Genomic DNA, 60,948 nt, shown 5'->3' on the forward strand with positions numbered 1-60,948 from the left:
CCAGAACGGGCTGTTTTTATAAGCCGCTAGATTCCTTTCACATTACGCCAGCTGCAGTGAGAAATGCATTTCTAATTCAGTTACTGATTACATTTTACAACAATATGAGTGATCTGTCACGGAGAGAGGTGTGGCTGATGTTTTCAGGCTCTCTCCTGAAAGATATTTCTATCATTTCCTTCGATATTGCCAGAAAAGAGACAGGGATCGTTATACAACAGATGACAAAAGAACGTGTGAGATAGGAGTTCAAACCAAGCACATTTTCTCACGTCCTCACAGCTGTTCGTGCTCAAAATTGAAGCTGCTTGACCAGCCAACATTCACTCTTAATAAAGTGCACTTGTATCGTTATCTTTTTATGTTTTTTCCTCGTACATCTTCTTTTCAAACCCGTTAAAATAATCTGTCATGTATATCTATGTCATAATCGGACCTTTTAACATAAACTTCTGCAGCTTCCACTGGCTGAAGATGCTGCTCCGGCAGTCCAGGATAGTGCCAAGTCAGCCTGTGTGTTCACAAGCAGTTGGCACCAGGGAGGACAAACAGTGGCCTGTCAGAGAAGGCCAGAGGCCCCTGGATGGGCCAGAGGCCACAGAAACCACAAGAATCCCAACTCTGGCAAGGCAGAGCAACTGCTTAGCCCTCTTTTAGGTCAGTGTAGAAGGAGAAACAGGCATGCATCATGGATTCCAGTGACTTTTAAGACTGTTACCTTTTCATGGTTTGTGCACACTGATTAATCTTCTCCCCCGGCTTTATGTTTTCGCTCATTCTTATCTGCTATAAAAAAAAAACCACAGCCTCAGCAGTCCTGAAAATCGCCCAAGGTAAACAATCCATCACTGAAAACATGACAGCTTATGGGTTCTGTCAGTGTTTCGGTTTTATCATTATTCCTGTGTGCCGAGCAGAGTGTTTTCATATCAGCGCTGCACTGGGTTACGCTCTGCTCACTGTCAGTCACCTCACACCCGCAGGAGGACCTGGAGGTCTCTGGGAGGAAGTACCTGCTCAAAAGCTTGTTGTCTCAGAAATGTGGTGTAACATATGGGTTTTTCTGAGGGAGGACAGATTTCAGATTTCAAGCCTCTAAAGCTCAAACACGAAAGCTTTGATTTGCAAATGATAAAATATCTGTTAAATGATTGATGGAAAGAAAATCAGACCAACTAAATGTGTTCCTTCAGCTTTGGCACTTTTCATCCTTTTGTGTCTTCCTAGCTGTTTTGGGGTTGTTAACATATATTTTCAGGGACAGTTTATCCTTGACCCTGCAGGCCACTTTATTTCAGAGACCTTCTACACAATGGGATCTCTCATTGCACATGGGAGTATTTACCAAGGCAACACAGATGAAAAGACCTCCCTCCACTCCTCGCCTGCCTCCTCCTTCCTTTCTGTCTCTGCTTCCCACTCCCAGTCTGGATTGACTTAACTGTACTGCTTCATCTGTCTGTGCAGCAGCATATGTTGGCCATACTGGAACTGTACTTGGAGCCAGGCCTCTTCAGCTGGGCTCTGGGCTACCTCACATGTTTGACTGCTCTTTGTGAGAGGGTACCACCAAAGAAAATCAATGTTATCCTCCCGAGTTAAACAGTTTTTTTTTTTTTTTTTTTCAGAAGTATGTTTTTTATATCTGAAACACACATTTAATAAATCTTTAAACATGACACTCTATGTTTAATATAATTGCACAATTCCATTAAAATCAATCCTTGTCTTGTGCATCCTTTCTTCTGTTTTTAACACATATCCTCAAACTTATCTTGTATTTAAAAATCATGTGGCTCTCTGCAATGTTTGGCTGCCACCCTCTAACTTGATATACCCACCACAAAGCTGCCGTCAGTATCTCCTCTGTCCTGATATACAGTAACAAATAATCAATGGTTAAACAATTAATGTCTCATAACTCAGTGTGAGTTTAATGCTCACTGAGCGCCACTCCCTTCTCATTCCGCCTCTTGCAGCGCTCTCCAGAAATGACACAAATGTCTGCAGGGAGACATGAAGAAAGAGGCAAACAGAAAACAGCATAGTCATCCAATTCTCCAGAACACAGGCTTAATCAGAAACAGAGAGAAAGCATCTCTGAAACGTCCCCTCTTACATTCATCTGCTCTGACATGTTTAGCGACACTGATGATACTTAATGCAAAAAACATGTCAGAAAGAGCCTTGGTGTTTTAAACAGGGAATAACAGCTTTTATCATTTGCAGATAAAATCATAATTGATGTTGACCAAGGCAAAGTTTTTTTGTTTTTTTTAAAAGATGTTATATTAACCCTTCCTGCAGACAAAAAAGACGCCAAAATACCTCAGATACAGGCTTTCGGGGGCTTTACTGTCCCATTGAGCCTTTTGACAACCAAAGCAGCTTTATTTCCACCTCTCATAGATCGCATTCCTGCAGCAACACAAAGAGGGTGCAGTGATGCTTTGATTAGCCACACAGGACAACACAAGGGTCAACACACCAGAACAAGCCTCCCCAGTTTCACCTCCCTGCCTTCAGCTTCTCCTCTATACAGCCTTCTTATTAATACCCCTTCCGGGCTTCCTCTAAATCCCATCACTCTGTTTGTCCGGATCTTGCTCAACGGCTTTTCCGGATCCTGAGAAAAGAAGAAATTGAGAAAGGGGAAAGAGAGAGAGAGAGGAGGCCTGGAATCACTCTCCCAGAGCGTGGATACAGGATTAGAGGAAAAAGAGCAAATACCGTGGAGCATACCGAGGGGAGGCAGCAGCGAGGGTTAAGACTCCAAACAATAGGAATTAATTAGAACTCCCTCAGTGGAGCATTGCTCTACTGATTAAGGATTGGAGGATTACTGGATAAGCACATGAAATACTGTTTTTGTATATGGTGAGGCCTCCTTCAAAAAGGCTACTCTTTTAATCTTGAAGGCATGGATATAAGCTTCACACTGCAAAACATGTTTTAGCGCCTTATGATACAAATCGCACCTGGTACTCCAGAACACAAGTTAAAGCTTGTTACACATTTTTAAGGTTGAGGAAAAAAAACTCCATCAAAATACATTTAACAAGCAAAACACATCACATTTATTGTTGACTCAAATAATGGAAAATCAAGCTCTCTATGAGAATTTTTTTCTACTTTATGTTTTTTAAATCTCTTTAAGTTTTGTCCACTTTGTTCTTTGATAACAGAGGAAATTAATTTGAAGGTGTCTTGTGACAGAAATCTCTCAGTCCTTTCCAAGCCGTACAATAAATGAACAATAAACAAGCAAAGGAGAACTTAACCCCCTGCCTGTAGATGAGTAGAGTTAGATTCAGCTGGAGGGAGGATGAAGATCAAAGAGTGTGCAAGAAAGTGGCAACATGCAGAAGGTCACACGGATATGATGCCATCCTCTAGGGCAGGGGTGGGGAAACTCCAGGCCTTAAGGGCCAGTGTCCTGCAGGTTTTAGCTGTGTCTTTGATCCAACAATGACTTAAATGACTAAATTCCTCCTCAACATGTTGTGAAGTTCTCCAGAGGCCTGGTAATGACCTAATCATTTGATTCAGGCGTGCTGACCCAAGGGGATATCTGAAACCTGCAGGACACCGGCCCTTGAGGCCTGGAGTTCCCCACCTGGAGTTGCTTTAGGGCAGGGGTCCCCAACTAGATGTGTCCGTGATCCAACACAGCTCATTCAAACGGCTAAATTACCTCCTCAACATGTCTTGCAGTGCTCCAGAGGCCAACCCTTCAATTTTTACTGTCATTTAATAACACAAAACTGACGAAAGAGCAGCAAGTGGCACCCTGAGGATGAGAATGGGCCGGACAGACAAGTGCTGCAGATCTACAGTGTCCAGTATAGTGTTGGCTTGCGCGTTCAACTTTTGTGATGGACATGTGACAAAAAACTATGAATATAAAATCTGTTTGACTGTCTGACTGAGCTACAGCTTAGTAAGTTTTAAAGGGAAATTAAACTTTTTAAGTTATAGAAAAGCCTGATTGTGGAAGAAGCTGTCTGAAATCTGTGAAGTGTTTTTAGTTTATGCCTCTTCAGGTTAAATTGGTTGGTGCTAAAGGCTACTAGTTTAAAAATTAAAAAACAGAAAAACATATACAAACCTCTATAGCCCATTTTCATTTCTAAATGAAGCCATTGGGTGCTAATACACAGAGATTTAAACCACACTGCTGCACACTGGTGGGGGAAATGTAGTCGAAGGACGCCTGCAGGTCCACCCCTGTTCTTGATGTGCCATGCGACTCTTTAGTGTATTTGCCTCCCAGTAAGTTGCTAAAAACCTTTTTCAGAGCTGCAGAGATGATCTCTAAAAGATCTTTTTCACTGACCTCTAAATTATTCTAAAATTTTCCCAAGATCATTTACTCTGTAAGTTTTTATTAATTTTGTTCTTTTAACAGATCATTTTGAGTTAAAACTGAAAGTCATAAATTGATAAGCTTATAATCAATAGTCTGGTGATTATAAGCTAGTAAGATGACGCTACCAAATAAGTTTTGGATTTTCAATTTTTAAATGGATTTGGTGCTTTTGCAGTGATACAATAGAGTTTTAAAAGCAAATGTACCACAGATGCCTCAGCCTCCAACTTTCAGCCTCCAACTTTCAGACTGGGTGAGTGATGGAGGAGCTGGAGTGCAGCCTCAGGGTTAAAAGATCAGAGAGACAAGAAAACCTCAAATTGAAAAGAGTCGGAAACTCAAGGCCACAGTCTCTCTTTATCAAACACACACACACACACACACACACACACACACACACACACACACACACACATAACAGGTGTTCTAGGAGAAGGACACTGAACCTCTGTTGTTCTCCCTCCAGACAGGAGGATACGATCTGAAGGTGTATAATTTGAAAGCCACGGTCAAGAAAAATGTGCAGCATCCATCAAGGATGATAAGAAGGAGGATGTGGGACCTAATGAAGGAGGAACCAGTAAAGGCTAACCCTAATTCATCCTAAACAACATGAGATTTTCTTTTCTTTTTTAATTTATTTACCCTTTCATGTTCGGTGCAAGGCATTTTTAATCACTGACAAACGGACTTTTTTTAATACACCCCTCTACTTTTTGATCAGTTCACCTCTTCATTAGACCCTTTCTGACTTTTTGTTGATAAACCCCAGAGAGTTGCAGGAGAAACTAGGGGCAGGTATCAGGTAATGCGAAGATATTTTTGAGTGAGAAAAAAGAGACAAAACCAAAAATGTTCTCAAATTTTGGACCAGTAATACAATATCTGTTTTTTTAATGGCATCTTATTTTTACAGTTATGGATATTTAAAATGCAATGAGAAAATAACATATTCAACCCGAAAATACAGAAAATGTACTCCCCAAGAAAAATATGAGAAGGTGAAAAATACATTTTTTTCTCTCTTTGGATTTTGCACTTCACTGGGGAAGCTTAAGCACCCTCTCCACGCCCATATAATATCTAAATGGGCGGGGTGAGTCCAATCTCTGGACACACTTCCAAACACTCCTCCGGGGCGCAGCACACAGGACGCACAGGAGACGCGCGCTAAAGTAAGAAAGCCTTTTGAACTCAGCACCACAATCTCTGATTGTTTCAGGGTGGCTCGCTGTAAAGTTTAGACTTTACTTTGATTTCCAGAGGATTCTTTGTTCGGATGCGAAAGTACAGCGGGCTTCTTATTCTCTCCCTCTGCGTATCGAGAGCATTCTTCATATGATGCTCGGATTTTGCAAAAGTGTTTTCTCCACGCTTTGGATCCAAAATGTGAGGATTTCTGTCGGAATAACTACGGACGCTGAATAAAGGGAAGCCTGATCTCCGTTGTGACCAGCGTGAAGCTCGTTTTAATCCAACCAAGTCTGAAATGGGGCCGTCATCTAAGCTGCTTCTTGTTGCTTTTTTGGGTAAGAAACTTTTCCCCATGTGCTAGTGTTTGTTATTCTGAGGTTTCATGCGCTGCAACAAGTGTCAGTGTTAAAAGATTTAAAAAAAAACTGAACGAAAAGCATGTTTTACTCCACGTGCGCTTGGAAACATGTCCATGTGTTTTGTATTTGTTTTTCTATACAAGCTGTACAGTTAGAACAATTTCAGACGGTCATTTAAGTTAATTTATTTACTTTGCTAATCATTTAAATAATAATAATGGATTGGATTTATATAGCGCTTTTCAAGGCACCCAAAGCACTTTACAATGCCACTATTCATTCACTCTCGTATTCACACACTGGTGGAGGCAAGCTACAGTTGTAGCCACAGCTGCCCTGGGGCAGACTGACAGAAGCGAGGCTGCCATATCGCGCCATCGGCCCCTCTGGCCAACACCAGTAGGGTAAAGTGTCTTGCCTAAGGACACAACGACCAGGACAGAGAGCCCGGGGATCGAACCGGCGACCTTCCGGTTACAGATACGCTTCCCAACCCCCTGAGCCACGGTCGCCCCACATATGTAAGATGTGGGTCACTCGTAGATTAAAATTCCCTTCATCACACCTGTTCACTATCATGGCTTGATGTTTGCCTCCATTCAGGACAAACTTTGTATTAACTTTGCGCCTTATGCCATAGTGATGTATAAAGGTTAGAAGGCAATAAAAATCTTCCCCGAGGCTGCTGGGCAGATGAAAGCGCTGCGAGAGTTAAGAGCCACTTAAAACATCCAATCCTGATGAAAACCCTGTCTGAGCAGCAGAGGATTATGGGACTGCAGTTGACCCAATCCATCTGTTGCCAGTGACAGTGGAAGGCAACTTTTGGCAGCAACTTCAAATAACCTGGTTGAGATAAAAACGACATTTTGGGGTCCACTTATCCTTAAGTGTGTTTAAGTGAATCCGAACGTTCAATTAAGTGGTGTGTTATTGCAGCCTTTCAGAGTGGCAATGAAAATGCACTGTCAGGCTAGATTAGAGTGCGCTGTAAATTTACTGGGAGAGAAAACCTCAGCGTCTCTTTGGAGAGCAAAACGGAAAGGTTAAAAAAAAAAAGCCAAGAAATGGACCCACGGAAGAGCAGCTGCTTCTATTTCACCTTTTTACTGAATCTAATCTAGCCTTCTGCTCAGTGGCCCTCAATGGAGCCATGAAGTTTTCATTGTATCTGCATATAGATATTGTCTTAATTGACAGCTTTACTTTAATGTTCATTTCAGAGTAGTTGCTGTTGTTTTTTTTATCATTATATTCTTTTGTGTGTGGTGGGTATGTGGCTATAGTTTCTTTCAATTTTCAGAAAAGTTGAAAGAATAGAAAGTAGCAATAAAAAAAAAAATAGAAACACATTTCACCCATATTTGCTATAATTTGACTAATATTACACATTTATTGCCAAAATTGTCATTTTGGTTCAAAAAAGGGGTTAAAAATAGAAAAAAATACACATTTTAATCTCATGCTTGCCTCTGAAATCCAGATTGGACAGATGTGCTATTGCATTATAAAATCATAGCCAATAATTCTGTACTTAACATCACAGTAGTCACTGTAAAGTAACTTTTGTGAATGGTAATACACCAACAAAACTTTTCTGGAGACACCAGCTACGTTGCTGACAGACTGTGATTGAAATCATTTAAAGGAGTTTGTGTTGATGTCTTGAAGGTTCATGAAAGCATTTGTGCAAAATGCCTAAAACATAATATATCGTATCAGCTAGTGCTGTCAGTCTGCCGATGCATCGGTCTGGCTCTGCAAAAGCTGCTGTAATTTGGGGTTGCACTGGGTTGGATGCCAGTTACCAGCATTTATCAGCTGTTAAAGTGGTCTGGAAGTCAAAGCAGTTTGAGACTAGCAGATGTCCAAAGACGCCAAATAACCATTGCCATAATTGCAAAGCATCACTCAGACAATTTGCACAATAATTTCATAGCGAGAGGGAGAGTCGTGCCGGCATAACTGAGAGAGATGCAGTCAAACTGCAGCGAAAGGAAGCGAGGAAAGGAAGTAGGAGGCACAATTTGTAGCCCGGTTTGTCCCGCACATCTGTATCAGCAGCCAGTGCAGGAATGCAGTAAAAGTGCTGGTTGTGAAGTTTGGATGGCTTACAAAACAATCTCATCTCAAGGTCCATTTAGTCACTTTTCTGTAACTTTTATGTGAAGCATGGTCCACATCAGCTGTTGGAGGTGTTGTTGTTGACACTGAAATGCAGATGTTCACATTTCCATTTTCCCTCTTGAAGGTTGAGCTACGAAGAATCAGATGGCTTCCAAGAAAAATCCCCCAAAAACCTTTAAAGTGCCAAAGCAGCTGCTAAATACTCTAAAATGAGACTACAGGGGCCCTGTGAAATTCCTGTTCCATTCGTGTGTGGTCTATGTTGGTGTATTTTTTCAGAATTAAAAAAGTATTATTTTTTTATTAATAGTAATTATGGTGGTGAATTTTTTTTCTTATTTCTTCAACATTTTTCAAAAACAGTCAAAGGTTTGGATTAAGGAAATTGGAGAAGTGGAAGAAAATGGATGGATGTCTTTAATTTGTCCCAAAGGAAGAAAAATTCTGAACAAAAATAGAAAATGTATTTTCCAACATTTGGTCCAGAGTAAAAAAATCTCATCAACCTGATTGCCATGACCCCAGAGCCTGAAAATACCTGCTGTTTCTGATGGCTTTTCACTTGGCACCACTGTGATGTTGGCGATCATGGTTTTGAGAGAATTGTCTTGGCAACTTGAAATTTGTAGATATGCGTGTCCCACTGAGGAAATTTAAAACTGGGTTTCCTACTCCTGCCACCCTCGGGTAAAAACTTAGACTAGAAGCAATGGCTTTCCCTCCTGGCTCAGCCTTCTTAATGTTTAATGCTCACCGCTAGCGTGCATTACACCTGCTAAACATTAGCATTTTCTGTACCAAATTACAGCCTGTATGGCTGTGCTGTATCTTATTACTTATTTTTCTCTCAAGTTTATATAAGTTTACCTAAATGCATCTAAAATACAAAAACAGGGAGTCAAGTGTAGCTCAAATCTCCTCTTTCCTTTGACATCGTTTTGGCATTTCCCCCATGCAAGTACAATCTGACAGCTGGCTCTACTCTCTTGTTACTGAACCAAAGCAGTATTTTATGGCTTTTACTTCCTAATCTGTGTAAGTAACTTAGATAAATGTGTACTGGCTTTCGAAAGGTGCAATTTTCCTTCTGATCTCCAAGTAGAAAGCCTTTCAAAGTACTCAAGCACCTCCACTTTTCTCTTTTTTTTTATGTACTCTATAACTGCCCACCTCTGGATGTAGCTGCCCTGAAGTTGAAGTGTTATTTTGTCTACCCTTTTCAACTCCTGCGCGGTCACTGCCAGACTCTGAGATAACAAGAAGAAAAGTCCTTTGTCTGGTCTCTGCTCTGGAAATTTAGGATTTTTCTCTTCCCATAAATGCTGTACAGTCTCTCTTCTTGTCAGGGGTCCCAGCCTTCTTACCTCACCAGTGGGATCAGGCCAACTGGAAATGTTCGCCGTGGTTTGGGACTCTGGGAGTTTTGTGGGTGCTTTGATTTAGATAGAGCAGCAGTTTGGGAAAGCAGCAGCAGCGAAGGGCCAGAAAAAGTTTGAGTGGAGCCGTTCTGATTATTGCCTTCACAAACGAAGAGTTTAAAAAAAAAAAAAAAAAACTAGTGGAAGAAAGTCACACATTCAACACTAAAAAGTGTAAAGAAACAGGCGTCTGATGCCTCCTCTTATAAAGTCATTTTTAACAAGCTATGCATAACCTCCATATAATCATTTCCTCATTTATTTCCCTGTCTGAGTCTGTTTTCCATTTCGAGTAGGTCCACATTTGTCTTTGATGTAATGTAAGAAGATTTGTAACTGTGGTTCAAAATGAAGCTCACGTTTCATTATAATTTTGATATTTGCACAGGCTTCGCTATGACACTGCTGACTCTGGATCAGGTCTTTCTAACGTCATGACAGAAAGATATCAGCGGTGTTGCTCAAAATCTTATCACAAAGAAAAAAAAACATTTGACCACAACTTAGGAAAACATTGTTGGAGATAACAAATTATGTCTTAATCTGACGAAACAGCAGATTTTCACAGAAACAAAGATTTATTATTCTACTCCTTCATTCTCAGGCTGTTGCGTAAATCTGACATTAAGCTTCAGTAACCTTTAGAAACCACTCCCTCCTCAAAAAAATTAAAAAAGACTTAGTTCTGTCCTTTTTTTGTTTCTTTTTTGTTTTTGGGAGGTTTTTGGTTAATGAACTTATGCTCACACAGTAATGTGAGAAAAAAGTACACCAAGTACCATCTTGCAGATTCGTGTCCTACCACTCAGTTGAAACTCCGTCTCTGCTGTGCGCATGCTTCAGTGCAACATGACTGACTCAAATGTTTCATAATTCAGCTGCTGATCGGCTCTTTGTGGATGAGGTGTGAAAACTGCAAATTTCTATTCAGGATTCTTCTTAGTTCCACTTTTCTGGCTTATATGATGTTTCTGAACAAATTCCAGACCCAACTCTGCCAGGTAAAGCTAGAAGATCACAGATCTACCATTTAAAAAAAAAAAAAAAAAAAAAAAAAAAAAGCACTGTCAATATCAACTAGTATATCTAATTGAAATTCCCGTTCCAATCTTCATTTTTCTCAGAAAAAAATGATCCGATAGTGTTATTCCCCAGTTTTCTGGACAATCTCCGGGTCTCCACTGAGCACAAACTTCAAAAAACAATATGTTAGCAGACTGATGGATAAAATTAGTTTTACATATAGGATATAATTTAAAAAAAAAATCAGCAAATAAAATCTCAGATGAACCACAACATGACATATTACACTGTCATTGTTTAACAAAAACGAAGCCAAAACGCAGAAGCGTGTGACAAACTAAGTACACCCTCTGAGGTTTTAGCTTGTAGAATCATCTTTAACAGTTTTTAACTTGAAGTAATCGTTCTCTGTGCGACTTGATCGGGCTCTCGTTTGATTGCTGACGAATTCTGGCCAACTCGTCTTTACAGTTTCGTTCAGTTCATTGAGGTTTCCATGAACTCATCTAGGCACAGCTCTCTTAAGGTTCCACCACAACATTTCAATCAGGTTGAGGTCTGGACTTTGACTGGGCCGTTGCAACATCTCGATTCTTTTCTTTTTCAGCTATTCAGCCATGGGGATTATTTGACTGTAGAGTAGAGGAGTTCACGGTCAACTCAATGACTGTAAGGTGCCCAGGTCCTGGATGCAAAACAAGCTCAAATCATCACCTTCAATCAACACTGATATAAGCTGTTTTTTCTATTATATTGCCTTTGCTTTTTTGCTAAACGTGCTGCTGCGTGTTGTTGCCAAACATCTCCACTTTGGTCTGATCTGTTTGAAGGACACTGTCGAAGAGGTCCTGTGGTTTTCCTGTTCTTTCTAGAGCTAAGAGGCTGGCATACCTTCCAAACAAGCCATACTTGTTCATTCTTTTTCTGATTGTGCTGTCCTGAACTTTTAGCATTTAACATGCTAATTAAGGCCTGTGCAGTCTGAGATGTAGCGCTTGGGTTTGGGGGGGTTGCAATTTATCTCAGCATTGCACGGTGTGACCTTGGGGTGAATTTTCTGGGACGTCCACTCCTTAAAAGATTGGTTACAGTCTTGAATGTTTTGCACTTGTGAATAATCTTTCCGCTGCATAATGACAGACTTCAAACTGTTTGGAAATGGCCCTTCCCAGATTAATGGGCAGCAACAAAAGCTTCTCTGAGATCATCTCTGACTTCTTTCCTACTTGAACGCTCCACACCAGCACACCCCCGAACTGCTTTTGCATTTTCTCTTAAAAAATTCTTCTGTTAAATACATAATGGCACGGTGTACCACTTTATGTTCTATTCACCTAATTTATAACCGGGTAACAGTTTCGCAGCTAGATTTCTTTTCGTTTTCTTTTGGATGTGCTCAACCCTGAAATTCACCTGCTATTAAACCTGAGTGGTTGCATAAAAGTGTTAAGTGTGTTTTAGATTATACATCTCACCAGGTTTCCTTTTTTTAACACTCTCAAGCGCACACTGTTAGTTTTTGCTCTCATCATAGTGAAAACAAGCTGTTGGCAGCCGCTCAGATCGTTGCTGTGGTCCAAGCCGAGTGCAGGTGTTAAAAAAAAACCTTTATATACATACACGCATAACATGCAGCAAACTGTGAAGTGTCTCCTTTGATTTTTAAGATCAGCTACAGCAAACAGAGCAGCGTTACTAATGCCACCAGCTGAGTCGGGGGATCAAGTCTCTCCCACTGTCCAGTGTTTCCATTCAGCAGTGCTGTGATGTGGTGATTTACACACAAGCCTGGGCTAGCTCTCATAGGAGCTGCCCGACTGGGTGTAAAACAGCTGGATGGAGCTTTGTTCTTCATGGAGCTTTTGGCTTCTTTTAATCAGATGTTTTTCTCCCTCCTTCAGTGTTATTAGTCTCAAATTAAAAGCTCAGGGGCGACCGCAGTGGCATTCCTGGGCATTAAATGATATTGCCAGGCAAGTCGGGTCTGATAGAAAGAATTCATGGCAAAGTCTTCATATTTCAAGGTAGATTTTGATGGTATCGGAGTATTACATGGCATAAATCCTTGAGGGAATGTGAGCTTCGGGGCTTTTCTCTGGCTGTAGGCTTTTTAAGTACTTTCATTTCCGACATTTTATCCCTTTAAGCTCAGTCCATCGCTGAAGGTATTGTTTTTCCATGTGGTGCGTCAAGGGCACGCGGGCGGTGTGGGAACTGAGCATACAAATCGTCGCAATCTTCGTCATTTGTCTTGGTTTGTTTGAATGTTGTTGTTAAAAGTGAGTGGAAGTCGAAATTCACTAATTGGGCCTTCAACCCGTCTCATGATCTGCTCATTTTCATTCATACCAGGTGTTACAGGTTGTTGGAGCAGCCATGTAATCTCTGGCGATGACATGAGTTAAAATGACAAAATTAAACCCTCTAAACACTTCAAAGAGGCCTGGCAGATTGAAAGCATGAGGGAGACTGCTGTTCCGTTTGATCTCAGTGTAATTGGCGTTCCCAGTTGTCCTAAAAGCGGTAATTTTTTAGGAGGTAAAGATATGCCAGAATAAACAGATTCTTCTGTGGTTTATCCAGCCTTTCAAACTCAGTGACTCCAACATTTGATGTTCAAACGCTGCTCAATGGTAATTAAACAGCTGTTTACAATGTAATTTTCTGTTTGATTGTTTTACATTTGTTATTGTACGTAAAGGCTCGTCATCATCATCTTTGTTTTCTCATCGTCTTGTTCCCACAGTTTGGGTTGAAGGTTCCTCTCTTCACTACTCAGAAAGCCGCTCAAGTCGCCTCTATCCAGAGAAAACCTTTGGCCGATCCATCAAAGACTCCCAGTGCCAGCACATGCTAAAGCACCTTCACAATGGGGCCCGGATCACTGTGCAGATGCCTCCCAGCGTGGAGGGCCACTGGGTGTCCACCAGGTTGGCGTCTTTTCTCTGTATCTTCCCCCTAACTGTAATCTTTAAGAGTTTGCATTACTCTCTAGTAAGCTACTACTTTCACTTATTATAGTAAGAAACTCTTAGCAGGAGGTGTTTTTTTTTTTTTAAGCTGTTGCTTGTTCATCGAGACAATTTGAGGTCGGTGGCATCAAAATATTTTTAGGACACAAAGGCATCATTATTTTCAGTTTTACTCGTGTGACTGTGTTTAACCTGTCTACCCCTTGATTCTCAGGCACTCCAGGAGCTTGCTTAAAGCTTTTTTTTTTTTTGTTTTTTGTTTTTTGTTTAATTAAAGCTTACCTTACTTTCACTGTGAGTTGATGTGTGTTCACCACATTTCTTTATTTTTACACCCACTGATGTGGTTCACAGGCACATGGGAGTGGTTTGGAGGCTTCCTTTAAACTAATGGTTGCAACACAACAATGGGGAAACAGGAACACGAATAGTAATAGACAAACTCATTGGTTATGATGTTAAAAAAGAACAACAGCAAGTGGGTGGGGCTTTTGCTCTTTATATATAGATGTATAGATACAGATTAGTTTCAGCCTCCTACTGTCAGGTCTGACATGTCTGAGCTTCTCTGAATGCACCACCAGACAGAAACTTACGCTGATCTCATGACATTCTTCACAAACGAATAAACCAAAGACGTACAACCAATAAAAAAGGCTGAAGCTAGTCAATCTTCTGTGCAGATTAATTGGGTTATATTTCAAATATGCTGTTTGTGAAACTCAAGGCAAGGAACATGAATACCACTCAGCTCTTCACACAAACATAAATGTTTTGAGGGATTTTGTTTCTTTTTAACAGCCATCTGTCCTCTCTTTCAGCTGTGAGGTCAGACCAGGCCCAGAGTTCCTGACACGCTCCTACAGGTTTTACCCCAACAACACCTTCCAGGCTCACCAGTTTTATTATGAGGACAACCACTGCACCAAACCCATCTACACGCTGGTGATTCGGGGTCGACTGCGCTTACGCCAGGCCTCCTGGATCATCCGCGGTGGCACAGAGGCGGAGTACCAGCTCCATCGTGTCCAGATGGTGTATCACACAGCCACCGTGGCCAAAGAGCTCAGCCAGAGGCTCAACCGCAGCTGCCGAGGGGCAGTGAAGGGCGCCTGGGAACCCAACGCGATGTACGAGCTGGTGAGCGAGGAGGGCGACTACGACTGCACCAGAGAGCTTAACTTTGCCATGCATGAGCTGCAGCTGCTGAGAGTGGAGAAGCAGTACCTGCACCACAACCTGGATCACCTGGTGGAGGAGCTGTTTCTAGGAGACATACACACTGACCCATCGCAGAGGTTGTACTACAAGCCGTCCAGCTACCAGACCGCTTTGCAAAACGCCAAGGCAAGTCCCTAATGATCCTCCCTCGCTTAGGGCTTAGTGCATTGATGCTATTATGTAGCCTTAGACTTGATTCTAGAACAGAGTTTGTCCACTTGTGGGTTGTAATATTAAATTAAAGAGTTTTTATAATTACAAAACATTAAAAAACAAGTTTTGGGGTGTCCATAACTTTGATTGAACTATTGTTATAGCCTTAAAAGTCTACAGCTTTAACTTCTCACCTTGTTGTAGCAATACAGAAGTCTACTGCTATACTCCAGCACAACCTGTTGGGTTGTCTAAAAGCCTACATTTTTTTAAATCAGCAATAGTGTGACTGTATATAAAAGATGGCAACACTCATTAGTCAATTAAGTACCATCATGATGCATCAAGCTGAGTGTCATCACTGTCGCCATCTTTGTGTTTTGTAACCAGACATGGCGTGGATAGACTGTGAAACTCTTAGACACTGAACCCTCGCACGGAAATCTCATTCTGAAACATGCACCCTTTGATCCTCTTTTGACTCTAGTGGGAACTGTAATTTACAAAATGAACATTATGTTGTATTAAAGACAGCTTGAAAGTAGTAACTCAGCTCAAAAGCTGATCAGCAGAATGTTTGTTTAGCATTTTCCAACAGACTTTCTTTGCAACCAGGCTCCTTTTTGAAACCAGCAGTCGCCCCCTTCTGGGCATTAGAAAGAATGCAAGTTTAAGGCACACCCACTTCGGTTTCAAATGTCACAACTGGAAGCTACTGCCATCTTTTATGCACAGTCTGTGGTTAAGACACTAAGTTTCTCTGTCAGTAAACAGCCAGTATTATTTTAAAGTTGGTAAGGCAGGGACTATGTTGAAGTTTGTAGTTGTGCAGAATCTCTGCCAGTAACAACAGTTATTACCTGTAGGGGATAGCTGCCTCACTGTGCAGGAACCATGACTTACCAGTAGGAGTCCGTAGTTGAGCGACGGGAATGAGAACTCTTCCCACCCAGAAACCTGACGTTTGTATTCATTGGATCGTAGGTAGGGTTTTGTTTTCTGTCCCGAGCATGCAACTCAGTGTGCAACCTCAGCTGAACTCCATCCCTGCTGTGTTGACCCTCCACGCCACAAAGACCACACACACCAGATAGAACCTGAGCTGACCTGAAAAACATACATTTTAATTTGGGAGCTATCTTATGTATAATTTAACCAAAATCAGTGAGGAGACCAGGATAAACTGTTTACTAATTGTGTTTATTGTGTTTTAGAGGGAAGGCCTGTTGTTTTGGTTTTTTAGGGGGGGAAAAAATTACATTATTCTGCTGAATTATCGAGTTATTGATAATCCAAATTATTCTGAGGCGGTTAAGCCCATCTGTTGTACCTAACTGATATCTATTTAGAAAACCCTAGTCTGTGTTAGGGTCTCTGTGTAAGTCAATAATCTTGAGCTTAGACCTTTGCACACTAAATATTTGCACTGAAAGAAACCAGAAACTATCTACATACTGATTTCATCTCCACTGTGCTTACAGGATGTAATTTCTGTATTTACACTGCTGAAAAGGAGTTTCCCCGCTGGCTGAAACCCTAGAGTGATGTTTTCACTGTCACCCTCTACAGAGATTACAATGAAATCCTGTTCGGGTCCGCTGTCTAAATAAACATTCATATGTATGGGGATGATGGGGCTTGGTGTTGCTGATCAGAATGTAAACAGTGTGTGGGGTGACGAGCTGTGATCAGACAAGCTCCCCTGTGGCGCTGTAATGACCAGAGCTGCTCTCCTTAAGCCCCTCTGGCCTGCAGAGATGCAATGTGAAACCGAGCCTATCTCTGGGAGCAATCATCATGCGGTATTCCTAGAATTTGGATTGATGCGGCCATATGAATTAGTCCAGTGAGCACATACCAGCTCCGATCTTATGCATGCCTGAGGCTCAAATCAAACTGTTGCATGTGTTCCGTTTTGTCTTCAATCTTTTTGGAATAAAAAAAGGAAGTTGGACTGTTGGCGGAATTTTCAGTGACACTTCCAAACTGGGAATCAGTCCTAGAGTTGCAGCCTTGAAGGGAAAAAAGGGAGTTTTTGCTTCTGTCTCTTTCATTTCTGTTACCACTCCAGTTCAGTTAATGTCAGTGAAATTTCTTTTTAACAAACCTTTAAAAAGTATTCTCTTCCCTGAAACACCGCCAGTCCTTTTGTGTATTTTCGAAACATCCTGCTGTCAAGCTAGAACAGGGACTGTTTCTTTGCCAGGAAGCAGTTCCAATAAAAACTCTTCAGTGTGTTCTTCAGATTACTGAGAAACAAAGATTGTCTCTCAGTAACCTGAAGAGGGTTTCTGTTACAGAAATACTCTTCTTAATTTCTTTAAATGCCATCCCATCCATCCATTCTTTTCGCTTATCCTTTTCAGGGGGGAGCCTATCCCATCTACCATAGGGCGAGAAGCTGGGTACACCCTGGACAGGTCACGAGCCTGATGCAGGGCTAACGCAGAGAGACAGACAACCATTCACACTCGCATTCACACCTATGGGCAGTTTAGAGTCACCAATTAACCAAAACCCCATGGTATGTCTTTGGACTGTGGGATTTTCATTAAATGCATTAATCAAAACACTGCATGCATCTACATACAGAAGATTATTGCCAATCACTACAGCTGCACTTTTCACTTTAGATCATTTTAATCACATTAAAAAAATGGATGTAGTCTTTGCACCTAATGCTTAATTATGCCAGTTTATGTATGTTTGCCTATGAAGAACCTATAGAGAGCCTTTCAGACAATGCCAACATGCTCCCCTACAGTCCTCCAAAATCCCAAGTGCATGGTGCGCTATATGGATGACTCTGTGTATCAGTTGAATGCTGATTGGTTGAAAAATGTGCCAGAAAAGGGAAGGGAGCACCAGGAAAGTGCACAAGAATTGGCTTTCCATAGTTTTTAACACTCAGTTTGACTCCTCTGCACTGCTGGCTAATGGACCAGCAACAGCACAAGCAAGAGTAGCGCACATGGGTGTGCCCCCATCTGACAAGATGCTGTCTGCAGGTAGATGGGCAGTATTTAGCTGCCAGCACACAGCCACTGCTGTACCATAATTTCCCCTTAAAAGGTGAATCCGGTGTCAAAGTGCCTTAAAACTGCATTCTTTCTAATGACCAACAGGGGGGCGACTCTTTTAGGTTACAAATAGAAATCGGATCTGAAATTTAAAAATGACCCTGCCACTTAATCACTCATTTAAGTTTTTATTAAACATGACTTGATGTTTGTCCAGTTTAGTTAAACTGCTTCTCCGTGATGTAGCGGTAAATACATTCACCATACTCGCAAAATACCTACGGTTAGAGATTGGGTGTAGACAAAAGTCCCAGAGACTCACAAGCTGATATCCTCATGGCTCCAATCCTAAGCCTGAATGAATGGGATGGTGTCCGGCATAAAATCTGTGCCAAAACAAACATGCAGATCAGTCCACTGTGCTGATCGTTTGCTAAATAATGAAGTAGAATAGAAGATATGTGCTGCAAGGTTTTAATCGTATTCTCAGATTCAGCAATCTCTCCTCATGTTTAGGTTAGTTTAAAAACAAATATGGTGATGGCTGAAATTCCTATCTTGAGGGTGTTGTTCACAGACCAATGCATGATGTCATGTCAGATACACAGGCTGTGATTTCAGCATCTTTCAACTCAGTGTGCTGGTTTTAAAACCAGAAATTTCACTGCTTTGATTTACATTCAGACACAAACATAGTGGAGCATTTAGCAGCTAAAGGTATTTACAAAAAGAGATGTTGGAGACCAGAACAGTGCTCAAGGAATAAACACTGGACATGACGGTAATAAAATACGGTTTAACTTGATTTAATCCAGAATAGATTCTTTGAAACTCCACTGTATTTGAGTGGAAACCAAACTCTTGAAGGTGAACATTATTTAAAAAAAAAAAAAAAAAAAAAGTAGCTCCTTAGTAACTCCCTATTTGGGCAAACGTGGTCATTTGTTTCTATAATAACACAAAGGTCTACATTACAGGTATTGTTTTTCACGGCATTTTTCAGTTACAGTAAATTACGTTTTGTATATTTTCTTGGTAAAGCAGCAGTACAGAATACCGCACTCGTTCTTACTCGAAAAGCACTCAACTGGACCATCTCTTGAGGTTGTAATGGTTTCTTTTCAGGGATTTTTTTTTTTTTATTGCCATGGTGATGATCCAATACATTAATCTTGAGCAGTGTACCCAGGGCTGGTCCCAGGACTGGTCCCAGGCCAGAACATTTGCTGGTGCCAGCATGTTCATTTGTGGTTCCTGGGTGGAACTCAGCAGTGATGCAAGAGCAAAGCGGGGGACTGTGTTTTTAAGTTTTCTGTCGCCCCGGCTCATTGCTGCGTCACTGAGGCGGCGTAATGACCACTTGATAATGATCCTTGTTAAGAAGGGATCAGCTTTGGGGGGTTTTCTATATTGTTGCTGTTTTTAAAGTGTTGTGTTTGCTCATTTTGTGTGTGTACTTGTTATGCTGCTCTTGGTCATTTCTTTCATGAAAGTACCTCGAAACTTGAGCAATAAAGCCGGTCAATCTGAGATGAAAGGTTTTTTATGAATTCCCAGTAAGTCGTCTTACAGAAGGGATACTGGTATAGCTCAATGGATGCCAGTTTAAAAAATAAAAGTATTAGGACTGTCTGTTTTGCCAACAGGTCTCTACGGAAGGTTTTGAAAGTCTGATATGGTTTCAGTTTCTCATAAAATGTTTGCTCCTGGACATCAGCTTTCCCTGAACTATGTCCCAAATGGAAGAATTCAGCTCTAATGCTCCTTTATCTGCCATGACTTGGATTGCACCTTATTTGTGCGTCACCTCTGTTCAGTATAGTAAAAAAAAAAATGAAATGAAATGGGGGGGGGGGAAAAAGTCACTTATATGTAGCAAGGGTAGTAATATCCTCCCTCATTTCCTCCGTTTTTATTTTCTTCATTTCCAGTAAAGTTATAAAAGACTTTGCTTCTACCTAAAAGTACGTCCAGCATTTCATGGCAAGCCGGACACTGTAGGCTCAACGCGGCAAAGAAACCTGTAATGATTTCCTGTTAAATACAAGGTTGAACTCTTGGCTGGAGTCTTTGGTCACTGACACACTGAAAACCCATCCATGCTCAGATCCACTTAAACTTTTCATTCAACATTTTTGCTGGTTATGAGGGCATTTATCCAACTTGTACATCAAACATAACCCGTTTACAAGTAAATAAAAGGGAACTACTCTGATGAAGCAGCCTTTTATTTTAAATGTAGTTTTTAATTGAACAATTAACCTCCTAGGACCTGCCGTCCACATATGTGGACATCACATTTTGGGTTATTTAGACCAAAATACTCAATTTTGCTCTTCAAAGGCCTGATATCCACTTAGAACAGTAGCAGTATAATGTCCTCCTATCAAAATTTTAAATGAATATCCTCATATGTGGCTCTCATTTTTCTTAAAAACAAAAATAAGGTAAAAAAAAAAAAAATCTGGTAATTCTTTGTTTTTACATTCATCGGGCCCCAATATGCCCAAATATCAAAGAGAAATTAAAAATGCATGTCGTGGAAGAGTTCGGGTCTTAGGAGGTTAAATATTTAAATATTCTCCATCACCACCGGCTTGTTCATCAGTAAGTAGTTTATAAACATTTAATACATGCTTTATGACACAACCGTTATTATTATGTACAGAATTTCTTAATGCACATCATTGTCAACAATTGTAACTAAAATCAGAGTTTCAAATAAAAATAAAAATTCTAAATTTTCGTCAAGAAACGCAGTCTTTTACTCTCTGGTGTTATTTCAGTCTTCTACTGAAAGTCTCTTTGAACACTGAACTAACTGCATTTACACGGTTTAGATGAGGGCGAGTACAAGCATGGCTGGTCCTTGTTCTGGCTAAGATGAACCCTGTCACACCTGTGCACTGGGTTTATTCATTTATTTTTACACAAAATTTAGATTCATTTTTGGTTACTTTAATCTTTTTCATATTCTCATATTTTTCTTATGATTATTATAGATTCACAGGTGGCCATAGAAGACTGCCTCCATCTAACCCTCTCCCTAGTGTCCTCTGTCAGATCAACCCTCTGCATGTCCTCCTTCACTGTATCCAGAAATCTCCATGTTCAGCATTCTCCTACTCTGCACATGTTCAAACCATCTCTGCATTGCTTCTTTAACGCAGCCTGAGCCGTTCCTCTGATATGCTAATTTCTAATCCTGTACATCCCGGATTAAAAGTAAGCGGTTGTTGAGCTGCACTCCCAAGCAAATTCTTTTCATTTGAAACCTCTGACTTTCCAACTCTGCCCCCCGTCTCCAAACCATACACCGTAGCAGATCTCATTACCATCTTGTAAACCTTCATCTTCACTCTTGCCGCTATCCTTCTGTCTTAAATCACCCCTGATGCTGCGCTCTCTTCCTCACCTCTCCTGTGCACTGTCTGTTGCTTTGGATGATTTACCCCAAGTATCTGAACTCATCCACGTTCACTCCCTCTGCTCCTGAACATTTTCCCTGGTACACCTCACCGTCTCACCAGGCAGTTTAAATCATTAGCTGCAGAGCTGATATCTGTACAGTTATGTCCACTAATCAAGAGAGGATGAATTACCCATAATCCTTTGTGAATGAGGCCATCTGTGATTTAATGCTCTCCTTTATGCACTTTACTCTTTATGCTGTGGATGTGGGAAATAAACTCCCTGGTCCATCTCTCTCTTCATCCATTGTCCAAAGTGAGCATTTTTTTTTTTCCTTCATAATTGATGATTACGATTACAACAGTTAAATATTGCTATATTAATGAAGCACCTCCAGTCCCCCACTCACAACTTTTCTGGAAGAAACTCTGAGCTTGTAGTGTCATTTTGTTTGATTTATATTTTCAGATAACATTATCAGGAAAAGAAGCAAAAAAACAAACAAACCCTGCACTGGTTTAAATCATCAGTAGTGTCATGATATATGGGACAGATTGGTATCAGTAGGAGGACATATTCATTGTTAGGCCAGACAGGAAGTCTGTATTTTATGGGCTCTGAGTCCCTTCAGATACAAAACATTTTCCACACCTGCGACTGAAACTCTCCGGATTCCGGCTCTTTTTCTTATGTCCACACATATATATGCTAAAATATACGCACATGCTGTATTTTCCTCTCTCCATATGCAACTCTTATATAAACACACACATAGTGCACAGCTTTTAAAAACACACTGTTCTCTCACACATACACTGGTGGATTCTGGTGGGAGGCCTCCCTTCCAGTCGTCCCATTAACCTTTCGCTCTGAGGCGGTTATGGAGCTGCAGTGGGATTATCTCATCTGCAGGATGTAGTGATACTCCAGCTTTTTCTCCTCATTTTACCGTTCTCCATTTCTTTCTTTCTTTTAAAACTCCCCATAAATCTCATGCAGACATAATGTTGTCTGGGAAAAAGAGCAATTGAGTTGAGAAGGTCAGGTCTTAAATTTTGACCACCCTCAAATAACAAAAAACTCAATTGGTTCCCTGGAGTTCAGTCTTTGGAAGAGATTTTGTGGAATATGGGATGTAGATTTCCAGCTCTGAGTCTGTTGGAGAACCCCGGCTGTCCTGTCTGTGGACACACGCTGCTCCACCTGACTGGTGATATTAACTGAATATGATTAACTGGGTTTTTTTATGCATGTACAAACCTGTGTGTGTGTGTGTGTGTGTGTGTGTGTGAAGCATTAAAACTCAGCATGCTGTTTTCTGTGTAATGGCTTTAAGTAGTCCCGACATCTGTGTTGTACTGTGAAACAATGTGTTCTCTTTGGCACCAAACACTCCAGAGGGTCAGACTGAATGAAATAGTTTCCTTACTTTCCTCGGAACAGATTCCAGTAGTTCTGTGTGTGAATTTCATGACACAATGTGCTGATGTCATGAAAGGTTTTCAGGACAAACAGATTTCAGTGAACATGCTTCTGTTTTGTCTTTTGTTTGAGTAGCAGGCTAAACTTTGAGTTTGTGAACAGTTTGCACTATAATAAGCTGATTGTCTCATAAATGGTTCACTTTTTATGACCACTTCTTGTGGAGCCCAGAAATCTTCTCACCATCACCCACCTGTATAAATGTAAATGTTGGATGCAGTCGGACTATCGACGGTATAAAACACAGACGTAACCACTGTGAAATCACTCACTACCAGTGTTTTCACCACTGTCATCTCGTGATTTGAACTCAGACATGATGAGTGAGTGGAGTTCTGATTATTGAGATTTTTCACATGACGTCATGTTGTGTACCAATTTAGACATGATGACTGCCGTGGAAACTGGATTCAAAGAAGGCTTCTTGTGATTGTTTTGGTTGCTAGTAGAGTGTCACTGTCTTCTGTAGTTTTTATGATTGCCTTCAAATACTTGCTAACTGCTAGCCCAGAGGAAGTAAAACTTGGAAAAAGTGCAGTTTTAGTTCTATTTTAGGGATCAGTTGTTTTACTTTTAGTCAAGCAAATATCATAAGATTGTAGTAGAGTAAATACATATGTGTTTTTACCAGTGAGAGTTGTTCCACATGGTTTACAAAACCAATTTCCTTCGGGGTCAACCTTCAGGATCAATAAAGTTTTATTGAATTGAATTGAATTGAATTGAAAATGTCTTATTTTTATTGACATCAAATGTGAAATACCGCCATATGTCTACTCTTTGATTCCTCCCTAGTGTTTACATCGTCTTGTCTCCGTCAGGGAAAAAAGTGTGCTTAACGGAAACTGTGACAGTAAAAAATTTAAAAATGGCTTTACAAACAGCATATTAAGCACTGTCAACATATGAAGAGATTGGCTCATCTTCCAGTGCTTTGTATCTGACAGTTTGTCACTGGTTAGACATTTAAGGTCTGGAATATTTAGACAACCTTCTAATATATTCTCCACTTTACAGTATATTTGCTAACAGCCTGTTTTTCTCCCCCTTTTTTGTTTTTATTTTATAGCTTCAGTCACCAATCCTTCCACTCAGAATCGGTTTAACTCAGGACACAGTACCCACTCGCTTAGTTTAGCCAATGGTTATTTGGACTGTCATCGCTTATGAGTCGCCAGAATCCATTTTGACATCCAATGGCCTCTGGAGGCCACACTGCTGTTAGTCTCTTCCTGTGTGTACATCCCTTTAATCACATGGTATATCCCGCAGAGAGCAGCAAAGACTTTATTGTTAGCTATAAGATTATACTGAGTACTTGTATTTCAGGCATCTGGAGCCTTTAAATGTTATTCTTGACATTTGCAAATCAGCGTTTGTTTGTTTGCTAGTAGACCTCGCCATCTTTGGCATGTTGGCATTTTTGTTTGCACATTATTGGCACGATCTGTCAATGCAAACACAATGGATGCCCTCATGTAACGTTTTGCAGATAATCCAGGTTTTGCCAAAAATAACTACTTGAGGGGATGACAGATCTTTTGTCCAGTATGTTGACAATTTTTCTGAGACATCTGTTATTCTGTTTCGTGGACACACATCTTTGGCGAAATGTGATTGGGTGCCGATTTCAGTGCATCTTTGTGAGCTGGGTGGATACACTGACCAGCTGTGCAGGCTCGCTTTTATGGAGATCTGAGTTGATGTTGGACAATCGGTGTTGGCAACAATTCATGGATTGTTTTTTTGTTCTTTTGCCCTTTATGCACTAATGTTATTGCAGTTTGTGGTATCTTCAGGCAGTTAAATAAATTGTGTTCTTTTGCGGTGTAGACACACATAACTTTTTTTTTTTTTTTTGGTACGAGTTTTTCCAAAAAAAAGAATCATGATCCTCTTTGAGGGACAAGCTCTTCACGTTCCGCCTTGCCAGACATCTGATTTCTGTTGTCTTTGAATGCATTGTTACTCATCCAGACTAGTCCAAGAAACATCCAGCTGAGCTCTGCAGGAAACAGCTGTGATGACACACGAAGGATTTAGGAAGTTTTATTTATTTATTTATTTATTTATTTTTTTCATTCCAAATAGCAGAGCATATATCTTCTATATCACTCGATTATGCTCATTTAACTGTGGGAAGCCAAAACTGCAATTGTGACTAAAGCTTGACTGACTGAGATTTATAGTCCTAGTTTGTATGTTTTCAGTAAATATGACTTTAGTGCTTTTTTTTTATATCTAAACTTACTATTGGTAAAATTAAATCAGTTGTTATGAGTTTAATTTTTTTTTTTTTCTTTTTCAGAACCACGACCACAGCTGCATCGCCTGTCGTATCATCTACCGCTCGGACGAGTTCCACCCTCCCATCCTGCCGCCGCGGGCCGACCTGACCGTCGGGTTGTACGGTCAGTGGGTGAGCCAGCGCTGCGAAGTTCGCCCGGAGGTCCTCTTCCTGACCCGCCACTTCATCTTCCACGATAACAACCACACCTGGGAGGGCCATTACTACCACTACTCGGACCCCATCTGTAAACACCCCACCTTCACCATCTACGCCCGTGGCCGCTACAGCCGAGGGCTTCACTCAACCCGCGTCATGGGCGGAACAGATTTTGTCTTCAAAGGTAACTTAGTGGTGTAGTTGCATTTTTACCGTAATGCTGTTTCTTAAAAATACTACCAAACCCTGATTTTGAGGGATTGATACAGTGTAGTTTAAACACAGTCAAAATGTTCCTCTACCAGTTCCTAACATTTTTGGCGTGCTCACTTTGAGCAGTGTTTGAATAAAAAGGTTAAACTGTTGCTTGTTTAATTAACTGGTAGTCGTGTTATGAGCCATGTGAGCCCTATTGACTTCGCGGATACAGTGTTTTCACAATCGATAGAAGGGAAGGACAGAAATAAGACCAAGGTTGTTTCAACAAGCAGAATAAACTGGTTCAATGACACGTCATTTAAAACTCAAGTCTGTCTATCTACCATTTGGAGACAGGCTGTATGAAAGATGGATGTACCTACCCTAATATCGACCATTGGTTTGTGAAGTCTCACTTTGAGGCCTCAAGATCTTGTTGTTGTTTTTTTGTTTAAACCTGATATGATGAGTGAGTGTGTCCCTTCTGTGTTAGCGTCACTTTTTAGATAAAGAAAGTAGTTCTTTGTTTCTTTCCCACATTTCTTAAAGATGGGGCACCCTCAAAGATATGGAGTTTTAGTAGACTTTACTTTCTAAAAAGCGATGCCCATCTTGTATACTGACTGTGCACAGAGCGCAACAATGTTACTCTAGGGCAGGGGTCCCCAACTCCAGACCTCGAGGGCCGGTGTCCTGCAGTTTTTAGATGTGTCCGTGATCCAACACAGCTGATTCAAATGGCTAAATTACCTCCTCAACATGTCTTGCAGTTCTCCAAAGGCCTGGTAATGAACTAATCATTTGATTCAGGTGTGTAGACCCAGAGTGAGATCTAAAACCTGCAGGACACCGGCCCTCGAGGCCTGGAGTTGGGGACCCCTGCTCTAGAGCTCTGAAAACAAGAAATGGCCAGTCAGGGTTTCAATAAGTAATACTTGAGAGACAAAAGTTCAGGGCTTCAGACTGCTTTAAAACTTTTAGAGAATTTGGCTGTGTGTGATGTCAGTGAGAGCTGATATCCATCATATGCTCATATCAGGCTCACAGCTCTGGCTGCGAGAACAGCAGTTCCACCACCTGCTGATCAGACCTTCTGCTTGAGCAAAGTTGGCTTAAAAAGAGGGGAAATAAAACATTTTGAAAAAGGATGGAATTTGGGGCTTCCTCACACACTCAGTGCGAGATAAATTTGTGTGTTTTTGAGCTGTGAATCATGCAAAGCTACTCTAGTAGTAATAATAATAAAAAGGCTTAAAATAAGCACAATAGATCGCTTTAAAGGTCTTCTTATGTCATCTTCTTTTAGTGAACCACATGAGAGTGACTCCCATGGACGTGGCCACCACATCCCTCCTCAATGTCTTCAGTGGTAATGAGTGTGGAGTGCAGGGGTCTTGGCAGGTCGGTGTGGAGCAGGATGTCACCATAACCAATGGCTGCGTGGCGTTGGGCATCCGGCTGCCGCACACAGAGTATGAGCTGTTCCGCATGGAGCAGGACGCTCATGGACGCTACCTGCTCTACAACGGCCAGCGCCCCAGCGATGGCTCCAGTCCGGACCGCCCGGAGAAGCGAGCCACATCCTACCAGATGCCCCTGGTCCAGTGTTCATCCAGCAGCCAGCCATCAGATTCCAGCCAAAGGGATGACACAGACAGGCCTCCGTTGCACCCCAACGGCTGCACGGGATGGCACAGAGGCGGGAAGAAACGCGCCGCGCTGGCCATCGCCGCGTTCGTTACTGCTCAACTTCTATTCTGGCAAAGCTAGAGAGCAGGTTGAGTATTTTATCCACAAAGACACAAAAGAGGAGGAGTGTGGATTTATCAGAGACCCAGAGGGGGTCACAGCGACTGCAGTGGTAGACTAAGTTTACATTTGTTGTTTTAATGAGTAAAGGAGCATAAAGACTGGTCCCTAAACCTCTGAACTCTTTACCAAAGACTTGAGACTGCTGCACCACAGAAACTGCACTTTAGAGTGGAACCAAAGACTGACCTGTGTTTATACAAACATACAAAGATGTCTTTATATCCACACACAGACATGAGAATATGTTATATATGATCTATTTACCTGCGCCTGTTTTATATGATCTATTTAGCTTTGACTAGATCATGCTTTTTTCCCACCTTCGTAGAGAAACTCATACAAGAAAACATTTTCTACAGTGAAATTTTGACAGTGCTCTTCCCCACTCATCGGAGGACACGCTCGTCACCGTTTACAATAAAATGTACTCAACGTGTTAGAATCTCTTTTCTTCGACATATAGCCTTGAAGTATGGTGAAGTCGGCAGCAGGTATTGGCCTCCTATTCCAAATAATGACCAAGCTCTTGTCTTGAATGAAATAAAACGCTTTCATGTGCCAACAGTTACCCTCCATGTAATCTAGAGAGATGTTTTTGTTCCTTCACCGCTCAGACAGCTGCTTCCTCGCTGGCAGACACTCGACCTTGAGTCCAACGAGGCGGTTTTGTAGTTACGCAATGCTCACAGTGGGAACGACACCTGGAAAAGTGACAAACTACCACATCCGAGAATGCAGGAGATCACTTCAAGTGAGAGCTACATTAGTTTGTCCAAGTCATTCTCTATACTACTAATAAAGTGGATATTTTGGTTCTTTATCAATCTATTGCAACTGTGAACGATGACTGTTTTATTTCTCTCTGACGATACGCAAAGATCTAAAGGCAGGTTTAGATCTTCTGCCAGTTACTTTCTTGATTAATTGTTGAGTCTATAAAACCTGTGATCAAATGGCCTTAACATTTAATAAATAAACATTCAAAGAGGTCCACTTCTATTTAAAACAAATATGAAAGCAGTGAAATCCATATGAGATGGAAACTGGACATTTGGAAAAATAACCTAAAACTTCCCTGCAATGTATTTAATGTTAGCTCTGAAATGATACTGCCAGTGATTTTACATTTATATTATAATTGCTATTAATGGAACTGGAAATCCATGGATTTATTGAACTACAACCTCTGGGCTCGTACTACAGGAAGGATTTTTACTACGTTACTGTCTTTGCATTACTCCCTTTTCAAGCATAAATAGGAACTCATTTGTCAAGGTTAAGACGATTATCCTTTCTTAAAATAAAACCCTTAAATTTTGGGAAATCTACTTAATTGTGTAATAAAATGACAATTCTATGATTTACAGTCACTAAAAACTGTTTTTCTCTTTTTAAAGGGTAATACTTCAGTATGCTAGTTTCAGTTTCACTCCATCCATTCTGGAAACTTAAGCTATTTTTCAGTGATAAATCAACAAGCACTTGGATGCGTTTCAATTTGATCATAATTAACTGTTCACGCTTATGATACCTCATCGGTGAAGAGCGGAAACTTTACATCTCTACAACCAAAAATAACTAATTTTTGGACAATTAAAATGTTTTGTTTTGCTTTTGTATACAAACTCAGTGAATTTTTAAAATCAAACTAATGTCTGATTGAAGTGCTGACTTCAGCTCTGAGGTTTAATGAAAAGTAAAGTTGCAAAGTAATTGGACAATTTGCTGCCCAGGTGATGCTTGTTTCCCTATTATCCCATTACAAGTGCAGAACTTGCATTTGGTATTAGTTCACAAGAACTCATGGAGACACTGCACTGAAAGAGGCCAGTGCTACGCTTAAAAAGTCTTGGGTTGGTTTTGCAGTGCTGGCAGGAATGCACAACATTGTTGATCTGATCACTCCAAAAGTTGTTTTTTCTTTTTCTTTTTTAAGGTAAAGAAATGTGATATTTGTGAGTCTCCAACTCCGTCACCTGATCTCAACCTAACAGTGCATAATGAGGGCAGAAGATCCAAAGTAAGCAGCAGCTGAAGTTATGTTGCAGTAAAGACCTAGCAGAGCACGCCAAGAGAGGAATCAGCATTTAGCTATATATGAGTTCTAGACTCCAAAAGATTTTTATCTAAGTGTTAGAAACTAACCTTATATTAAAAATTGTTTGTCCAATTAATTTTGAGCCTCTAAAAATGGGGGACTGTGTATAAAAATGTCTCATCTCTTCAAGCTTTTTGAATTAAAGCTGAGAATTTTCCCTTTAGTCACATCTTAATTGTTTGGTTTCCACTGTAGCTGTGTGAAGAAGAAAATCTACTGTATATAATCATTTCAGTGATATTACCGAAGACTCTCGCTGCGTCTAACACAAATAAGATGTTTGTGCAATCACAAAGGATCGACTGTGATGATGCATCACTGTGTAGTCAGCTGTGTTACCCGTGAACAATGTGGAGTTGTAACTGTGGTCTTCTAGCAAAGGCCTCTGTAATATAAGAAACAAAGGGATTAGTGTTTGTTGCTTCTTTCAGGTGGTTTTTGAACCTGAGGGTGGAATAAATTCTAAATACCTTAATGGGATTAAGGTCCTCGTGTGTGGCTCAGTATCAAAACTCCACTCCTCCAGTGGGATCTTTATTTCAGCCTTAATTAAGCTCATGGGGTTTCACTCATTATCATATGTTGTCATTTCGATCTCCCTCTGGATCATGGACAAGGATTGGAGTTTCCCAGCATGCTTCTGTCAAATATAAGCTTGAGGTTTTGTGTGTCATCATTAATAGTGCATCGTCTTTCTCGGTGTTCCCAGGCTAAAGAAGCTTTAACGGGCTCCAAGAAATGTCTCAATAACTGGATACATGTATGAGATTACAAAGGTTTGATACTCCTTCGTGTTCATTACTGCTCTTACAGCCAGATTTTGTATATTGTAGCTTACTGAACGTTTAACAGGGAACATATTTTTGTTAATCCCTTTGTTACACTTTATGGTTCCCAGCAGGGCATTTAAAAAGCCCCAGTTTTATGGGTTTGCAAAGTGGATGTACGAGGGAGTCTTACATGGAAGTTGCCAAGGACAAACTGTCCACTGAGCAGCTTTAAAGGAGCAGATGGAGGCGAAATTTATCCTCAGACATATACATATATATATATATATGATCAGGTCTGTAACATTCTGCTGTAATTTATTCTCAGTACAAAGTTACTGTGAAGCAGCAGCATTTACTCACATTGGATAAGGTCTTCCGTTGTGCGCAATGAGTAAGGTGGAAAAACAAAGGATTTAACACCCCAAAAGAATATGGATAGGGAAAAAAAAAAAAAAAAAAAAAAAAAAAAAAAAATCCATTCAGGTGATGACAAAAACCTTAGCTCTATTGAATAGAAACTTATACACGCAATTCAAGTGATATTACACCGTGACATATTACTTACATTAGCCACATCCTCCATCTGTGAGCCAAATATCGAGTGTTCCAACTCACCGCTCATTTTAAGCCAGTATTTAAATTAGCATGTTCGTATTGTTATAGCAACAAATTAACTATGCTCAAACCTGACAGGATAAATCATAAATATGGTTGATTATGCTGCTGATGGGAGAAGCTACCCAAAGCTTAAAATAATTGGTGGTATAATTGGTCATTACTACAGCCAATCATATTGCAGCAACTCATGGCAGTAAGAACACCTGCTGCTCTTCAAACAGACAACCAGATTGGAGAAGAAAGTTGATTTACAACTTTGAACATAGTCGCTGGGTTTTCCCACACAGCCATTTCTGGAGTTTACAGAGAATGGTCTGAAAAGGCAAAAAACGTACAGTGAGCGGCAGTTCTCTGGGTAAAAATGGCTTGTTGGCGTCAGAGGAGAAGGACCAGACTGCTTCAAGCTGATAATGAAGGCAACCTTAACCACAGTAACAATAACAACAGTGAGCTTTGGGATGTGGTGGAACGAGATTCACATCATGGATGTGCAGCTGACAAATGAGCAGCAACTATGCAATACCATCATTCAATATGTCTGAGAATCTCTGAGAAATGATCCCAGCATCTTGTTGAATCGATACCATAAAGAATGAAGACAAAAGCAGTACTAGCAACGTCTCACTCAAAGGGGCCACTCTGTACTTCAAGCATACAATTATGCAACTTTCAGCTCGTCTCTTAACACTATAGTCACACAGCCAAAGTTTAACATGCAATTCTCCCACTATCTAGTGCCAAACAGAGAGAGAGGAGGAAAAAAAAAAAGTGGTCTTTTACCAATGCTGCAGTGAATCACGTCACTTTGCGCTTTAACAGAATAATTGTAGGTTTCAACTCTGTGCAAAAAGAAAGACATAAAATAATCAGCATCTTGTAAAGAACGCTTTCTCATTTTACCAATCAGGCTAAAAAAATAAAACATTTTTAGGAACAAGCTTACCACAGATGTCCCCCCCCCCCCCCGCCATCTGGAATACTATAATGTACCAGAAATGCATAAAATTACCTTGGCGTAACCGGCTCGCAAACACTGAGTGACAGCGCCTAGTTTGTGGGAGCTCAAACCACAAGAAATGTACAACAATCCCTTCCTCGCTAACTAAAGTACAGCCCAAAACTTCCATCTTGATTCATCTGACCAATCTAGGTTACATCAAAATATATACATATATATCCACTGCAATACCTATGAAGCAGAGATATATACTGCATTGTACAAACACAAAGTAAAACATTGGCAGCAACAATAAGCAGGAAAAGACAGCTATGAAAACCACATTTTTCATTTTTATTTTTCAATGTTGAATACCTTTGACAGGACTTTAAGAATGGAAACGTTATTTCAGTCAATAACTGCCTCAGAAGGATATACGATTTGTATAGTAGTAGTAGCAATAATAATAATAATAATAATAACAATAATTAATAATAATAATAATAATAATAATAATAATAAGTCTGTATTTGTATTGTGAGATCAAGACAAATGTACAAGAAGGAGGCACCTATATCCCCAGCTGGGCCTGAACATTCCAACACAAGTAGAAGAAATTACAAACCGAACAGATTTTACTTCAGAGGCAATCCAGCAACAGGTAGCAACGTCTTTATGATGGAAGTTCTTTCCTTTTTTGTTTAAAAGGATTTAAAACGACATTTACAAGACACCTAACATTCCATTCAATTCCTATTAAAAACAGAAGTAGAGGGAGGGGGGGGAAGAGAGCGATATTATTCTTTTGAGTGCTTCTTGCCCATGGTTAACTCTAGGTGCATCTTCCATGTTGACTGATAGTATACAACTTTCATTGTCCCACCACACTGGATATCTGGATTATACAGGCAAAGAAAAAACAAAACAAAACAAAGAAGAAGGGGGGAAAAAAAAGGGGGGGGGAGCAATCGCTTTTTGTCGCCTTTCCTCACTCAACTCTGTGCATACTAACTGTGTGAGATTGTAAAAAGGCGGCGCCTTCAAATGATACTGTACAGATGTGTTCACTGTAGGCCACACTACCAATGATATGGCAAAAGTCAACAGAAAGACTTCTCGGTTTTTCCAGGCCTTTTTCCTTTTCTTTTTTTTTCCTTTTTTTTTTTTTTTTTTTTTTAATTCCAGAGCCGAGGCGTGGGATACGGCTGGCATGCTTCTCCCAGTCTACAAGATGAACTTCCCTATGAAAAATCCGATGAAGATGGCTGCTATGACAACGAGGAGGGATGGTAGGGAGGCGGCGCTGGCTTCCCGACCGAGCAGGCTGGTCGAGTTTGGTGTCATGTGGTCTGAGCGGGGCATCTTTCTCATTCTCAAACCTTCGTCCTGTGTAAAGAACAGAAAACAAATAAAGAAGAGGAGTGAATAAGGTAATAAGATTAGTAAAACACAAGCAGGTTTACAGAAATTCTCAAACTTCGAGCCCAGACTTGCAGTTTTCTGTCCCAGTGACTACTGTACTTAAAGTCATGGTTCACTCCCCATTGTTGAGAGACGGGCTACGAAATAAGCGACCACAATATTCCAACATAGCAGTCGAGTTGGAGGATTTCATAGTGATACTAAGGAAGGAACAATGCTGTACATGTAAACAGAGAGAAAAAAGGTGTCCAGCGTCCTGCTGGGCTGCTGTCACACCATCTCCAAGGTCAAAAAAGTTAAATTTGCAACTTGGATGTTCATGTTGAGCTTGTTCAGCCTTTTAACATATGTACTCTAAGACACACTTTCCAAGGCCATTCCCCTCATCTCACACAGTGAGAGAGCAGATGCTGAAAATCTGTTCTTATTTCTTTGCAAAGCTCTCTGCAGAGCAGAGAGGTCACCAATGACAACTGAAACTGTCAGAAAACTGAGAAATTTCTTTTTACTTTGTGACCTCACTGTGGAGAAGACAGTGTAATTTTTCCACTTCTCAGTACAAGAGCATCAAACTAGATGCACATCCTGTCATACTCTGTAGAGATGCCAACAAGTCATCCAATAGTTCAAATGAGTGTCTAATACCCTGAAAATGTTCCCTCCCTTTTCCAGTTTGTCTCAGGAAATTCCTGTTGTGTCACTTATCTAGCTTATACCACAAACAGAGCAATAACATGCAAATCCATACATTTTAATCTTTTATTTCAACTGATTTTTGCGTATCATCTTGCATTCTTCAAACAGAAGAGGTGCGTTCATCCTGCTGTTTTCCAGCAGAGGGACACGTCTTTCCCTTGCTAATGCTGAGACTGACTGCTAGGCCTTCAGTGTAGCTGTCCCTTCTCACTGCCTGGTTGTTGTGAAGCGTGCATTAGAATAAAAATCTGCATTCATACAACTACACAAAATTCATGTTTCCACTCTGACTGCTCTAACAAACCTCTCTCATCCTCAGTTCAACGCTCTGGAAGAGCCAGAGGTGAGAAGTACCCAGCAAAACACACCCACACAACATGCTGTGTTGCATTCAAACACGTTGCTGTCACAAGCCTCTACAGAGTTTGAAACAAACACACTCAAAACCACCAGAGAGTAGTATGATGTTGGTGTGTACTCACAGGCTCGTACAATTATATTTGACAGTAAATCCCTGTTCACACTTTGTTTCAGTTTTATTCTGTGTGGAACGCATTAGCATTAAAAATCCAAGTGTTTGACTACAATTAGTTACCAATCATATCCAACCTTTAATTGCCGGTTCTCCTCACTCAGCTTGTTCATCTCAGCTTGCAGTCTCTTGCACTTCTCCACCACTTTCTTCATCTCCGTGTCGTCCGCTCCGCCAGTGACAGGCACCGCGGCTGCCGACGACTCCGCCTTCACGGAGTTCATCACGGGGGCGGCTCGGGTCGCCTCCACGTCATTCTGCCCAACAAAGAGAGGATGAGGTAAGGCCCAGTATGCCCTGGGCTAAGTATGGAGGTTAGCCTCTAGACGGAAGCATGAGCCAAAAGAAAGGCGGCCTTGTTCGAGGGCCCCGAGGCTCATGGTGCCAGATCAAAGAGACAAGCAAAAAGAAAAAAAACAAACATGTCTTTCCAAAAGTCATGGTGGATGTGGCTTTGTGTAGTGGCACAGACAGCATGACAACATGAGGGCTGGAAAAAGAGTGCTGCGTAGCAGCAGATGAAAGTTGACAATCAGTACGAGGGCAGGATCTGGGTTTTTCCTGGCTCAAAAGCAGACCTTTAGGGAGTGACTACGCTCTTGAGGATGATTGGCCAGCACATAGTTAAGGCATTGAGTACTTAACAGAAGCTTATCCTGATCATTTTGGGCCATTTGTTAAACAAAAACATATTTCAAGCTTGAGTAAATAAAACTACATTAAAATTAAAATCACAGTCCTGGCTATCTTCCTGGAGGGTAACAAATAAAACCCTCTGGACATCATATCGCTCCCACAAGTCAGGCATTTATAACGAGGCCTACTAAGGCTCAGATAAGCAATGAAAACAAGGATGACTGATCGTACACAAACTGAATTTATTGTAGGACATACAGTGGAGGCACTAAGCTACACTAACATCTTTTTCATTACAGCTTTCACCTTTTCTCACCTTAAAAAAAAGAAAAAGAAAAAAGTTAGAGCTGCCTTTGTTATTCACGCAGTGTTTCACATCAGCAGCAAAGACAAAGTTAGCTGTTGAAATGCAAAACGCACTGACGAGCCACGATTCTTGTGGGCCACAAGAATTTGATGCATGCTAAAAAATATGCATCTAGTAATTAAACATTTACATACGACATTTCTCCTATGCTCAGGAACGTCAGTATTGCTTACACATGTCCCTTTGGTCTTTATTTAAGTAGAGAGGTGTGACAGTAAAACACATTGCTGTGTCTTTCACTTTGTGCGACCTGCTACACCCTGATACATGGTGCACACAACTGCTGTCACTGCCAACACCTGGAGCTACCAGAAGGTCCATTTACATAACAGTCGGTGGTTTCACTGATCTGAGCAGATCTGGGCAACAAAATGAATTTTTCAAAGTTTGGAAAACTGGCAATAGAGCACAACACAATTAATTAATTAATTAATTAAATTAATTAATGTATTTTAGGAGAGACTTCAGGTTATGACTACTTTTATGTGGAGTTAAGCAGCACAGATTTCCCAAGTTTTCAATAAATAGTTTAGGGATCTTTTCATTGACACAAGGCTGGCATGACCCACGCTAACATGTTCCTGTAAGCAGAAGATGACCTTTGGTACTCTGTGAATAGGTTCCATATTTTAAACACTCACACAGTACAATCCAGGAGGCACGTGGCCTGATCGGTCCTCAATTCATTCATAAGGAACTCCCTTCAGCTACAAAAAGAACTTGTGGAACAGAGAGTACAAGCACAGAGAGTACAAGTCCTACAGATGCCAGATGCTTGTTCAGTATCATGTAGTAGTGCCTGAGAGTACACGACGAGAGAAAAATAAGAGACATTCAGGGCATTTAAAACTGCGAATATCATCCGAGTAAATATCACGATATAAAGATAACCACGTGCACAGAGATTTCAGCTATGGCTACTTTTACAAATAACTTCTCAGAGACAAAAAGTTAAAAGCTTTTTTTTTTTGCGCTGAATAGTACAGGGAGAGGGAGAGATCTCACTTTTGAGCAGGGGTCTTGTAACAGGTATCCCATCATGAAGCAGTACTGTCTGTGCTTTTTTCACTAGGTGCTTTTTAAAACAAAAACAAAAACACCACCACACCAGATACCCACACAGAACAAATATATGAAAATTTCATCTCCATCCAGACAACAATGAGACCAAATCTAAGTTTAAAGCGTAACATTTACACTTATCAAACCTGAATTTGATTAAAATAAGTGGATTCAACTGATTATTTAAGCACAATTTAGGATTTATAGTCTTTATAGTCCTTTTTCCTTGATCCAAACCACATCAGACCAGGTCTAGATAAAAACAACCGCTGCAGTACATGAGTGATCAAATTAAGGCCAGGTCTTTGATCTGGACTTTTTTTTTGTTTTTAAACTGCCAGCACAAAAAAAAAAAAAAAAAAAAGTTTTAAAAAAGGTTATGATTCAAAGTGACACGTCCTGACATAAATAAGAGGAAAATATTATCTAGTTTCTACTTCAGTGGTCCCCATAATAAGAGTGAATCCTACTCAGATTTGCATATCTTGGATTAGGAACTTAACCCTGATCATGTATATCGTGGGGTATGTCCTATTAAGATGAGGGAAATGTGCTCCTACTTACACACAGTTCACAGTCAGCTGCTGGAAATAGAAAAATTATCCTACGCAACACTGGTGCTACAAAATATAACTTATTTAATCAGTCAACACTGATTAGCTGTGGAAAAAGTAAAAACTTCTATCAGTCAGATAATCAGAATCCGTTCACTCACAGTTTTTTGGTTTTCTGGCTACGTTGCAGTATTGATCTGACCTAGGGCTGTTCAATATCTCTAAAATCTCTAAAATTGGTCAGCTTGCATAACAATAATGGCACTACTGCAGGAAAAAGGGTTATTTTTGCCCTAAAGTCAAAATGAAGACATCACTGACTAGCGCTGTTCGATATAACGATATATATCGGGTGACGATATAAAAACATCTATCGTTTCATTTTACGCTATCGTTTGTTTCGTGGTGTCACAAATAAACTGTTTACGGCAATATTTTTTCATCGTTTTGATGGTCACTCTAGTGGCTATATTAATTTCTTAAAGTTTTCTCTTTCTCTTATATTTAATATAACCACACTACGGACGGACAAGCGCCTGTTTTTATGCGTTGTCGTTAGCAACAACGACGGTAAAACCATCGCGTGTCTGCTTGTTTATTTTCCACATAAACCTTTCACAATAAAGCTCAAGATCCTGTTAAGACTTTTCAAAATAAACTGAACCACATGAAAGAGTATGCAGAATATTTACGGATGAGAAGCAAAAAAAGAGCCGTCAGGTGCTAAAAAATAAACCTTAGACTCAAACGTTAGAACAGGCTTTTCCCCGCAGCACGCTGTGTAATAAATACTTACAAAGAAAACGGCGGCCGTTACAACTTATGTCTAAAAATGTCTCGTTTCATACATCGTTAAAACACTCGACTCCAGGTACATGACACGCAGCTGGAAACACTTCACGCAAGTCGAGCTGCCCGAGATTCACAGAATTTACAGAAAATGTTAAATTTTTGTGATTTATATCGTTATCAGGACGATAGATGTCTTATATCGGGATATGAGATTTTGGTCATATCGCACAGCCCTAATCTGACCAACCTGACATAGTTTCAGAAGAATATAGAATCACTGCTCCATGGGCAGTGTCTCAGCCTGTAAATCATCACACTGCTATTCTAACTGCACCTAGTTGCTGAACATTGTTTTAGCTGCAAGATGCTGCAGAGATCTTACACTCTGCTCTCGACACAGGAATGTCATGCTAACACTATCCCAGACAATTTTTATTTTTCTAGAGTTTTTAGTAGCGCATATCCAGTTCAAGGAGGGACTCTGATCATTGCACCTTACCACTTTATCATTTTCAGATGGCAGCTCAAAGACGCATCTCAGCTTGGAGTCCATGAGATCATCTGGCTTTGCATCTTTCCACTAGTGAGGATTTAAAAGCAAATGAAAGCATGTTATTCATCAACTTAAACTTCTAGCAGATAGATTCTGTTCACACATGCACACATTAAAACTGTGCCAACTACTTCACATTGTATGTACAAGCAATTTAGCCTTAAATCTATATAAAACGGGCGCAGCTTCATTTCCTTTTATTTCTGTTTATTTGAACCATTTTCAACATATTTCAAAATGGCACCACCCAGACTCTGAATTTATAAAGAAATAAAGTAGAAAAGTATAGTACAGACGATAAAATAGAAAAGAAACAAAAGATTAATTCACAACATGAGACTCCATTTTATACATCAGCACCAGTCAGACCTCCGTTTGTCTATACTTCCTGAATTTTAAACCTCATTCAAAACAAGTCCGTTCATGAATACAATGACAAGGTATGTACAGGTTTTACTGGCTGACCGAGTCTCTGCTGTCCCCTGGTGGATAACTGGAAATGCTTCAGAGTAAGGAAATTAACTCGGCAGATGACGATAACCCTTCAACTTAAAGTTTAACAGTAAAAGACTTTCTACTATCAAATATCATACATGAAATGTTTTCATTGAGTCAATCAAGTTAATATTTTAAAGCACAAGTCATGTGCATGTGATACTAGAATGCATAGGGCTCCTTTTACCAATAAAGACCGAACAGTAATGTTTGTTTTTACATATAAAAGGAAATGTGGAAGAAAGACAAAACATTTAAATGGGGATTTTTTTAAGCTGATCAACTGTTTTATGTGAAAGAATTCAATAAGCATTAAAAACTATTCAGTTCAACAGATTTTAACTAGTAAGGTTTACTGTTTTGTTTGTGCAAATACTACAGTCATGCTTCCACTTTGACACATTTAAATGACTTCGGAGCTACGTAACCAAAGGTACACCTCTGTGTTATTCACTGCAACATTAGAAGCAAAATAATGGGTTCAAAAGTAAATCCCAGTCACTTACCAATGATTCCATGTCGGTGACGTTTGGCGGGGCGAAAATCGTCTGCACCATGAATTTGTGTTTACTTTTCTCATTGGGGTCATAGTCAAAGGGCTGTAGCATGACTGTAAAACAGAAATGAGCAATGAGAACTGTTTGAATAAAAGCACGTCTATACACAGAAAACAGATCGCATAAACAGTCAGCATACTAAACACCAGAAATGACCTGTGAAAACATCCAAGGCATTGTTTTTACAGCATGTTTTTTTTAATTTATCAGTGATTTTTTTTCCCCTTTACTCAACTTTTATTAAAAAGGATTTTTTTTTTTTTTTTTTTTTAAAAAAACAGAAGGTAAATTTACAGTTTTTCAAGGTACTTTGGAGGATGATTGTTCCAAAGCATCTTTAGACCTTCTCAGTGTTCCTTTATACTTCATGCCATTAAGACCAGGGGGGCACACCATCTTCTGAAGAGTCCTTATTGTACTTTAATGTGGTTGTGTGAGACCAAACGGGTACCTCCCCAATGACACTGAAGGACCAATAAGAATCTAACTTTCGTAGCTCCTAAAAACCTCTGACAATATTCTGACGAATGATACAACCGATGTCGAAACTCAAGTTCTTGATTGCCTGAATTAAATTAATACACACTTCAGCGAGTCAGACATTCACAAGAGATCCATTTCGGGATCCTCCCTCCCTTCTTAAACAGGTTCATTAAAAGGATCTATTGAGTTTCAAGAGGATGTCATTCATTTTCCAACTTAATTCAATACAAGCTCACAATGTCATTGTTCACGTAAAGCATCAAAGAAATAAAGCCCTCTGAAACTTTATTGTGTGGATATTTCTGCACACAAACATTGAAATAATGCCACTTGTCATACACTAAACTGGCAATGTTTGCAAAGAACAAACAGAAGCAGTGCATTTAACCATTATGGAATTTAAAAGCACAATAAACATTACCGGGACTATGGTGCAAAAGTGCTTTGAGACGTTTCTACAGACATTCACATGTAGTAATGCTGAGCACGCTGGAGCTCAAATAACTTTAAGTTGCTAAACCTGCTGGAGGAAAAGGGTCACCATTTTAAAAACAAGCAACCCATTTTCCCCCTTTCACTGCAGTGAGTTGAAACAGTGCTTGTAGACAATGCAGGCAACTGTCTTTAAAATGACTAATGAATCTTAATAACCAGCCAAATTTAAACTAATCTGGCCCAATAAACCCCATTTTGCCTGCAGCCACATTTACATACCAAAAAAGATGAAATTATAACCACTAATCAGAGTAATGTATTACTTCAATTAAGATGCTAATATGGGTTGCTTTCAGAGGTGTTCTGTTAATATTCCTCATTATAAGAAGTTTTGTTTTATCTCAACTCCAATATTTCTGTTAGGCCCCAGTGGGCACCCTGAATGGACAATTGTGGAGCCTAAACACAAACTGATGGTACCCAAGCTACCTTAATGTCATCAGCAAACATAAGATAAACCAGCATTCAAAAGATATAGTAATGTATAGCATCTTAGATATGTCAACTTGCTTAAAGGAAAACTGCTGAGATAAGGTCTCTGGCACAACTTGATCTACTCCAAAAGGTAGACAGAGAAGACGATAAAGCCTGAAGAAATTAAAGCTAAAGGAACTCTTGTTGTACACAGAACAACTTCATTGCTTGTGGCCTTGAGGGTCATGAGAAAAACATCATACAGAAATCATTGTAAAAACAGCATAGGTCACTTGGACTTTTTTCCCCCTAACTGAAATCTCCAACTTGTTGACCTATGACTGAACATTTCCTTTATTCGCTCACACTCAGTCCAAAACTACATGTTCAAATGGGCGGCAAAAAGACCGTTAACAAATAAAAACTTACCAGAGATGTTGACGCTTGATCCAGGATCGATGACGCCGCTGTTTGGCCGTACGCAGTACCTACGTGGCGCTGTTGTTTTCACTTTGAAACACACTCTTCTGTCAGAAGGGTTCCTCAGTTTGAGGTTGGTGGTGACTACATCTGTAAAAGGGCCTGGAAAACAACACAACAACAACAAAAAATTTCAGAGCACAGTCTCCAACACTGGTGTATGGTTTAAATCCAAAATTCTGAAAACTTCACAGATGACTGAAACTCCAAGAATTAAGCTTTTATTCCCCCCAGTAAGTCTGCTAGATTAAAAAAAAAGCCACAATACTGAAGAAGATGGCTACATGTTTACACAGCAGTTCAGAAATTCAATATTTCAGGTTACACCTCCTCCCTGGAAGACAGAGAGGCATGCTGTGTTTTGGCGCCAAGCTTCAAAAAGACATTTAAAAAGGATTAGCTGAAAAATACTGACATGTAACTCAATTACAACAACATGATTAAGAAGCCTTATTGAATAGCAAGTTTCTTGGCTTGAGGCTACACTGTAAAGTAGTTTTGCCACAAGTACAACAACTAGAAAGCCATCAGCTGTGAAATTCTGGACAGATTTTGATGCAAGTTTTTTTGTTTGTTTCTTTAAATCCCTCTTTTTGCTAGAGAATTACACATCTTCATATCATTTTTATTATTTGAATAAACAGTTTTTTAGGCTTCCTGCTCCTTTTCACACCTAATCGATAAACTGATGGCAGTCAACAAGGATGAGTCATCTGTACATCCCTCCTTATAACATAAGTTAATGTCTTCATAAAGCCTAATTTAGACGTCTACGAGAAATCTATGTCCTATGTCCAACTAACGTTGCGGGCTGTGTTGACCCAACATGTAGTTACATTTCTCAGGAGGTGCACGTCAGGTTACGGCAAAGAAACCTTGAGAGAAAGACACCAATTTTCATTCCTTGGGGATGTTAAAATAAGAATCTTTACTTATTTTTTGTTCTTTTTAATAACTGTATAGCCTATCCAATACGGATGGTGGGGTGGAACGACCTATGAAAGCACAGTTTCGCTTGGGATATCAAAGATTACCTCTTTTTCCTGTATGTCGCTCAAGTGATCACCTGAATCAATTACCCTTCATGTCTCCAAAACAGCTAATTTCATATAGACATCCCATGATGATGCTGACTGGTCATGTATCAGGAGATCAAAAGTTGCACAACAGCCCACCATCTTGTGACAGCACTGGCTTTTAATTAGGTCCTTAACCACGGTCAGCACTATCGAGCACAGATTGAACATATCATGTTGGAAAAAACAAAACAAACAAACAAAAAAAAAAAAAAAAAAAAAACAACACACACACAACACTTCTTGCCAAGTCAGAGGTACCCCAAACTCGATCAGCGCAATTAGGCTGGGAGCTTGGACAATGTCTCATGATGTTTGGTTAGCTGGGAGCACAGCATGGATGTTATAAATCATGTTTATAGAGTTTACCTGCCAGACAATTTGCAAGCTCATGTGATTATTCTGATGTAACATATGTCAAAATATCCAAATTTGTGAATTTAGACACAGCTACAACTTAATATTTTTATGGGCTCTATTAAGAGCTAACAGGTGTACATCTTCGTGCATGCAAAAAGTATAAAAGATGCGCTTTACTACAGTGATGTCACCCACTGTTTATGGAGCTTCAAGTTCAGGATTTTCAGCAGATGACATTTTTGAGCCTGGCCATAATGATGGAGGGTGGATCTAATGCCGCACGGTCATTGGCTAACAACTTGTGCTTTACAAGTCGCAAACTTGCATCCAGACAAGGACCAAACTGCGAATGTGTATCACTTTGAAGCTGACGGTGGTCTCGGGTCCAGGTTACGGTTTCCTAGGTAACAACCTAACCTAACATGTTAAATGAGTCATATATTACCAATAAATAAAACCTGTTACCCAATAGCTGCCAGGCTTCAAAATTTGAAATACACCTTTTTCATCATTTACATTACTAGTACAAAAATTTTACATAGGTATCCAAACTAGTTCCCCCATATCTGCATTATTTTTTTACACTTCTAAAAATATCCGAACAAACCAAGAAACAGAAATATTCTTTCTACTTCCACAAGTTCTAAAGCTTGGCTTTATTTCTGGAGTTCAAAGTCAGCATTTAGCCTTGATTCATGCCCTGAAAGATAAGAAGCAATGCGTGACCAGAGCAGAATGGCTCCACCCAGCTAATACCAGAATGTACACTTGTGTGCCTACTGGGGCTTTTTTTTGCTTTTCAAAAATCACAGGTGAGTCACAAAATGCCTTCATACAAACTTGAAAAACCTCATTGTTAATGGCGTGTACTTCGAGGATCTTTGTTCTTGCTACACAGATGAGTTATAAAGAATGACTTGCTTCCTGACAGAACAATACCAGGTTGTTCAAAACAGAACCTACCTGTAGTAGTATGAGAACCAGAAACAATGTCTATTATAGCTTCAGCACTATGCTGTAAGAATAAGAATAACTTTATTTATCCCGAGGGAAATTCTTTTGTTATGTACATGCTCAAAGCAGCAGGAGAGACAGAGGAACAGATGAATAAGATATAAGATATACAATAAGAATAGTAGTGTACAGTAATATACAGTAGGATAGTGCAAGACATAGTATCGGATAACTCTAACAAAGTAATATATATATATAACTATATCCTGGTGAATAAATAACTTAACTATCAGTGCAGGCGATTCTATGCTAGCTTTTGCACTATGATGCTGGAAAGGCTAGGTAAAAACCATGACTTTTTTTCATTTTATAGACCTAAACAGAAAACTAGCACAGATGAGTAACTGCTTCTATAAGCTGGAAATTAACTGAGCCCAAAATATTTCTACCTTCTGTGCGTTTTACACAATGATCACTACTACACCAAAGCCTAAAACTGGAAAACAGTTGTGTGCATCAGATATCCCACCCACATACTGCAGCTTGCATCCACTGCCCAACACTGAGATGCCACCTTTTCTCAAGCAGCATTAGCAGCACCTCTCATCTTGTTGCATGTATGCTGAGTTAGGGTCCCCCAGGCCAGTCCTGCTCTAAAAATACCAACCAAGGAAAGGAGGGCTGCCCCCTCTAGCTTGCTGGAGGAGTCCCAGCAGAGGCTCTAAAACAGTCCAGCTTTCCAATACATGCAGACCGATTTAGCTCTGTCTCTGTGAAGGTAAAGAAGTTGTGGTCATCGTCCTTCTCCTCAGATTGCTTCTTGACATGAAAAACCGAAGCCTTTAGGGATTTAGTACTTGGGATTAGATGTTTTTTTTCCCCCCAATGTAAGATTTAATATGATGCTGGTTCAATAACAGGTTAAGTGGCCAAAGGGCTTAACACGTATTAAGACTTGAGTCTCTAAACACAACCGGTTAAAAGTATGACAAAACTCTGGTTTGTATGAAAGCAAATGGGCCACTATACTGGAATTCTCATGCATGTTCTAAACTAGGGTTTAATTTACCGCAGCATAAAATACACTTTTGTTTATTTGTTTATTAGCCATAAATAACAGGAAGGTTCACAGACTTTTGTTAAGTAATACAGAGTCATAAACATATGTAGTCCCTACGAAAGGACTATTTTGATACAACCAAAACCCTGATATACAACACACAATATGCTTCCAGGTTCTACTGCAAGGACATAAACATATTTTCATTATAATTTACATTTTATATCAAATTGTTAGAATGTGGTTTATGACCCAGAAATTGGGATTTTCTTACATGTGCAGTGGATTAAACATTTTGGCCTCTGTGCTAAAGAACAAAACGAGTCAATGATGATCAGTAAACAATGATCAGTATGAACAGCATCATACTGATGCAATTTAGCTTTGCATCCAATCCAGAATATAAAAAGCCAAAAGTTTAATCAGATGAGGGAAAATGTAAACCGTGTGACTGATCAGTAACAGGAATAAGTCAAATTAGAGTAGAATTTCTTAATCGGGTAAAAAGTAGAGGTCCATGATCAGATTATGACGAACCATGTGTCTACCATCAGGCTAAATACCCATGAAATTTTAACGTTCAGCTGGAGAAAATTTCATTTATTTATTCTGGTTTACCTCGTTGCTCCCAAAAAACAACCTGTCCGAGACAAATAAGACTATTGGTGGCTTTCCAACCATATGATTGGAGAATTTTATCATAATAGCACCATTAACCTGTTGTTTGATGCTGCGATTATGACATAACAAATGTGAGTTTAATCAAATGGTTACTAACCTTTTCCAGATGTCTTTAAACTTAAGCCAGAGCAAGTTTTTACTGATTTACATCCTTACCCCTGTCCAATTACAATGTCAGCCTGCTGGAAAAGGCTCCACTCACCATCGCACTTTCTGTTGCACCTTGTATGATAAACACATTCCTGGATTTTAATCAATGTAAACAAATTTTATGAGTTTCAGAGTTTTAACATGAGGGGGGGGGGGGGGGGGGGTGCCTTTATTTCACCTGTGTCATCGTCAAATACAGGCAAAAAAATAAGAATTTTTAGTTTCACCCTGGACACCTCATCACCAAAACATTCTAATTATTACACCCCACCCAAAGACACAGTGGGTCTGGAATGTGAGCTTGTGTCCTTCCTAACGATCCTGTCAGGCTACAACGAGCATCAATTCACACCTTGTCCAAACACCAGTGTCCTCTTATAACCTCGTCCAGGACAGTGGTACATTCAACAGAAAGAGAAATAACTGTCTAGTTCGCAAAAATGCTTCCAGCAGGCACAAAGCTTGGTAACTGGGACAAATACGAGAAGTGCTGTTCGGAATTCTGGGTCAAAATGAATAATGATGAGGATAAATAGTCCAACTGTGGAGATTGTTGTGTCACCCATGGCCTGGGAGGGCTAGCTTCATTGAAATCAGCGCCGTTTACTGCCACTTCATTCACTTGCCCACAAGAGCAACAGTTGGACTCACAAATGACCAAAAGTTATGTTCTATCTAGGACTTTTAAAAAATGTGATATGGGTCTCTTCAGGTCTGTCAGACGCAAAACAACACGGTTATACAACTACACAGCTACACATCAACTTTGGCATTAGCAGGCTAGCCAAGCTATCATTAGCCAACGGTTAACTGACACATCACTGGACGTTATCACTACCAGGAAAAGCAATCAGTGCTGAATGCGCGAAGCACCCTGCTTTCCCATGAATGTGCCGTCCTGTTTTGTCCAGGATGCGAACACACGCTTAAAATTAGCCAATATCTAGCTAATAGGTTTAGGTCAGCTGAACTAACGTTAGCCCGGTGTTGCTATTAAAAAAAATAAACTATTCATGTTGTTACAGTTCACGTTAGCTAACCAAGTTTGTCATTCCAACTGTCAGTCACTTTAACTGGCTTCACAAGTTCCTGCCACAGGTGCATCGAGATGAACGCCGGATTTTTCATTCTGAAATTAATTTCTTTCCAGGGAATAGCCTAAGCCACAATAAACAACAGTTTACTCCTGCTAACACAACTAGCAACAGCATAGTAACTGATATTAAAAGTGAAGACATACACAAACATGCTTCTTAACGTGTAGACTTTAACTCTCCTTTTTTTTAAGCAGTCACTGACAGCCACATCCTTCCAGCTTTTTGCCTGGTACTGTCAGTAAGCTGGTACTGAATAGCAGGCCACCTGGGTGCACGCCTGCCCGGCTATCCACGTCACTATAGCGCCAGGCTGCAGCGGCCCGTCCGGCTCCCTGGCTAACTTAAAATGGCGGTGAATGCTAGCTAGCTTGCTAGCAACGAAATTCGCTTGAGGGAGTGTGAAATCATTGCTTCACCACCACCACTACCACCACTACTACTACTCGCTGGACATTTGACACGACAACAAGTAAATAAATAATATTTCATTCACATACCTTTAAATCTGAGGTCAGACGGAGGGTCGAGGATAAGGATCTGATCCAACTTTGACATGTTGGCTGAAGGGATGCACTTGATTTCGGTATCGTGGAGTTTACTAACAAGTGGAAATCCTGGATCCCTTCTGCCACTACTGAGTCAAACGCTGACTGAGCTCAGCGAGCATGTGGGTACAAATACTTGAACGCGCGAGTGCACAGCCCTCTGTTGCGCGCACTCGTGGTCTGGCAACTGATGCGATTATGGTACAGTAAACGAGTTATAATGTGTGGACACTGAAATAGACGTACAGGGAAGGAAAAAAATGTTATAAAATAATCTTGTAAAATCCCGACGTGACCAGTACCAAGTTAAATTGTGCTTTATTGGTTTAATTGAGAATTTTAATCAGGGACGTATGATAATCGCATGTCTGCAATGTATACACATTAACGCAGTAAATTCACTCTGCAGTAGTCTAGTTAAACCTGTTAGAAGTATTAGTGAACGTACATGTAACGTAAATGTAAGTGTTGTTTGTGGTTTAAAGGGCATGTTGAGGTTGCTGTGTAGCACGGGTCACATGTTGCCCTGGTAACAGTACCGGAGTGGTCAGCCTTTAAAGATGTTTGTTTACGACGTAATCAATGTGTACAATCAAACTAAACCACAGATTACTTAATCAGTAGTCCCTTAGTAGTATCTTATTTTCACAGAAGTGATTTTTTTTCCATCAATGCAAAATTTCATTAGACTATTTTAGATTTGGAGATCTTATAAAACCATGATTTTAACCACTACTTTTAACAACAGTTGTATCCCTCTGGGAAAAATTTGGAGACCAGTTGTAGGACTTTTGGGAGAGGAATGTCGTCTGTTTTTTGTCTAATATACGACTCTAGCTGCTCAAAAATTCCAGGTCTTCTTCTTTGTTTTTACTTTTCATTTCATCAAGCTTATAATGCTTTTTTCATTGGTGAAAAGTCTGATATACAGGCAGGCCAGGTCGGCACCTGGACTCTTCTCCTACTAAGGCAGTAATCAGATTAGCATAGTCTGAAATATGCAAAGCTTTCCCTGAAAGAGGACGTCATCTGGATGGGAGCTTTATGTTGCTCTAAAAAGTGTATATACCTTTCAGCAGTGATGATTGCTTTTCCACCTGGAAAAAGGTGTGCGAGCTCCCAGTTACACAAGCATTAATTCCCAGACACAGTCAGTGTTCCTGAGCCCACGTAGTGATTTCCATGACAGAATCATGACTGTTTTTAATGCAGTGCTGCTTGAACGCAGACTGGTGACCTGCTGCCAACTAACCTAACTAGTTCGAAAATCTTCCTGCAGCTGTTTCCTTTTTAGTTAATACTGAAGTCAGTGCAGAAAAACACCAACTGGTTGAGGAGAACTCTTTCTAAAAAAGAAAAAAAACCCTTTTTATTCGAGAGACGAAACTTAACACATTTTGGGCCATCATGTGAGCGTAGATGAAAAGGGGAATGCTAAAAGGGGGAATTTGAGATGCTATTTGGAATTAGGAATCCAGCGATTTTGTGCAGTGTGTGTACTCATTGTGAACTATTAATATCTGAGGCTTGCTCTCTTAGAGACCATTGACAACTGCGATCTATCGTTTTTATGGGAATTGAGGACTTCTCCTCAGTAAGCTGTACTGAATAGGACACAGTCTACATGTGATTTGAGGTGTTTAAAGCAGTTCAGTGTCATGCTTGTGCATGTTCAGAAATAATGATCATTTCTTGCTGTTAAAGATAAAAGGTTGTTCTATAGTGATATCGTTTTTTTTAGGCGAAAGCCAGACATTTGTTCTTCCATAATATACCTTCCCTACCAGTATCATGTTCAGTCATTTCCATATGACTCCAGTATAAGGTGGTTTAAATGAGGCTGCATAGAGTGTTTTCACAATGTCAAGATGTTAATGTCATGATACAACCCTCTTTTAGTGACTGCATCTTTCTCACTCATTTACCTATTATCAAAACTTAAAAGTCTAGAGATCTTGAGAAAAGAGGCTTGTTCGGTTCTAAAAATGAAAGGTATGGGTCATTACCAACACTTTAAGGGTGGTTAAAATGAAAGTACTGCGAGACCTCGTTGGTGTCATAAGCCACTGTTCAATGACGATCCACATCAGTGGACACAGATGGCCTGTTTTACTCCTCTTTCAAACCATGTCTTCTCAGTCTAAAGTTTGAACTCTGGCATCCTCCAAAGAGTGGCCTTTATTCTTTAGATGCAGATGTGTAGCTCAGTCTTGTCCTGTCGAGGTGGCTCTTCTACGCTGTGCCATGCATTTATGGAATAGCTGTTTGTTTTCTCCAGTGAGAACACTATACTTAGCTTGTGTTTGGGAGTTTTGTCTTTGGGATGAACCAGCTTTTGTCAAGTGTGTCGCTGGGTCTGAAGTGTTCTGGGATGTCAAGCTTGTTGGCTAAAATTCTCCAGAGTTTCTTTGACAACAAGCGGGGTTCACCCCCTTTTACTTTTACAGCTGAAGAAGACTCTTGGATGATTGATAGATCAAATATAGTTCAGTTGCCTCTTTGTTTTCAAGCTCTCTAGACTACTGGATGACTGAGAACCTGTACAGACATCAGCTTAGTTTGTAATCCTTTGACAGTGTTTGAGATCTTTGATGACACTTCAGTATTTCATTATTGGAAAGAGTAAAATTTGAAGAGAAATTGAATTTTTACTTCTTTATTACATTGATTAATATACAGATGTTAATCTGGTCTATAGAGTAAACAGAGAAGCATGACTGCAGCATACAGTATGAGTGTGACTGTAAAGGAATGGCAGTGTTATGTATATATTTGGTCAGACATGAGTAATTAATTCTAACAGTATGCACATTTTAGTCATGTCATACATTTTGTTTAGAAAAACATACAAAAGGCACTTGTGTCACCATCTCAACACACAAAAGGGGGTCCAAACAACGCGCACTGAGAAATCCAGTCTGCATTGTATGAAGGTTGTTTTCAATCATAACTCTTCCAGCTGATATAACTTTGTTTATATCTGGTACTAAGAAGCTCTTAAGTTCATTTCAGTTTTCATCTTAAGCCAATTACTGAGTGGTACATTTTAGTGGAAGATTGTAGTCCCATGCCGCACATTTGCTCCAAATTAACCTCTGAGCTAAAAAACTGCGTCATATACCTAAAGGTATGCACCGTATCTTTTTCAGATAAGCAAGGCCACACAGACTAGAAGATTTCTGAATGAAGGCTGGTATATTTTCCCATATATAGGGCGGTAAATATCATTATATTTATGGCATTACAAAGTCAAAATTTGATTCTATTATCCCATCATACCTGTTGATAAAAACTGTACACGTTATAATGTAAATAAGTAACTCAAGTACAAATGTAAACTACAAATGTAAGCTATGACAATGCAAAACTAATTGGTCAGTATTGTAATTAATTTTCATGTTCCTTCAAATAATTTCTACTGTATGCTGAAGTTAAGGAGAACTGCAATAGTTAACATTTTTACTATTAAAGCAACTCCCAGCTGATACTGTGTAAATATGCAAAGTGCTGCTATGAGCATGATGAACGGTTTAAACGGTTAGGGCTGCGCTCCCACAGTTCCTTCAGAGTTTGGTTAGTATATGCAATATAACAGCTGCACACATGTTTAAAGTCAAATACATGCAGTTGTTGTCTCTTATCAACAATACAAAAGTGACCCCTTTTACAGGTAAAATGCATGAAAAAACAAAAACACGATTGGCAGCTGTATACAGTCGTTCCCTGCAATGAAATCTCAATACACTTCAGCATGTAGAAAACATCTTTAACAAATCACTATGTAAACAGTTCTAGCATTGGTCACAGTGTTTCAGCCGGGGGTGTCATGCTGTAATTATGATTCAAGCTGTTCCCACTGCAGCACTACAGTTAAAACCTTTCTAAAGCAAATGTGCGTGAAAAACACGTGAGGAATGTAAACCTGTCGCATTTGAGCTACAGAGATAAATGCTCGTCTGAGTTTGTTCTTAACAACCTCTTACTTAAATGTGGCACATGTGCACAAATGCTTCATGGGTGGAGGAGTTAGACTTGCTAAAAATTTATATTAAGAATTTCAATGTGTTTAAGAGCCACAGTGCTATGATAGTCTACAGAGAAGGAGAGTGATGAAAACAACTATTAAATTCCTGTCTTTATAAAACACGTCAGCTCCGCTTGTTTTTAATTTGTGCTCAATTTTAAAGTCAGAGTATAAAATGAGTTGAAATTTAGAATGAGCTTCTGTATGTATCACACCACACAGTAGTTCAGCCAGAACACCACCTGAGGGGGACACACTGAAGGCTTTCTGCTTCATGACTTCAGCAGATCTGAAACTGCTAGGAATAAATTAAATAAACATGCATGTTAAAACTGGTGGATTGACGCATATAATACTGCTGGCAGGTTTTTCTGTTTCATGTTGCAATCAACCACACGTGCAGGCCAACTTCAGTCTGCTCACTGTGCTGTCACTAGGGTAAGACGCCGTGTGGATTGCTGTGCTGGTGGGGTCCTTAGTGCGGAAGGAAGTAATCTTATCAGCCGCTGCTGGTACTAGCAGCACCTCCTGGTGGATGGAGCAGGCTGTCGTGTGAGTTTAAAGGAATCATTGCTGTCCACCTCAGAATTTTCCAGGGGTGGGATTTGTTTACCTAAAAATACAGACATTTAAAGAGATTCCACATCAGATTTAGTAATCTTAAGCATACAAAGAGTTTTATAAATTTAGCTGAGTTGTATTTGGCATTGCTTCACTACTACTAAAATTAAGGCAGAGCAGTTTTTTTGATGACCACATGAAAGAAAGGAGATGGCTTAGCTTAGGATATACAGCGTTGAACCAAAACATCCCAGCATCATTTAGCCGGAATAAAAATAAAACTTTCACTGTGTTATATTTGATTTAAAATGTATCCCCCACATTATGGCAGAACCTTAATGCAATTAAAACAGAAAATGTGCATTACAAACTGCATGTTTCATATCATCATTTGGAGTCATGCTGTGTTGCAGGCTCCAGGGAAATGTAGAGTCCAGGTTTTATTTGGAACTGAATATTTAAAGTCAGAGCTTTTTTCTGCTTCCATTCTGAGCACAAACAAAAGATACATTTAAAAAAAAATCTGTCTCTTGTCACATTTATCCACTTTGTTAACTGACCATCCACTTCAGGGTCTATTCTAGCTGTCATACTGCAAGTTGCCAGGTACATCCTCAATCACAGGGCTTGTAGCCAATCTAGATTCGTTAGTTGACCTAACAAATCCGTTTTTGGACTATGAGAGGAAGCTGGAGTTCCCTAGGGTATTAACATAGACTAGTGTTTAACATGACCAACAGTTACTTTCACTGAAATGCAGACAAGAGAGAAGATTTTAGAGCTGATCTGCTATAAAAGTGTAGTTACTTTTCTGGGGAGGTGCAGCAGGCTGCTTAGGCCACTCTAAATCAAGCACAAGACAGGACACACTAGTACTTCTGATGGAGAAAACCTACTGATTTTCTGAAAGAGCTCCTCAACATTGACAGCATTTCGGGCACTCGTCTCAATGAAAATAGCCGCAATTGATTCAGCAAACTCCTTAGCTTCCTTCATAGGAACTTCCCTGTAAAAAAGATGAACAGTTCAGATGGAAAATCTGCATTTTAATCAGTCACTTTCACCAGTTGAGTTTCTAACTGGATGTAGACATGTTTTTTTTTCAGGCCTGACACTTCTTCTCACCTCTGATTGTGCAGTTTCCTCCATTTTTTTAAGGACAAACTGCACACCGTGCCAAAATATATCGGGGTTTCAGCTTATAACACTTTGGGAATCAGTTTGTTGGGGTAGAAATGCCATTTTATGCCTGTCAAATGGTGTTATCTTTGCAATCTCTCATGAATTCAACTAAAAATGTTAACAAAAGATGTGTATTTGTGACAGGCTGCCAGTAACAAAATGTCTACAGATACAACTGAAAATTGTTTATTTGCTAAGTTGTCTGTAATGTGAAGGCAACACTTAAAAAAGGACTTTTTAAACTTGACTGTTTCATAGGTCAGTGGCTCAACAAACAAAGTCAGTCCACTGAAAATAGTCAGGTACAAGAACATACAAAATGTACAGAAATAAGGTGGCGACTCCACACCTTTGCACAGTATTGTGTGACTTTACTGCACATATATTGTTGAAGGAAGGGATACAATAAAAGAAGACTTATAATTGGGACCAGAGTGAATAATAACACAACTTCTTCATCACTAAACATAAAGAGAAAGGTCATGTTGCTGCTTTGGTACAAATAAGTCCTTTGAAGTGATGCCACAGACCTCCAATAACAGGGGTGTCAAAATTATTTTAGTTCATAGGCCACATATATATTTTAGTTTGGTCTCAAGTCTGTCAGGTAATAAAACAAAAATAGAAGTACTTTCTGAAAACGACCACAATTAACAAGCTATTCATTGACAGAACATGTGACGAAGAGCCTCAGAGATCAGTCTGCTGTCAGTACAAAGAACCCCAGTGGTTGTAAATTCAAGAAATGCACAGGTCCTTGGCTTAACCACCTTACTTCAGTGTGGTATGACAGGACGTGGCTAGACGATGACGATGATTCAGATCTCTGCCCGGATTAAATTAACAGTTGTCCTGTTTCACTCTTAATGACTTGCAACACAATGCTTTGTACTTCTTGTCTGCAGTTTGCTCACTGTGAAACTCCCTCAACTTTGGACCCCTTTTGAGGTAAATTATTCCCATTTTCACATTTGTTTGTTAACTCAGTCTAACAGTGTCTGTAGAAACTTTTTTTTAACATATTTGTAACAAAAGAGATGAAAAATTGCGGCTTCAAAGAGACAAATTCAACAAACTCTGGTCCAGATGGACCCAGCACATTAAAGAGCTGAGAAGCGATTTTATTTAAGTGACTCTCCTTACCTAGGTAAGCAACTATAAGGTGGACATCACACCAAGATTGGATCAACTGCCTCCAGTTAGAGAAATAAACTGGGAACTATTACTTACATCTTACTACAGTTTTGAGAAATTGAAATTCTGTTGGATATGTTGACCAACAATGTATATGGCTATCTGATCTTTGTCCCCATGTATGTTGTAAAGTTCCTTCTGTACAAGATCACCAATAAAAACTACAAATATAAAAAAAAAAAGAGAGATGAAAAAAAGAAGCCCACCTGATGTCTCCTAAATCATTCTTATTCCCTGCTATAGCTACTACAATGTCTTCTGGACCGTGTTCCTTCAGCTCCTTCACCCATTTCTTCAGCGTCTGGAACGAATCCTGGACAACAAGAAGACATTGGGGTCAATCCTGGGATAGATTGTTTATGAGAATATGCCCAGCAGTTTTTTTCCGTCTCCTGTCATATATTCATTGCTTTTTTTTTTCCCAGACGAGTTTCCATTAACAAACCAGGAAAGAATGACATTTGTAGGTCATGAAACACAGCATCCCACAGTGATGGAAAAGTAGCAAAAATTCTTCACTTACAAATGTTCAGGACAGCTGTTACTGATGTTTTTCATTTTTTCCAGGGAGCTAACAGCCATGACACTTTAACCAGTTTAGCAATAGTAAACTTGCTGTTACACTTACCAGTTTAGTAATGTCATAGACAATGACAGCAGCAGCCGATCCTCTGTAGTACATAGGAGCTAACGAGTGAAACTAAAAAAAGACGACACATTTATATCAGTTAGCATAATTGATTTAATTTTTTGGTATATCACACATAAATATGATCCAAAGTGCTCAGTCTATGATTAATAAGGGGGAAAAAAAGCTTATAAAAGCCTGGCAGAGTACTATGCCCATACATTCTTACATGATGAGTTTATGGAAACAGTTACTTCCTCAAGTCCCCAGGCCTTTCTAACTTTTAGCGGTTACCTTCACTTTGACTTGACAAACTGTGGTAGCTTGTAAAGAAATGCTGAATGTAAAAATCACCTCACTAAATGTTAGCCTACTGCAGATAAACGATGAGTGAACGCGTCGGCTAATAATGTACCAACACGTGCCAAACTTTGAGATCATTTATAAACAGTGAATCCAAAAGCGAATGTCAATTTAAGAATAAATATCACACTCAGGTTATATTCTTTTACATTTCCTATATCAATGTATGGCATCTGTATCAAAATTATTTCTATTTTGTACTGAAGTTACTGTTGGTTTCTCTTATCAGTCAAAACCGGCACCATTCCCTTAAGCTTGCGCAGCTTTTCTTCTCCTCTGCACCGACACATTGCTCAGCAACTATTATCAGTACAACTATATATCCATTGCCAATGATAAGAGAAGATACAATTCATCTCAAAGTTGCAGCAGTTTAGTTAACTCAACAATCATAAAAAAAAAAGTCAATCAGTAGAATGGTAAATGGCCTGTATTTGTATAGAGCTTTACTAGTCCCTAAGGATCCCAAAGCACTTTACACATCCAGTCATCCACCCATTCACACACAGGTGATTGTAAGCTACATTGTAGCCACAGCCACCCTGGGGCGTACTGACAGAGGCGAGGCTGTCGGACACTGGCGCCACCGGGCCCTCTGACCACCACCAGTAGGCAACGGGTGAAGTGTCTTGCCCAAGGACACAATGACCGAGACTATCCAAGCCGGGGCTCGAACCGGCAATCTTCCGATTACAAGGCAAACTCCCAACTCTTGAGCCACGATCGCTTGTATGTATTTTAATAAAGTAGACAATGTGTGGCCAATTAAATAAGAAATCAAATGAGTGCATCATTTCCGTTTTAAAAAATTCATTACATTTATGGCTTGCAGAAGTTTATTTTATAAAACCCTTTTCAGTTTAAAAACATTATCAGTGCCTTCAAATAACATATTCCAGTGGTTCTCAAACTGTGGTCATCAATTAAAGATCAGATATCCCACCTGCTGTGAATGTTTTAATGCAGTACATTTGTTATTATTATCACTTGTCACATCCTGTTTATGACAGTTAAATAACATTCATATAAGAAATAAAATTGTCTCATGTAAACTATATGGTGTTAAATAGGCGTATACTATTGTACTTTAATGTTGGTCATAAGGGTGGTATTCTAAGAGCCATATATTTTATGAGGTGGTACTCGTTTTGAAAAGTTCAAGAAACACTGACATGTTCAGTTATATTTGGTATCTAAAACCCCAAAAATGTCAGGTAAGGGAAGTGTGTGTTTAAACAAGCAGATGGTGTTTGAATGATAATGTAGATTAAAATATTATGGCATGTTTTTAAAATTATATTAATTACTCAGACGTCACAGGTTTAATCAGCAAGCCCACAGTCATGATGATAACACTACACTACAGTGACATCAATATTTCAAGAGTGTCCACAGTTGTATTGTTCACAGATGTTTACCATCAGCACCACTGATCACACAAGATCAGTCGGTCAAATGTAATAATAGAACCCTCACAGGAGAAGTCCCAGCATACTTTTTTCACACATAAGCAGGAAATGCTTGCATTAGTTTTTTCCATGCAGTAAGCAGGTTTGGCAAGCTTCAGCTATACCCCACCTCCCCCTCTTAGCCATCAAATTAATCACCGTGATGTCTCATGACCTTCGAACTCTTGTGTCAAGCATCCTGTTTCATAACCTATAAATATCTACCTATCACGAGTACCAGCTTTCTGATGCAAAGTTTAATGGAAAATCAACATCACATGTGTTAACTTAAAGCTAACAGCGAGTCCATGCGGAGTTTCTGTTGCGTATACTTACCCGTTCCTGCCCAGCTGTATCCCAGATTAGAAATTTGTGTAGCTCATTTCCACATGGCACTGTCTTGGTCAGGAATGACGCTCTGTGGATGATTTAAAGCATTTCACAACAGCTATTTTTAAGGTCACTCTTTAAAAACAAAGGGAAAAAATTTGTGCATGTCAGCAGGAAAGTAAGAACACTGAAAACAAGTACGTTTGGGACAGCATGTTTGTTGCTATAGAGGCATGTAAAACTTCCTTCAAACAAAAAAAGGCAAAACATAGTCATAACGGTGGGTTTAAAGACTGGTATAGATGGCAAAAGCTGAAGTTACAGGTAATGATCAGTTTATTTCAGTGTTTACTGCACCAAGTACTAAAAAAAACTATATTTTTTAAAAAATTCTACAATCTTTTTGCCTAAAAGTGTTACTCCAAAGTGAGTTTTTTTTTTAAAAAAAATCAGATGCAATGACACAGTAAAATCAAGGTTTTTTCACAGGCTTACAGAAGTTGGAAGGTGAATTTGCAATTATTCATTTGAACCCATTTTCCCATAAGTTACATTTTTTACACTGTTTTCAACCATTACTCGTACCCTATTTGTGCAATAAAGCTTGCAAACACTTAACTAAAATTTGTACTTAAAAAATGTCATTAAATCACATATTTGTAATAAAATGAAAACGCCTTATGAGAATTATTGGAGTTGTGGAGCTGAAGCAAGATGACTCCCGGGTGGGTTTGTCTTTATTTCAGTTGCTAAAGTTTGTTTAGAATAAGCTATGTGTTACCTGCTGAGGTTTCCCTTACAGGAAGGAGACCTTTTGGCTGAGCTGTACATGTTCTACATTGTCTAGGAGGTTATGACTATCACCAATCCGCCCAATTTTAGTGTGGACTAAAGAAATATTAAATAGTAATAAAAGTCTGTTAAGTTTTAACAGTCTGACAATGGTGGCTTGTGCAATTCCTTTAAAATATATCTATTCAGTTAAGATAAAAGACCCAAATGAAATAAGGTACATTCAGTTTTATCTCTTGAGTAATCAGTTCTTCTATAATTAGGTTTAACTTCTGTAGCTTATAGACAGTTCATAGGATTATCAATCTACCCATTAGTACAAATGATGTGGATTGAGATCACTAAAAAACACAAGCTTAACTTGAGCTTGCGCATAGTTTCATTCAGCCAAATTACTGATTAACTGGCTGAATCTCCCTGTACATTTCTGTACATCTTTACTTCAGCTTTGTGTCCAAACACGATTGATTAGTTTCCTTCTGCTTAAGCCTTCTGCTGATTAACACTCACCCTATGGTTGGACTTATGTTGTGATCGAAATGATCCTGGACAAATCGGCAAACAATGCTGGATTTCCCAACTCCAGTGTCCTGCAAACATCAATCAGTCACAGGACATGCACACAAAGAGTGAGCGGTCACTATTGAACCTACTGGATTATACAACCATAGCAAATACAAGAGTATGCAACAGCAGTATTTAAGTCATTAAAATGATAACGTGAAATTATCCAGTAACACACGGTGTATGACTCTGTGTAACACGTACTTTCACTTTAGATTTCTTAAATATATTTTGATGGTAAAACTTTTGTACTATAATCACTTTTACTTATATAAAGGGTCTTCACAATGAATACTTCACCTGCATTCTTACTAACGGCCAGCAGGGGGCAACTCTTGTGGTTGCAAAAGGTTCCAGCTGTAATCAGCATCTTCCATGCTAACTCCAGGTGAGCGCAACAATCTGCTAGCCACCAAAGCAATCACAAAGAGGCTTTTGTGCACAGCATCCTCTTTGCGACTGATTTCACCTACTGTAGCAACAGCCAAGCGACCTCTGGGAACTACTCACCAACCACTCTGGGAATACACATTTTCCCTTGCAAACAGTGGCTATATCATGTCCAAAATCATCCGAGATAATACTGGTATACATTTTTTTACTGATATCACAGACTCACTTCCTACTTACAGACTCCATTTAGTAAGTTGACTTTCCTGAATATATTAATTGCCCAACACAATCACAAAGTGTTAGCCAAATGAGCATGTGGTTCACAGAGAGAGCCATCTCTTATTAGTGTTGTGCAATGCTGCAGATTTTAAGTAAATACAGGGCCAGTATCGCTGTTACCAATACTGATACTTTTAACTTAAAACATCAACTTCTGTAGAGAAGAGTGGTGTGTCATGACTTATGAGATGAATCACCATCAATTTGCAAATTCTGAATACATTTTATTGACCACAGTAATTGGATAACACAATAAAACACACCTTTCAGCTTTTTGTGTATCTTGAAACTGTGTTTTTTGGAGACCTGGAACGTAATGCCTTTTTTCCCCACTAGCACCTACTGGGCTCAGCATGGCTCAACTCAATTCGGTTTTTAGGTGGTACTCAGTTGTAATCGAAAACAACTGAAAATTAGTAGAGTTGAGTCAAATTGGTACTAGTGGAAAAAAGGCACAAGTGTGCCTGTCTCAAAAAGACTTCTGTTGTTTAAATGGGTTATAGGGTAAAAATAAAATAGACATTAAAGTCTGTTTTATCCTTTCCCCAAAAAGTCATTTAATACAGTTCAATGGACTACATACTGAATTTAGATCATAGAAACTAAGTATCAATTCTATCGCACTAGTATCGATACCAAAACCAGTGCTGGTATCGATACTACCGATATCTGGATAGACCCCCCCCCTTCAATTGTCACCTCTGGTTCCAAAAGACCCACATGTCAACAGTAATAATGCTCAACTCACTGTATCTACATTAATCTTTGAGTCTGTCTATAATTTAAACTCTCATGCAGTCCCACTGTTCATGTAACACATCTGATGAAGAAAATGTGGCACCCCATTTTTTTAATCGTATAAACACCCCTGTACGGTTTTATGTGACTTTGAATGTGCAAAAATCTGCTCCTCCCGCTTGTTATAAGCATGCAGAGGTGTAACAAAAGATGCGTAAGATCAGCGTATGGTTGGGCTGACTCAAAAAAATATTTTAGTGAGGATGTCAGGGCCCTGAGGAGGTATGCGGGGGCCTAAAAACCTTATGAGGCTCTGAAAAGTTCCCAGCTCCCGACTTCAACATCATCGATAAAGCGGCAGTTTGCGGTCCAAAGCGCTCTCGCCGTCCCTGTCACCGTTTATAAAGACAGACTGACGTGTTTCGCTAACGCAGCAAGAAATCTAACGGCTCGAGGGCTCCGATGATGACGTAATGGCCGATAAACTGTCAGAGCCGTTATAAAGTAAAGATTTATACTACACAGCAGAGCTTAATCTGTTAAGAACTACAAAATACATGCGAGAGGACATACTCAAAATGACTGCCGACCGATGAGGCTGGTTTTAAGCCAACTACTAGCTACCAATATTAGTTAAATTCCCAACTTATTTCACGAAGACGACAAAGAGTTCTTTTAAATAAAATACCGGAACTGACAAAGTACCGACTCTACCATTAAGTTGTAAACGAGCAGCAACATCAACATGTTGTCGGCTTTTGCAGTTTCGCAGCAGACTAAAGGAATTTGCCCCCAAAACGGATCAACAAAAACATCAACCACTTACCCCTAAAAGGCAAACCTTGAGCTCCCTTATAGCCATGGTAAGTTTTGGAAAGTTTTTAAATCATCATTTGTCAGTGTACACTCAATGTATTTGTTTCTTCATGCTTGAAACTCTATTATTTTCCCCTCTTCTTGGATAAAATAGAAACCCAGCCCCTGATACAGACAGACATCTCCACTAAGCGGCTGACAAGGCGCATAAAATAAATTTTACAACATCCGGGAGTGACTTTCAAAATAAAGGTATCTTCCAGCCGTTTTGGCACAAATTATGCGAAAAGGCTCCAACAAACAACTTCGTTTGCAATTTTATCTCTGCCTGTCAGTTACATGTTTATATTTTGAAATAAGAGATGAAAGATTTTTGACATATTTTTACCCTAAAAAACAGTGTTCTTTAGTTAAGAATAGATAAAAGTGCATACAGTGGTCTTCAGTTCAATGAAAGTATAACAGGACCGTAAAATGTCGTATCTGCTCTTAACATATGACTGTGACAATGATGTTTTTATTTCAAAAATAAAAGCCTAAAGTAGGA

General features: G+C 39.7%; 3 protein-coding genes across 3 annotated transcripts; 1 reads left to right on the forward strand and 2 right to left on the reverse strand.

Moving 5' to 3' along the window:
• The first annotated feature begins 5,497 nt into the window (after window positions 1–5,497).
• LOC146367936 (protein APCDD1) lies at window positions 5,498–27,773 on the forward strand. Its single transcript, XM_084911773.1, has 6 exons — window positions 5,498–5,544; window positions 5,633–5,898; window positions 13,237–13,420; window positions 14,284–14,809; window positions 25,058–25,379; window positions 26,700–27,773. Exons 2-6 carry the CDS (start codon window positions 5,859–5,861, stop codon window positions 27,161–27,163), a joined length of 1,536 nt encoding a protein of 511 aa, XP_084767899.1. The 5' UTR covers window positions 5,498–5,544; window positions 5,633–5,858; the 3' UTR covers window positions 27,164–27,773.
• Window positions 27,774–31,959: 4,186 nt separating this feature from the next.
• Window positions 31,960–47,273, reverse strand: vapal (VAMP (vesicle-associated membrane protein)-associated protein A, like). The gene is made up of 6 exons (XM_084911779.1): window positions 47,042–47,273; window positions 41,116–41,268; window positions 39,244–39,347; window positions 38,189–38,269; window positions 34,356–34,535; window positions 31,960–33,014 (listed from the first exon to the last, which is right to left on the reverse strand). The coding sequence occupies exons 1-6, from the start codon at window positions 47,097–47,099 to the stop codon at window positions 32,853–32,855; spliced, it is 738 nt and encodes a 245-aa protein (XP_084767905.1). The 5' UTR covers window positions 47,100–47,273; the 3' UTR covers window positions 31,960–32,852.
• A 2,456-nt stretch (window positions 47,274–49,729) lies between these two features.
• Window positions 49,730–60,611, reverse strand: rab31 (RAB31, member RAS oncogene family). Its single transcript, XM_084911784.1, has 7 exons — window positions 60,412–60,611; window positions 58,122–58,201; window positions 56,826–56,907; window positions 54,679–54,750; window positions 54,257–54,363; window positions 52,571–52,680; window positions 49,730–51,726 (listed from the first exon to the last, which is right to left on the reverse strand). The coding sequence occupies exons 1-7, from the start codon at window positions 60,445–60,447 to the stop codon at window positions 51,629–51,631; spliced, it is 585 nt and encodes a 194-aa protein (XP_084767910.1). The 5' UTR covers window positions 60,448–60,611; the 3' UTR covers window positions 49,730–51,628.
• Between the last annotated feature and the right edge of the window lie 337 nt (window positions 60,612–60,948).

This window comes from Perissodus microlepis, chromosome 18 (assembly GCF_051167445.1).
Source record: "Perissodus microlepis isolate ML-2025 ecotype Zambia chromosome 18, ASM5116744v1, whole genome shotgun sequence".
Taxonomy (NCBI): Eukaryota; Metazoa; Chordata; class Actinopteri; order Cichliformes; family Cichlidae; genus Perissodus; species Perissodus microlepis.

Bases quoted from the DNA above. Each gene is read 5' to 3' on its own strand.
- LOC146367936 (XM_084911773.1), top strand. From the start codon at position 5,859: ATGGGGCCGTCATCTAAGCTGCTTCTTGTTGCTTTTTTGG. The intron at 5,899-13,236 runs GTAAGAAACTTT...TTGTTCCCACAG, and splicing joins GCTTCTTGTTGCTTTTTTGG to TTTGGGTTGAAGGTTCCTCT. The intron at 25,380-26,699 runs GTAACTTAGTGG...ATCTTCTTTTAG, and splicing joins AACAGATTTTGTCTTCAAAG to TGAACCACATGAGAGTGACT.
- rab31 (XM_084911784.1), bottom strand. From the start codon at position 60,447: ATGGCTATAAGGGAGCTCAAGGTTTGCCTTTTAGGG. The intron at 54,751-56,825 runs GTAAGTATACGC...GTCTTTTTTTAG, and splicing joins ATACAGCTGGGCAGGAACGG to TTTCACTCGTTAGCTCCTAT. The intron at 52,681-54,256 runs GTGGGCTTCTTT...TCTTTTTTACAG, and splicing joins AATGATTTAGGAGACATCAG to GGAAGTTCCTATGAAGGAAG.
- vapal (XM_084911779.1), bottom strand. From the start codon at position 47,099: ATGTCAAAGTTGGATCAGATCCTTATCCTCGACCCTCCGTCTGACCTC. The intron at 41,269-47,041 runs GTATGTGAATGA...GTTGTTTTCCAG, and splicing joins GTCTGACCTCAGATTTAAAG to GCCCTTTTACAGATGTAGTC. The intron at 38,270-39,243 runs GTAAGTGACTGG...AATCCTCACTAG, and splicing joins TCACCGACATGGAATCATTG to TGGAAAGATGCAAAGCCAGA.